The 72089-nt window shown below is 40.7% G+C and overlaps 1 protein-coding gene across 1 annotated transcript; it reads right to left on the minus strand.

Annotated features, from left to right (window-relative positions):
* Window positions 1-18103: 18103 nt before the first annotated feature.
* Window positions 18104-32625, minus strand: MANEA (mannosidase endo-alpha). The gene is made up of 5 exons (XM_063124867.1): window positions 32541-32625; window positions 26999-27578; window positions 25385-25494; window positions 23797-23873; window positions 18104-23250 (listed from the first exon to the last, which is right to left on the minus strand). Exons 2-5 carry the CDS (start codon window positions 27540-27542, stop codon window positions 22614-22616), a joined length of 1368 nt encoding a protein of 455 aa, XP_062980937.1. The 5' UTR covers window positions 27543-27578; window positions 32541-32625; the 3' UTR covers window positions 18104-22613.
* Between the last annotated feature and the right edge of the window lie 39464 nt (window positions 32626-72089).

A 72089-nucleotide genomic window follows, 5' to 3' on the forward strand; every position in this document is an offset into this window, starting at 1 on the left:
AGAGACTGGTACCCCATTTCCTATTCATCATGCTGAGTTTTCCTCAGCATCCATATTTCTAATGGCTTAGATTTACAGTATCTCCAAACAAATACTTCAGTTGCAGAATCATATGCTAATATTTCGGGGCAGTTCCTCCTGCACAGCTCAGCAACAGATTTGTCATGCGAGCTTCACGACTGTGTGCCTAAGCCCTTAGTGGAGAAATCTTAATGGGAAGTGTGATTTTCATCACATGTGCCTAGAACTCTTACTCAGAAGTTCCATCAAAAACATGTGAATATGTTTGTCGGTGTGTGTGTTAGTATCCAGAGTTCAATGGCACATGTGCAAGGTCTTCTTTGCATTCACTTCCATGAAGGAGGCAGCTGTATACCACATGTATAAATACATGATTCTTCCACCACTACCCCTTGAAATGCCTGCCCGAGATTTGAGATCTGTTGGAGGAGTCCTCCTCTGCATCTCTCCAATGTGAGACATACATTATGGTGGGACATGAGAGAAGACTTTCTCTGCTGTGGAATCTGGGTTGTGGAATGCCCTTCCCTTGGAGGCACAACTGGCGCTGACACTGGCTTCATTTTGGTGTTGAGTTAAATTTTGTTTTGTTTTGTTTATCAAAGCTGCCTAAAGCTAGGTTTTATTTCTTTTAAATTTTCTACTGCTTTTAGCTTAATGGTTTAATATATATATATAGCTGCATACATTATTTATTATTTTGCTTTAAACTGTAATTTATTTTATCAGTATGCTGCCCTGAGATCCCAATGACGTAGGGCAGGATACAGATGTTTTAATAAATAAATAAAGTAGGATTCTTGTTTGTGCAGGAGCTGCTTGCTTCCCCATAGATTGCACACAGAGCTCAATATCAAGGGCACTGCCTTTGGATGGAAGCCCCACTAATTTCATGCATCTCCACATTATGCTGAGGTTCCTAAAACTAATGCGTCTGAGCGAGACTGTAGAGAGCTTGAGCCGCTTGAAAAAAAGGCGAACTCTATGACATTGTGAAATTGCTCAGCTCTACATGGATTTCACAGACGGCACCCTGCAAAGGCAAATGTAATCCGCTGTGATGAGAAAATTAGACCGCGTACTGCCAGATGTTCAGAAATGTAACATTAATCCAGATTCAGCAGCTTTCACTCCAGCATTTAGTGATGACAGTGACAGAATGATCAATAGAAAGGAGAAATCTGTGGATGATGGCAAAGTAATGAGTGTTTCATGTGCAAGCTATGAAGTGACCTTCAGAGACCAAGTTCAGGGCCAACAGAAGACGCAAGTGTAATCATCTAGGTTTTTATATGTGATTTGGACCTGATGATTAGCAGAAAAACATTTTCAGCCTTCAAACGCCTGCAATTTCATGCAATCATCGTTGCTGCGAGATTGTGGTCTGCCAAATGTATTTATTACTTAATAGCTACGTTTTAAACAACATCTTATCCAATAAAGAAGGCAAATGTGTTGCCATCAGAAGCAATGTACTTCAATTAAAAAAAAAATCCAATAGGGTGGAACTTCAATAAACAAAAGAAAACTATTAACTATTTCTAATGCCTGGATCACATAAACTTTCCAGGTGCTTCCCATTCCCATCTTTTCTCCCACACTGTTGTGTCTCTGTGTGTCAACCCATCATGTGTATCACCCCTGTGGTCAGAAGCACAAGTCTCTGAAATGGCTGGGGAAAAATGACAGCAAAGCCATGCAGTATTTGAAGAGACATGTCCTCTGGAGTCCATGAGCCCCACTGACCTCCTCCAACTGTGCTTGCACATCTTGGACAAAGGAAGTTACAGTGGGCAGCCAGATTGACCAGGATCTTGGGGTGGTGGCCCCTAGCACAAATAGACACTTTGGAGACTCCTGAGGCACAGCCAGAGGCAGCTTCACCAGAAGACAGCCCACTCCATGGGGTTCTAATACTGCCCCTTGTCAGGCACCTTCCCCAGCTATAGACACCCCTCCTCACCTTTAAAACTGCAGGGGTGGCAGCATCCTTGACTAACAACACATGGGTGCCTCTCATCCATTGGACTTCCCATGGGAGGAAAAGGAAAGCCCCTGCATGGTCTGGATCCTGTCCCTGAGCAGCTCCAGAAAGAGGCAAGACCATCAGGCCTTCTATAAAAACCATCAGTTCCTGGCAGCTCAGTACTGATGCAGATTTCATGAGATGAAGATAAGGATGATTCTTTTTTCTTGCTTGTGTCAGTTTTTCTAGATGGACATGACAGGCTTTGCCAAGTCATGCTATATTTTACAGATTCAGGAATTTCCTATTTAACATGTTTTAAGTATGACTGCTTTCTGGATGTTGTTGTTGTTATTGACGCCTTGATGCGAATCAGGTCTGCAGCAACTGAGGATTTTTTTTTTATTTTTATTTTTTTTAAAAAAATCCTTCCTTTCCATAGCCTCAATGAAAGTCACTACTCCCAAAACTCTTATTTGGCATGTGAGGGAACCTCCCGTTAGTACTCACAAGAGCTTCCCTCCCGAGAGGGCTTTTTGTGAGGAACACAGAAGTAGTACAATCCAACCTCTTGATGTGCCAAGTTTCCAGTCCTGATCTGCCCTGTACCTTATATATGAGAGTCTCACAGAAGACTTTGACTGTTAGCCAACTAATTGCCAAGAGATACAAATAGCAAAAAGATCAGTTTATTTCTGTGTTATGACTCTGAGCAATTCTAGGTGTTTGATCCAAGTATACTGGTAGAAACCATGTACAATGAGGAGGGATGAGGGAATTCCCCTCTTCAGTGGATGGCAACCTTTGATTTATTTTGATTCCCTTTTGGTATGGTTGCATTTCTTTCTTTCATTTTCATTTGACAATTTCTGTTTCAGCAGAACTGAGAATCTTGGAAGGCCAGAGAACTTTTTAACATTCCAAGTGCAGAAGAGAGCAGTCGTTAGAAAGCTCATATGATAGTTCTGAGATCCGTATCTCGGCATGTCTTTCAGATATCTCAGCTTGGCTGCTTCATCGTCGCTTGAAGCTTAACATGGCAAAGACTGAATTGCTTGTTTTTCCTCCTAAACCTTCTCCTCATCTCTCATTCTCTCTTACTGTCAATGATGTTACGCTTACTCCGGTCAAGGAAGCTCGTAGCCTTGGCTTTATCTTCGACTCCTCGCTCTCCTTTATTCCTCATATTGAGGCAGTAGCTAAATCTTGTCGATTTTTCCTGTATAATATTGCCAGGATTCGATCATTTTTGTCTGTCTCTTCTGCCAAGACGCTTGTTCATGCACTGGTTATTTCACGGTTGGACTACTGCAACCTTCTTCTCTGGCCTTCCTTCTTCTCACATCAGTCCGTTGGTTTCTGTTCACCACTCTGCCGCAAAGATCATCTTCTTGGCTCGCCGCTCCGACCATGTTACTCCGCTTCTGAAATCTCTTCATTGGCTTCCAATTCACTTCAGAATCCAATATAAACTTCTCCTGTTAACCTTCAAAGCTTTTCACGGTCTAGCTCCTTCCTATCTCTCCTCTCTCATCTCACACTGTTGCCCCGCTCGTGCTCTTCGCTCCTCTGATGCCATGTTTCTCGCCTGCCCAAGGGCCTCTACTTCCCTTGCTCGGCTTCGTCCATTTTCGTCTGCTGCCCCTTACGCCTGGAACGCTCTTCAAGAACATTTGAGAACTACAAGTTCAACCACAGCTTTTAAAGCTCAACTAAAAACTTTTCTTTTTCCTAAAGCTTTTAAAACTTGATGTTGTGCAGACTTCTACTGTTACTTTCTACTGTTAGTTTTTCCCTACCCAGTGCCTGCTTACCCTACCCTGTACCTGTTTGCATTCTCTTCCCCTCCTTATTGTTTTACTATGATTTTATTAGATTGTAAGCCTATGCGGCAGGGTCTTGCTATTTACTGTTTTACTCTGTACAGCACCATGTACATTGATGGTGCTATATAAATAAATAATAATAATAATAATAAATAATCCAGCAGTACATTGATTATGGAAATTAGTACCCCACAATCAGAATGTGGTGGGGAATGGATAATGGAAAAGAGGGGGAATGTGTCATGCATTGGTAACAACATCACTTACCTGTAGCTAATTGGTTCATACAATTCCAATTCAATATTGCAGAACTAAATGATACTTTTAAAAAATCTTTCACATGCAATAGTGTACTCATTTCTGTCTTTCTGTTATTTTTTGTTTGGAAATTATTGTGTGTGTATTTTGCTCCTTATTGTACAGCTTATTTTATTATCATTATACTTATATACAGGATTTTTAAAAAATTTTTATGGCACTAATTTTCAATTTGCTCTGGAGAACCATGGGGTTCCTTGGAAGCTTATCATAGGTTCCTCAAGGAGGAGATAAGTTATGATAAGTCATGGCACATAAGGTTCCTTAGAAGTGGAAGACAATTTCTCACACATCGTCCAGTTCTGGGCACCACACTTCAAGAAGGACACAGACAAGCTGGAGCATGTTCAGAGGAGGGCAACCAGGATGATCAGGGGTCTGGAAACAAAGCCCTATGAAGAGAGACTGAAACAACTGGGCATGTTTAGCCTGGAGAAGAGAAGATTGAGGGGAGACATGATAGCACTCTTCAAATACTTAAAAAGTTGTCACACAGAGGAGGGCCAGGACCTCTTCTCGATCATGCCAGAGTGCAGGACACAGAATAACAGGCTCAAGTTACAGGAAGTCAGATTCAGGCTGGACATCAGGAAAAACTTCCTGTTAGAGCAGTACGACAATGGAATCAGTTAGCTAGGGAGGTTGTGGGCTCTCCCACACTAGAGGCATTCAAGAGGCAGCTGGACAACCATCTGTCAGGTATGCTTTAGGGTGGATTCCTGCATTGAGCAGAGGGTTAGACTCGATGGCCTTTTAGGACCCTTCCAACTCAACGATTCTGATTCTGTGAAGGATCCATGGGGCTCTGGATCAATATCTAAAAATGAAACAATTCAGTCTTATCACCAAACAGAAACAATATTATTAGCCTCAGCTTTAGATCAAGCTGTGCCAATGTAGCCACAGTCAGGTACAAATTAAGCAAAATGGAATATTAAATTGCTTACTAGACAGGGGCTAGATCTACACACATTCCACATTCTGCTTTCAAAGAGCGTCATCACATAGGGAAAAATTGCGTTTTCTTACTGTCGCTTCTCCACCCGCACGTTTGTCCCTCATTTCTTCCTCTTTTGAAAGAGGAAGTAAACAACGTGCACGTGGCCCATTCAGTGGACCGTTTTGAGAGTGCTGCTTCTCCTGCACACAGGAGATAGCAGCAACTTCCATCTTTAAAAATAAGTCAGACTCACTGGGGATTTTTTTTATTGCAAAGGATAGAAGGGGCAGGAGGCGCGTGGGAAGCAGACGACATTGTGAGAGGAACCCACAAAAATCCGTGAGCACCCAGTAACAAGTGTGCAATAAAGTGCTCATCTGATGGAGCTCATAGTGTTATTTCCTACTTCTATTCCATATTATTGAAAATACTGCAACAAATATCATTGTGTGTTCTACAAGGTATAAATGTGCAAGAAGGACCATGATGGTATAGATTTGGCCAGGAAAACTGTAGCAGACCACACACCTGTACTGGAGCCTAATTCAAGCATATAAGACTACAAGCTACTTTGCCAAATAGGCGAATGTACTGTATATGCCTGAATCTACATCTTTATGTATACCTGAATCATACCATTTATGAAAAGCTGTCTTCCTATCAATCTTTTGGTAAGAAGACTATGGATTTCATAAAAACAGCAGAGATGGCGACATCGTTGTGTCAGAAATAATTTAATAAATTAATTTTGTTTTACAACTTAATACATGTCAGCCTATTGTTTACACTAAGCAAACATCTTAGCAGTCTGGATCTCCTTTTTGCACAGATGTGGATGAGCCATTTATGAGTGTAGACATTTATTGTTGCTTCCTCAAGACACCCTGTTGAAAGCAATTTATTACCATCTTGGATATGAACTAGTAATGTGTTTTCTTGGGTTTGATGCAGAATACAGAGCTGGAGTCCAGCCACTATTTCATGCCCATACATGCATCCCCTGGCTGGATTTACTGGTAACAAAGAAAAAGAAAGAAAGACACGATAGAAACACAGATGAGTCAAACCGATTATAATGAATATGGATCCATCTATGTTGGTGCCCTGAATTCTGTTCCTAGGTACAGGGATCCAAATTATACAAAATTTGGAGTGATTTTGTTTTTATATCGTTTGGGTTTGTGGCTCACCACACCTACTGCTCTGTGAATGTTAACTGTGCTAATAATGTTTCCTGACAGTGTAGTAAGGCAAGCTGGCAAAGCGTCCTCAACAGACAGAAGAGATGCACATGGTCTATAGGAAGCCAGAAAACTACTGTGACTCTTCCAAATTACCAGAATCCCTGGTCATAATAAATTGGTTCTGGTAATGGCAGCAATACCTTGGTGGGATGTTCAGGTTGGCTACTTGTAAAGATCCACATTGCTCATACTAGTCAAGAATGAATTTATATAGCAAAGTGGCATAAGCAACATCATTTGGTACATTATAATTAACATAAAACGAATAAGTCTAGGTCATTACATTACCTTCAGTACTTGAAACTGATTTCTGAAACTCGCAGAAGGATATTTGCCTAAGGGCTTCTATTTTTATGTCTTTTAGCTCTGACTAAAATACACAACTGTGAGACCAGGGGTTTCATTAATCCAGCAGTTATCCAAACTGCCAAGGCACTTGCTTTTTGAAATGTCAGTGAAGCATGGAGATACCTGCATCTCCAAGCCTGACCCGAGCCTCTAAAGCATAGGGGGAAGTGACAATCCTTTGCTAAGGTATTAGCATAAAACCTTCTATTCAGACTTTCCCAGCTGAGACCTATTAATACAATAGGGCAACATTTTTAATTTTTCTCCCTATTTACCCCTGGAGCAAAGGAGCCTTGATTTGTTTGCTTGTTAATTTTATTTTCTGAATCACCTCACTGCTGTATGAGGAAGCCAGAGATTTGACATACCACGCTGTGTTTCCATAGCAATGGCTTGAGTCTTTAAGTATGGCTCTGAAGGCCATATCCTAGTCAGCAACGCAGTGCACATTTCCATATATATATATATATATATAGAGAGAGAGAGAGAGAGAGAGAGAGAGAGAGAGAGAGAGAACAAAAGCAATGCCCGAACTCTCAAGAAACACTATGGAACAAATGGAAACACAAAATGGAACCTTAAATGCTAAATTCTGTCTCATTCCTAAAAGTAGCAAGTCAAATTTCAAATTCAGTAGAAGACAAAGAGACAGTAGTCCTATGTTTCTATCCTATCTTATTGGCATTGTTGTCTCTACTTATGAGGAAGGACAATGGAGATGTGCAAGTTAGCTCTGCCACTGTCCTCATCGCTTTCCATGGGTGCTTCTAAATGAGACTTTTGTCCTGTGATTCTCCTGCCTCACACACATGATTTCACAGAGGTATAGGCCAGGGACAGTCAATTTTGGGAGGTTAGGGAGACATTTTTGCCACCTGGACATGCCCTCCCCACCCCTGCTCTAGACAGTCTTATAACCTTTCCATCTTTGCTCTTCCAGAAAAATCATGTTAAGGAAAAAAGAGAGATTTTCCTTAACACAGTAAGGTGCACAGTAGATTTTGACTAATAGCATTAGGAGGAGGAGGTGTCTGTCTGGAAGGGTGATTGCAGTTGGGAGGCTCCTCTGTCTGTGTAGGCTCTCTCTGCAAGGTACAGAATTCTTGCTTTTTCAAGATTTTAAATTGTGTGGACAGCCTCCACCGCAGACAGTCGGTCTCTACGTTTTCAGGGCAACGAGAATGCAATGGAGAAGGTGGAGCTAGCACACACATTTCCACCCTTCCTCCTGGGGTGTAGAGACTACACACATTTCAAGTGACTGCATAGGGCTAATTGGCATTTCTTAGAATAATTTTAAGATTTAGATTGGACCTAGATCTCTTATACACTATGGCACTGAATCAGGTGTTTATATAGGTGATTGGCAATTTCACCCATTTCCTGAGAGGGCTACCCCTCACCCCCCACTGACTTATGGCTATAGGTGTGTGCAGCACATTTCATTAGGGTGTGCTCACAGGGATTTTTTTTTAAAAGGGGACATTTATTGAATACTCAATCATTTATTTTATTTATTGCATTTTTATATCGCCGAAGCTCTCTGGGCTGTTCATAAAGGACACTATTTTTATTCATTCAACACTGTAGCGATTGATGCCCTAATCGGCATTCAGCTTGTTTGACTGTAGGAGGGCTGTTGCAGGTGGGAGGAATGAGGAGACACTTTGTGGTGACACTGGCCAGAGGAGAGGCTTATGAGATGTCATTAGCCTTCGGGGAGCCCTCCTCCTGACCTCTTTGAAGCATGGCTCCCAGCAGAGAGATTCCTTTTTGCTCCTGCAATGGTGCTCTCTTGGAGGCAGGGTTCTTCAGTGCAGTGGCAGAGCAGCTGGAGGACAGAAGGAAGAAGAAGACACCACCACTGGGGGGGCTCATTCCTCCAAATTTCATGGATAAAAAAAAAATCACCAACTGAAATTCAGTAATCACAATGAGTGTGAGAGATTGGCTCCCTGCCCCTACTTTAAACTGCCCTCCTTCCCTTAATCTTTCACCAATCTTCTTGAAATTTTCAGGGTATGTAAAAGCAACATTTCTTTCTGGCACATGTAAATTTCAGGAAGATTGGTGAAAGATATTCATTTCATATTATATTCATTTAAGATATTTTTTATCTAACCCTTCAAGGAGCTTGGTGTGATCTACACAGAGAAAGTTTACATTCAATCTCTGGCATTTTCAGTTGAAGGACTTGAGGCAGCAAATATATTTCTCTATGCCTTCAACAACAGCGTCAGCTAAGGATAGTGTGTATCCTCTAAATGAATGCTTGGAGGCGGTAATGAGGAAAAACAAACTGAAGCTGAATCCAGACAAGATGGAGGTGCTCGCTGTCAAAGGCCGCCACCTGGGTTTGGAGGTGTGTCAACCGGTTCTTCCTGAAAGACTGTGTTCGCAGCTTGAGGGTGCTTCTGGATCTGTCACTCCAAATGACAGTCCAGATAGTTGTGATGGCCAGGAGTGCCTACTATCAGCTTCAGCTGATCCGCCAGCTGTGCCCCTTCCTAGAGTTGGAAGACCTAAAGATGGTAGTGCATGCACTGGTAACTTCGAGGCTCGACTTCTGCAGTGCACTCTACATGGGACTACCTCTATGCCTAGTCCGGAAACTTCAATTAGTCTAAAATATGGCAGCCAGGCTTGTCACTGGTACACCTAGGGGTGACCACATTAAACCAGTTTTAAAATCTCTTCACTGGCTGCCGATTAGTTTCCGGACAAAGTACAAAGTGTTGGTTATTACCTTTAAAGCCCTACATGGTTTGGGTCCAGGCTACCTGTGGGATTGCCTTCTCCAGTACAATCCGCCCTGCACACTCAGGTCCTCTGCGAAGAATCTACTTCAGCTAGCAAAAATTAGATTAACAACTGTTACCCAGAGGACCTTCTCTTCTGCTGCTCCCAGACTGTGAAATGGCCTGCTGGAGGAGATTCGTCAACTTGACAGACATTTAGAATTTAAAAAAGTAATTAAGACTGATCAATTCCAGCAGGCCTATCCAGTGTAATTTTAGGATGTTTTAAGGATGTTTTAATCATGTATGGTATGTTTTTAATCTATTTTTAATGTGTATTATTTATTTATTTATTTATTTATTACATTTATATACCGCACCACAGCCGAAGCTCTCTGGGCGGTATATGTTTTTATACTGTTTGTTTTATACTTTGAATGGTTTTAGTTTTTGTGAACTGCCCAGGGAGCGTCAGCTATATAAAAATGCAGTAAAAAAAATAAAAAAAATATATTTAAATTTCTTAGTCACTTTTATCTTAAAAAAAGACTCAAGGTGACTTACATCAAAATTATTAAAAGGTACAAAGTATAAAATAGCTAAATACAATTTCTTTTAAAAATAGCAAAACATAATAAAACCATTAAAATATGAAAACATAATAGTCTAATACTCTAACCTGCACTCTACCACCTGGTTCTTGTGATATCTAGAACAGTTTAAGTTCTTTAGCTTAAGGAGAGCGTTAACCATTCATAAAAAAAGAAAAGCTATGTTTTAAAAACCTGCTAAAATATCTGTAGCTCACAAGTAGGTTCTTTTTTGTTGTCTAAGATGCTGAACACATGAATTGTCTAGTTGTGTTCAATATACTGGAATCAATGGATGCAGCAAACTATTTTCAATGGCACTGAATCTAAAAATGGCAAGCTATTCTCCTTAGCATGCCACAGCAGTTTCTTTCCTCTCTTACCTTTCACAAACATTTTCTCTCATTTAGTTTTAAGATTTCAAGCTATAACGCTTGTCCCTTGGGGAAATATTTTGCACAATAATAGAATTACCGATCAGGAAGCCTTCCCTGATATTCGGCTCAAGTCTTCCTTTTAATTTCACTTATTAGATTCACATATAACGGTATTTGTTTTTGTTCAATAATTCATTGCCATTTTAATGTTTGTGCAAAACTGCTATTCATTATCAGTGGCAAACCTAGTCTATACATATTTAAACTCCTACTTCATTAGTATCCCAAGCTGACAACTTCTAGCTATTTCATTGCTCTGGTCTCCAATCTCACTCTTTTCACAAGGTAGCACCAAACCTCCAGATGCTCCTGTCAAGTATTTCACTTGAATAATGTAACCTTTACACATGGGGTATGTCACTAATCTTTCCTGGTTGAATTCCATGGTGTGTAACAACCAACCCATATATCCCCATCTCACAGTTTATATAAATAGTGCTTATATAAATAGTGGTGAAAACAGGAAGAACAAAAAGGTAAAGTATTTAAGACCCATAGCAAGACTTCTACTAATTCCTGATGCCAAGTACATTCAATGGCTGAGTTCAGATGACACGCTAATCAACTGAGGAAGGGGGGATAGGAACAGAATGGGAAACAACCATTGATTAGCTGCCATCTGAACTCAGCCAATATCTCATTTGAATAGTAGATAGACCAAAGAGCCCTAAAGGGGAAAATAGGAGGAGGTTAGGAAAAAGCCAAGTGGACATTTTTCACCATAGGACCCAAGTTCAAGCCCTTTTGAGGGATAAAATGGCTAGTGGTTCTCCCCCCAGCCCACCCCTGCTATTTTGCAAAGGAATATGACCCACCTACTCACTATAGTGACAAATAGTAAAAGGACACAACTGATGGGAGACAAGTCTGTCTATTTAAAGATATTGGGTACATATTCAGCTTTTGGTATAAAATCATACTTCACATATCTTGATACATTTGGCAGAATCCCACTGTAATCTCCGGGTGACATTGAGCAAATTGCTATCTATCAGCCTTACCTCCTCATAGGGTTGTTGTGATGGAAAATGTCGGGGGCGTTGGGAGATCCTTCCGCAGAGGAAGATAAAGAGTTAGAAATATAATAAACCCCAATAGGTAACAGTTACTGTGTTCATTTGCCCTGGGCCTCACACTGTACTGAAGAATTCAACCTCACTGCCATTTTAAATACACTTCTAACACCTTGACTGTAAATGAAAAAAACATTTTGCCTGGGGAAGGTGAACCAAGCGGGGGCTTAAGGAACCAGGGCAAGAGAAGATTGAGGGGAGACATGATAGCACTCTTCAAATACTTAAAAGGTTGTCACACAGAGGAGGGCCAGGATCTCTTCTCGATCCTCCCAGAGTGCAGGACACAGAATAACAGGCTCAAGTTAAAGGAAGCCAGATTCCAGGTGGACATCAGGAAAAAGTCCTGACTGTTCGAGCAGTATGACAATGGAATCAGTTACCTAGGGAGGTTGTGGGCTCTCCCACACTAGAGGTATTCAAGAGGCAGCTGGACAACCATCTGTCAGGGATGCTTTAGGGTGGATTCTTGCATTGAGCAGGGGGTTGGACTCCATGGCCTTGTAGGCCCCTTACAACTCTGCTATTCTATGATTCTATGCCGCATCTCTGTCATTGTTATTTCTGTGTACCCTAACTGGAGACCCATACCCTCAAAGCCTGATACATGAGAACTCTAGATATATAAAAAATGCCTTACTCTAAATCTAGTTGCCTCTGCAAAGCACCCAAAAGATGGAACTACCGAATATATACTACTGTTATTTTAAATGAAAGCCATTTAAAACAATGCTCCATGCAAACAGAATGGTATACCTTTTTCCAGTTGCTTCAGCTGTATATTATGAGACTACACAATAACAGAAACTCAGTGATAGAAAGCAATTTTATTCATTATACATAGCCTGGAATTGTTTGCAGTCCTTAGTTCAAGTGTTAATTACATTACAAAGTTTAGCAGGATTTTACGATTTTTGAAGTACATTTTATGTAAATTATATTTCCTGAGACATGCAGAGTGTTTTAGATTTCTATAAATTGGACACAGAATTTATACAGCAAAACACTATACATCAGTGGTACTTTCAGTGGTGCACAAAAATGAAGTAATTCTAAAATATATTATCAATGTAACACAGTTAATGCATCATAGAAATAGATTGTGCAACATATGTAAATTACAATTTAAAGCAAGCATTCTTTTAACTAAGAATAAACATAGTTTATGCTTCCAAAACATATTAAAGTATCTTAGGAAAAAATATCGACTATGTAAAGATTGTATAATTCTCTCTCAAGGCTTACAAATGGTTCTGGCAATATGTCTGGATCCTGTTAAAAGTTATTGGAGCCTGTACTGTTTGTTTCGGTAGCATGGGCAGAGGTAGGACTTCCATACGGAACAAGAAATCTTCCAAATAAAAGTAATGCCAAGCAACTTAGATTCATAAGAAGAAATTTCTCAAGCCCCCTCAGTGCTGGATAAATTTCAGATAGTTCAATGAGGCCAGTAGATCCCAAATGATCCAGACATAAAATCTGGAAACTAGATTGCGGACTTGCTTCAAACGTTTTGTACAGAGAAAATACTTCCTATGCAGTAAAGTCTCTGGTGTGACAATCACATAATGCCTATTTGTCAGTTGCCTGGACATGCAGTTGGTCACAATTGTTCACAGCTTGCTGTGAGAGAACACGGTGTGTGTAGAACATAAGGTCTGAAGTGGCTCTCAAGGAACCATGTTTCTAACAGTCACAACAGAATCCCGTTTGGCTATAAATCGTATTGCTTGCAGTTTCATCAGTAATTCTAGCCCCTACTGTTTACTTCCACTCTTCAGAAATTAGAAGACCCTAATCTTTAAATTTATATCATCCCTGTCACTTGATGATCCTGCCTTCTAACTCTATTCCATTTTTGATAGAGTTTTCATAACCAATAATTTGGCGACCCCTTATGTTCTTATTTATCTGCATATATATGAAAACGTTTAGTAAGAGACTGACAATGCAATCCCATTCAGATTTACTCAGAAACAGTGGTGTTGGGTGTAAAATTTTCCAAAATGGAAATTTCACTAGTGCTTTACACTTCCGTGGAAAAACTTCCATTTCTTAAGTTCATTAGTAACAGTGAATGGATGCCAATTGCAAATGCAGTATTAGGCAATCTGCCAGTTTCAAAGTAATAAGTAATATTTTTTCAGGTGATTATCCCTAGTAAGTATATGGGAGAACATTTTTAGACAGTGAAATACATATATTCTCATTGTGAAATGGAACTAACAAGTAGTAACAATGAAATTGAAGGCCCCCGAATGACCACAGTGGAAGAGAGATGGACACTTATTGAAATGGATGAGTGGTTGTCAGCATAATATGCACAATTCTGTGGGTTGCTAAAATGAGCAATTTGAGGGTTTCAAGTAGGGCTGTGCTCCGCTTTGCATCATAGAAGCGATAGCGGAGTGGCCTGATTCACCTCTGACAAAGGCGGAGACGAATCGGGTCGGGGGCTGCAGATCGAGGTGAAGCAGTTCGCCTCGATCCTGAGCTCTGGACGCAGGTAAGTGTGGGGGGGGGAGGGGGACTCACCTGGCGCCGCCACTGCCGCAGTCCATGTGGCGACGGTGATGGAGCCAGGTAAGGGGGCAGGGGGGCTTACCTGTGTCCGTTACAGGCTTCAATTGAGGCCTCGGCTTCAAGCCGGAAGAGGCTGTGGCCTTCTCTTCTGGCTTCAAGCCGGGGCCTCAACTGAAGCCTGCAAAAGACCACGACAGACACAGGTAAGGGGGCAGGGGGGCTTATTTGGCCCCCATTTGCCCCCTTCCCCATTTACCTGCCTCTGCTGTCCACTGCAGAGGCAAGTAAGTGGGGAAGGGGGGCCGCAAAATCCCAATCTGCCTCTCCGGATCTCGCTCCACGGAGCGGGGGATGGGTGGATCGACCCAAAGCGGTTCGGGCCTGATACGAAAGTTCCGGATCGGGCCACGAAGCGGTTTGGGGGTGGGTGGGGGTCCGTGCACAGCCCTAGTTTCAAGTACCCTATGCATTGCTAGACTGTTGCTGGCAGGGCGGCAAAAGGATGGAAGTAATTTCACCTCCCATTTCTCCTCTTCCTAACACTGCCCCCCAAGCCAGCCAGGCAGGAATGCATGATGAAGAGGCAATAAGATTCTTCAGATCCTGCCCTCTCTTGCCCTCCATTTTCAAATTCTATGAGGTCATTTGAGGTTGCTCTTGCAACCTCGAAACACAGCCAGCTTTGCTCTTTCCATGATGGTTGTGAGGAGACAGGGAAAGGATCTGATGTTAGACACAAAGCTAAGGGGAAAAATGTTTTACTTCATTCACATCTTCATTGGTTCTTCAACGTACTTTCAGAAAAGTATACATTGAGATTTATTTAACTAAAACTATAAATCCTTTAAAATAAGAAATGCTATTATGTCCCATTGCCTTTGATTTTTAGGGCACATTTATTTATTTATTACATTTCTATACCGCCCAATAGCCGGAGCTCTCTGGGCGGTTCACAAAGCTCTCTGGGCGGTTCACATAATCTGAATAGAAAATATGTAATGCCCATTTCAACATAAATGCATACTACTAAGTCAATAAGGAAGACAATTCAGAAGATTAATGTGACTGCGTTTCTTGATTTATGTTTTGTACTTGGGTACAGATACCCAAATACTAAATGAAAGTATAGCATTTCACTTGTGGATAATATATGCTATTCCCCATAATATTAAACAGTAGCAGGGGCCAAACCTGCTACTGTTTTCCCAGTGGCATATACACTGGGTTAAGGCATAATTTCAACATGCATGGACTATTTTTATTTGATCCACAAAGTGTGTGCTTTTTACTATATGTGCCAGTATAACTCAGGTAAGTGTACTGCCCCCCAGAGAAAAAAATACAATAGCTAAAATCACTCAGGTCCATATCTAGTAAACAATGTGTATCTGGAAGGGAAAATGGCCTCTTACTTAGAAGCAACTATGTTTGTAAACATAATATGTAATTAAAAATATCCAAATGTAATATCCATATGTAAAAATATCCATATGTAATTAAAAATATCCAAATGGCGAAATGGTTCAAATTACATATTTATGAAAACCCTAGCAGCTCTGTGCAATATATCTATTGCTGAACTTCAGACAACTGGCTGTAAATTGATGAATGCATCCTCACATTAATAGACAGACGCACACACCCTGCACATACCAAAAGTTGCATACTCTAGAGAGAGGTTGTGGCTCAGCTTTCTCCCTGAAATTCTAGCTACGCACATGCAAGAAATTGTTTACAGCAAACATTTGATTCTCCAGCTGTTGTCTGAAGTAGCATAGTTCATGCAAGACTGTTAACTGTATATTTTGTCTTGAATCTTTAGCTTGAACCCCAATTAAAGCATCAGGTCATATGCTTGTAAATTCCTTACTATCAGAGCTATGGCAATAATTAAAAAATGATCTAGCAATATCTTGTTTATCTTTCTTCTCCAACAACCATTATGAACATTGCTGAGAATAACAAACACACATATTCATATAACTAATGGAGTAGAGTGACATTCCTTCACAAAGGAGCATGCTCCAAGTATGTCAATAGCTTTAAAATTAAATGTCACAGGGCTACTTTCAAATCACAGTAATACAGGAAAGAAAATGTTATGACAGAAATAAGGACTTCACCAACTAACAGTATAATAATCTGCAGATCACTTGGGAGTTTTGTTGTTCTCCTGCATATAATAGACTGATAAGAAAAGATAGCTGACAGATATCACTCTCCACTGGCATTAATATTGGAAATTATCTGTAACATCCAACTACACTGCTCCATAACATGAACTTTCACAACATTCCAACTTGCTAAGTATAAAGCAGTGGTTCCCAAACTTTTTCAGGTAACCGCCCCCTTGGTTCCACAAACTCATGCCCAGTGCTCCCTACCCTACACTATAAAAATCATTATTCAGAATAGCGGTTTTCAATGACCCACTAAGGAAGATAGTAACAATAAAATTCAAAACAGTAACAATTAATTGAATATTTATTCAAAACCCAATTACATTTTTTTAGTTTATTCAATTAAACACAATTGATGAACTTGACCCAGTGATATCATCTTTTCAAAGTCTGATAGTCATTTAGCAAGAATATTAGATATCACGTTTAGTAACTAGGGTAGATAGAGTACCTCACTATCCTGTAAATTCTTAATGTGATGGATGGGCTTGATGAAGTGATACCAGTTTAAAGTCACTTAACATGAGTCTTAAATCACCACGTTTAGTAATTTGGAGTCGATTTCTTTGCTTGGACCGAAGTAGGCAGACCACACTAAAACCACATTCCACCAAATATGGTGTTGGAAATGCAACCAGGAGCTTCTGAACCACTCTCCATAGTGCAGGATAGCGATCAGAAATTTCCTTCTGTAACCAAAACTCCTGGTATGATTTCTTAAACTTTGGCTTCAGCTCAATGTCATTTTGTAGCTCAATTGGCCCCTTTAAGTGGGAAGCACCCGCCGCAGGCTTGCCAAGGGAAGAAGGGAGGGAAAAGAGAGCAAACACCTCTGTTTTGCAGCCAGCGTGGCGGGGCACACCAAGCAGGGTATGTCTCTTCATTAGCGTTTTGGTGCTTTTGAAACATTTCAATTCACCATTAAAAGGGCTCTTCTTAAACGGTATTAATATCTGTGTGGATTCTTCCCCTATATGGCTTGGAACCAAACTACCTTCTCTCATAAAAGTGTCCATGGGTTTTAAGACCTTCTGGAGAGGCACTTCCCCTCTGCCGCCCCACCCCCTTATGCAATCCCACCATCCCCAAGGGGGGCAGTACCGCCCACTTTGGGAACCACTGGTATAAAGGATCATATAGGATAGGACCATATCAATCAATCCCCCAAATCCCATGTTTTAACTTCAGGATGGATGTCAAAACACTGCACAAATTGGTAATGCTGACATATATATTTGTATAACATATATACAAAAACATAAAGACAGATGTACACACACACACACACACACACACACACACACACACACAAAGGATCCAGACATCCATGGCCTAGTCAACTTAATTAGGGTTTTAAAGCAAGTTGCAGTCCTACCATCCAGCACAACATCCACCTTATAAACTTTGTCCTCTTGAGTGGGGTGAGTTGTCTAAATTAGTCCCAGGGAGAAGCTATGTATTGCTTGATTGGCTTTATAAAGGCATATAGAAAAATTTTAATTTTTTTTTACAAATGTTATGTAAGTCTGAACACATGTATTTAACCAACTGTAGCTATGCATCTACAAAGCTATTTTTGCATGGAGAGTTCTTCTTTCTCATTTTTCCAGGGGGAAAAAGAACAAATCAGACATTGTGGCTATTATTTCTATCCATTTTAAGATAAATAAGAGCATATGAAAAATGTATTTTTCACTGAAATAGTACTGTATCAGTCACTATCACACAAAACTATTCCAAAAATATTGTTTCTGCTTTCTTTTTCACAGCACACAGAGTGATTTTGCCTGTGTATATGTTCCACACCTTCTGTATAAAGCCATACTTACTGCTTCCCAACTGCTCATTTGTTTATTCATGTTAATACTAAGCACTTCTTAAAAAAAACAAAAACAAAAAAACAACCCAAACCTGCTATACAACAGATTTTGCAAACAGCTATTTCTTAAGTAAATTAGAATAATTTATATTCTCATAAGACAAATCTTAATATAGTTTTGAAAACCAATAATTATAACTATCACAAAATTGGCTGAAGCAACTGTTGAGATGCTTACTTAATCTGGATAGAAGAGGGCTGAATTCATAAGCTAGGCTGCTGTTTGTAAAAACATGTAGTTCTGTGGCTGAGCTGTTAAGCTCTAAATCAATCACTCTGGGATTCAGGCTTTTCTTCCTTATTGTCACCATGTGACAGTGACTTACTATTATAGGACTCATAAAACGATGTCTCTTTCTTAGCTCATAGACAGGAGCATTAGTTTAAAAAATGTTCAGAGTTTAAAATAACTGGAGAAGTAAGATTCAAACTTATAACACTGTCCCTCGTTCAAGGAATATTAACCAAAGCTACTCAGAACAGCTGCCTGTCCAACTCATTACAAATCTAACTGGAACCCATCAGAGTTGTAGAAATACATCTTCAAAGAATATTAGCTTTATATACTTTCCAGACCTTGCTGCAAATTTAAATCCTTTATCAGTGGCACTCACTATTCAGCTTATGGACCAGATATGAAGGCAGTGCTATGTTACTTCCTGCTAGATATCATACGGAAATGTCTCTGCATCTCCCCATTTCATGACCGCACATTCAAACCTTTTATACATCCAGGAACTTCCTGTGCTCATTTAGCTGGAGGATTGTTTAAAGTCTGAACTGAAGCTGTCTGCAGAGCTGAAAAGGCAAGCTACTTTTCACTCAAAAATGCAGCTGGCTGCATCAGCAGAGTAAGTAACTGCAAATTCCAGCTGTGTGTACGTGCGTTATTCTCCTTTTCATGCTTATAACTTTGTTGGATCACAGTCCTAAGCAAGAGCACAAAAGGGGGAGAACAAAAAGGTGGTACAAAATCTTGGGCAACTATTTTTTAAAAGACATACATTAAAGAGAGAGAGGGATATAGTTATCTAAAGTGCCTTTACAGCAGTAGTAAAATTGGTTTCAGAGCATGATTATTCTTAAACCCTTAACAATTTGTGAATAAATTTTGAGAGCTTTGAAGTATTAATTACTTTAAGGATACTCTAAGTGCTCTATTTAAGGGCATTTTGAGGTTTCTAAAGACACTAACATTGCTGCACTATGCGTGTTTACTTAGAAATATGCTTGTGTTTAAGTATACCAACTTTACTTGGGAGTAAACCCCATTGAAGTAAGTTGATTTACTTCTGAGTAGACAGGCATAGGATTGCATTGTACAATTATCAGGTTAAGTTAATCAATTTCCATGTACAGAATCCAGGCCAAGTTCCAAGTTACGACATTATTCTTGGACTCAATTTTCTGCCTACCCTTGAGGGACAGTTCATACAACTAATTTACAGTAAGTGATGCAATGAATAAATAATCCATCAACTTGATTCCTACTGGCAAGGACAGTGTTCATAAAGCTCTCTCATTCATCTGTGAAAGCTGTGTTTCAACAAGAAATTTAAAAGAACATTGTCACCAAAGACAAATAGCCTGTGTGCATCAGCTCTAAACTATGGCCAATTAGGGATAGATAAAGCGCAGCTCACAATTTGTTCACAATTTGCCTTGCCTTCGCATCAGCTATCCTTGAAAAGTGGATAGATTGAGAACAGCATTGAAGTAATCTTCACTATTTATCTATACTGTGCTTTAGCACACCAATATCCTTTCATGCCACGGAACTCAGGGTCTGTGGTACCATGATCTAGAAGGCACAGATGTGCATATACTAGAATACCGGAAATTTAAACAGAAGTGGCAATGAAGAATCTACTTCAGTTTGGCCAATGGCCATAGTTCAATCTGTATTTTTTTTAATTAACTTTTTTTTATATATATTGTCACTTTCGGCACTCTTGAAATTATAGGACGTATAGTTTCCTTGGCAGCTGAGGGCTGAAAAACATACAATTCTCAGCAGGTGCCATGGAGGCCTCTAGAAAGGCCTCCCTGTAGTAGTAGTTGCTGCAGCCACTATGCCAATTAAGTGGGAAGGAGGCATGCCGCAGGGAATAAAATGCTTGCATCCCATCACGCTCGCAATGAGATCATTAGAAGCACAGTGGTTACAAATTGGGCTTAGAATTGGATTTAGAAGAAAATCAATGATGTGATTTTTTTAAAAAATAAAAATGATTTGGTTTGTCAAGCCCAATTCCAAATCAATCTGTGGGAAAGCACCAACCCTCCTCCGTCGCTGATACTATGTAGTAGAGTACAAAATTGCCAAACTCATAAAATATACATTGAACCAAGCTTGATGGTTGGCTGTTAGCTTAGCTTATGTGTCAAGGGAGCTCAATAGAGAGGCACTTTCAATTTAGACATCCTAAGGCATTCACTGAAAACTACAGCATCCTACAACCTATTATGCACAGGTGCTCTTGTGGTACAGTCCACTTACCACACACTGCAACTGAGATGAACTCCAAAATAAAGTCTCCCCTTATACAAAGGGAGAAAACTAAGCCAGCAAAATTTTCTATAAGCTATGGATGAGTTTTTGATATTCTTGTTTGATTCTTTTAATTATTTTAATATAAGCCATCTCTCAGATTGTTAAAAATGATATGTACATGGAAAAGAATAAATAAATCAGATTTGGACATGGGGCGCTTGCATGCAAGCAGTCCTTTACTTGCATCCTAAGACAATACACACTTCTATGAGGAGACTGAACAAGGAGCCAATAAATATGCAGGCACTCCATGATTCAGGATGCTTCCAGATGAGGCTTTTATTGTGCTATTGTCCTGCCTCATTCATGGGGTTTTACAAGGTGTCCAGACAACGTAATCTTCCATTTGTAACCCTCCCATGTTTTCCCCACTACTTCTTCCATCTCTCACACCCCCAGAAAAAAATCAGTTGAGGAAAAGAAAGACTAGCTATACAAAACCTTTGGATCAGTAGTGCTTAAAGGCCCTCTGTCTGGGAGCAACCCCAATCTTCTTTAATAAGAATGCAAGTGAAGAAAGTGCATTTATAATTATGACATGACCTTGATGGCTTTTATCTTGGGCAGTCTCCACCCCCTGAATCAAACTTGGTATTTCCAATTACTCCAATGCAGGAAAAAAGGCAACACTTTTAAAAGCAACCTTTTCAGCCTCTACCTATCCTCACATGACTCACAATTTATACTGGTTTAAAATATCATTTTTTCACCCTATTTTCTGAAAAGTTACAGCTCCCTAAAACAGTATAAACAGCAAAGACATTTTTTTCTTCTGTGAAAATGGCTGCAATTCAATCCAAATGTCAAAGGCTGCTACGCTTTCACACGGCAGTTTTAAGCTCCCCTAAAGCTCTATAAAACCTTCCCCCAAAGTTAGAATGCTTTCTGTAGTGGAATGGAACAAGGGCTGCTGCAAGAAAGAGTTGTACTCCTCCCCAGGTGTGCAAGCAGCCCTATGTTCTACTTATGCATGGGTGGGTGGGGTGATTTTCACCCTAAATTTAGATATTCCTCTTTCCAGTTTTAGTTGATGAGAGGATAATACTGTTTCCTAGTGCTACTTATGCTGACAATAACATCACATAAATGCAACTTAGCAAACATTTCATAAAATCGCATAACTGAAACTATTATAAACTATGAATATCGCAACAGTTCTCACTTATCATTTCTGCCAAAAAGATATGCAAATCTAAAGGTAAGACTTTTTTAGATTCTATGAACCTTACAAAAGACACACTGTGGGCATCTACTTCCAGTTCTGGCTGTGTGCAATGAAATGAATGGGAGCTGCAGATGAAAAGCAGGCTATGCTCTTTCACAACTCCAATTCATTTTTAAGTGGTTCTTGAGCGGAAAAAAATTCTAGTGGATTCTGCACTTTATCAATGGATAAGAAGTCTCCTGCATCAGGTATACATTAAACTTAAAGGAACTATGAGTGCCAGATTTGTTCACACTTGTTCAAAGGCCATTATTGACAGAGTTTGCACAGGAGGGCTTCCACACAAGTACCAAGGTTTGTTAAGCTTTGTTGCACAGCTATGGCCCCTCACACTGCACTGGAAGCTGCTTCTAAACTTAACTTGACTTGCTTTGAGGGGAAACTTGGGGGGTTTCTTCTGGATAGGGGGAAGCTCAGATGCCCAGCTGTGTGCAAATATCCTCTGGAACTGCTTGGGTTGCAACCCAAGTTAAAATACGTTCTGCATCATCCTGCTTGAAGAACCAATCAAATGTTCTTGGCAGAGTACTTGTAAATACCCAGAATATTAATATGTACAATATTTAGCACTGCCAGCATATTCTCCATATAGTTTAAAAACCCAAGGGGCTAGTATTGCTTGTCATGGTTACCTTTAGTTCTTAAAGTGAAAACAGAGCTATAGCCACAGTGCAAACTACAGCCTCACAAATTAAGATGTTCTCAAGTTATCAGTAGGTCACAATGATGGGTTCCTTGTTGCAGTAGGACTTCATGTAAGCCACTGCTCTTTTTCTTTGCTATATTTCTCAGACCATTTGCGAGTGAGCTCCAAATAAATATTTGGTTTATGAGGCTGATAGTCCAGGTAAGTTGTCTTTCCAAACTTTTTTGGAATGGCTTTTTCAATCTGAGTCCCTTCATGCCATTCATTGAAAGAGGTGATGGAAATGACTTCAGGCCGTACAAGAAGTGCGGCACTGAAGGCAGTCTCGTAGTATTTGCCATTGACACGGTTCCGTGTGTTGTGGTTGTTCCATGGTCGGATGCTGGTATCGACATAGCCCGGTCCCACACTCGGAATGAATATTAGGTTTTTTGTGTCACAAAAAGCTTTCAGACTTGGCCAGTTATGGTGGCTTGATCCATAAGAGAAGCCATTTGTGGCAAAGTACGTATAAATCCCATCAAAGCCACTTTTATGGATATCATGCTTGTGTTTTTCTTCCACCAGAAGAGCAATGAATAAACTATCATATGGTGTGTTGCGTATACTCTGGGATCCTGATACAGTGAGCAGATTTGCCCACATTTCAGGCATCGTTATATATGAATCATAAACATAAAACATGGGAAGGGTTCTACCGGTACTGACTTTATGTCTGTAAAAAGCTGGATGATCTCCATATCTATAAAGCAAAGAATCAAATAAATAAAGCAAATATTATTTATAGATTTTTCTAATGCATGTTAAAAGCTATTCCTCAAACTCCCTCCCTCAATTATATTTCAGTTGAAATGTGGTGTCTTCATTAGAATGACACATACTGGAAAAATACACTTGGTAATGGAATTATGTAAAATAAATTCTAATTAAATTCTTCATAATATGAAGACAAAATTACTCAGTTACTGTGCTTCTAATCCCATATTTCATTATATTTCCCCTAGTCAAGGAGGACTAGAGACCATGCAAGGCAGATAACATGAAAGATAACCCAAAGACACAGCAATAAAGATGACAAAAGACAACTAACAGCTGTAGCAAATCACTTGGACTTCAACAAGGAAAGATAATTCAGGCCATTTCAATATGAAATTCATTGATTTATGAAGGCTTCATGCTTTAACAGCTAAATTGGTGTAAGGCACACCAAAAAACCCAAATACACCTGAAGAACATTGGACAGGATGAGATGATAAAGTTAACATTCAACTATTTCAAAAATACTTACTTATCAATGATATACTTGACATTGCTGTACATAGTGTGATCATCTCTATCTTTGTATGGCTCAATATGGAAGGCAACCTGAAAGTTAAAAATATTTATTAATTCATTACATTTCTATACAACCCAATAGCCTGAGATAGATATTTTTTTTAAAAAAAAGTTACCTCAAGATAACAGATCATAAGCTGAAGTCAGCATTAGTGGCTATATCATTCCCCACATTTCCAAAGGTCAAAGTTGACTGAACCACCCATGCACAAGTTGACTGAACCACCCATGCACAAATACAAATATTTTGTATTTGTGCTTTTAACCTGTTGGTTGTTTTATTATGGTTTTAATTTTTGTGAACCGCCCAATAGCTTCGGCTATTGGGAGGTATAAAAATGAAATAAATAAATAAATAAATAAGTGGGTAATATCAACAGGCTTCAGGAAACTTCAATGTTTACAGAAATAAAGCGTTTAGGGAATTTTCTTATGCTGGAAAAGCAGCAAAACTGAGTTTGCTTTTGTGGTGATAGTAGAAATGACATGGGCCAGTTCACATGATCAAACAGCTCATAGAATAGTAGAGAACAGTAACTCTCCCAGTTCAGCAATCCATACCCAAGCCCCTCTGACTTCTGGCCCAGCTCACAATGGTGTTCACCCCTACCATTCCTTGGAACAATTATGGAATGGGAGTGAGTAAATTTACTCATCCCTAAGAATAGGAAAGGGGTGTTATTTATTTATTTATTACATTTCTATACCGCCCAATAGCCGGAGCTCTCTGGGCGGTTCACAAAAATTAAAACCATTCAAGTATAAAACAACAGTATAAAACCATAATATAAAATACAATATAAAAGCTCAACCAGATAAAAACAGCGGCAATGCACTTAGTATGTACTATGTACTATGTGTTATGTACTTAGTAAGCATAGCAAGCTGCCTTATACTGTGCCAGACCATTGGTCCATCTAGCCCAGTATTGTCAACACTAATTGTAAATGGCTCTCTGCTGTTTCAAGGAGGTTTCCCAGCCCTACCTGGAAATGACGGGGAATTGAACCCGGGAGCTTCTACATACAAAGCATTTGCTATACTACTGAGCCATGGCCCCCTCCTGAAAAATGACCATGTCCTACTTGCCACACACTAACAGTGTAACTCTATGCAGGATTACTCAGAAACAAGCCCATTGTATTGAATGGGACTTACTCATAGGTGAGTATGTAAAAAAATCCTATATATTTACTTGTAATGTAAGTCCCATTGAACTCAGTCAGGCTTGCTTCTGAGTAGACATACAGGATTGCATGGCAGGTTGCTCTCTAGCTGCAATGGTATAATTTCATAAATATGCAGCATAGCATGTCTAAAATCCTTTAGCTGAAATTTAAGCTTACATGAAAGTCAATCTTTAAGAGTGAAATCCTGTGTCTACATAGAAATAAATCCAACTGAGTTCAACAGGACTTCATCCTAGATAAGTGGACATAAGATTGTAGTCTAAATTCTGACAATGCAGATTCTCTACTTTAGAATATTCAATTCCTGTTGTAACTACAGTTTTGTGAAGTCTGAAACTTAATACATCATACCTTTAGCTTGTACTTATGTGCAATATCCAAAATTGTAGGCACCAGACCATCAGTTGGTTCTCCATTTTCATCTGCCATACCAGGTGGGTACCAAGAAAGGGCCAATACCCCTAAAAACAACAACAAACATATATATATTTACCTGGGTGCCTAGGTCAGTAAAAAAAAATGGGGAAAAATTAATGTGAAGCAAACCAGATGCAAAGAATGTCCACATATTTGGAGATTTTAGTATTAAAGTTACTACAAAAATGGAAGCCACTACAATGAAGAATACATTAAGTTATTTTAAGGAATCTTTCAATGAAAGCCTCTGTGCTTATTTAATTAAATCACTCCTAACTTTGACTGTGATTTTATCTCCAGAGCAAGGTTGCTAGAGGCAGCTTGGGAAGCTCTGTGGGAAGAAAACTAGCACCATTGGTATCTGATAAAGAGCCCAAAATGGGACATTTCAGTGGCAGGATGCCAGTGGTTTTGGATTCAGTAAATCCAAAGCCTTGCAGATTCTTCAGCCCCTCAGCTACGTCCAGCCTGAATGGAGCTGATGCAGCGAAAAAGAAATCTCACCCGCCTTTAGCCCTGATCAGCATGAGACAGGAAGGATAGGGATGCAGTGATGGATCCACCACTCTGCTCCTTCCCGACCCCACTTTGGATTACGACATTTGCAATTTCTTTGTGAATCACATTTTAACATCATAGCTAGATACCACCAGGTGATCAAATAATACAATAGGCATGTACACACTTCACACCTAACTGTTGAAGTGAGGCTTTATCACACAGAGGACAGCAGTATGCAGGGACAACATGGCTCCTTCAAGGTTACTCAGAGTCATCTCTTGGTCTACAATGTGCGAAATAGGCTGCAGATGCCTCTGCATGCACGTGCGTGTTTATTTCTAAGGACAGCAGCAGAGAGAGTGTATTGATGGGGAAGAGATGCTTAGGTCATATTTATTTGTTTGGGGGCTGAAAGGCCATACAATGCAAATTGTGCAATTGTATCTTGTGGAGCGGAGGTAATTAGGAAAAGTGTGCAAAGTATCTGTGGGTCTCTTGAAATGGTGCTTACAGCAGTGCTCTTATTTTGCTCCCTTGGTAAATACTACTAAGCAATCCCTTTATCCTTTAAGTTGTGCCCCACAACAAACTGATTTCAGAGCAAGTTATCCAGCCAGGTGAGGGACTGACAATAAGAAGGTGGACGGGAAAGAAGCCTGTTGAAGGCAGACTGAGGAGAAAGCGTGAGCTCTTTGAAAATGCTTCTTACATGCAAAAGTGGTTTCATTTTTCAGCAGCTTTGCCCTTGTGTTTCTGAAGTCAGGAAGTTTAGCTCAACAGTACAGGCCTCAAGTATAGGATAACAGAATAATTCATAAAGTTCCTTAACTCAAGACATTTTTCCTCAGTGATTGAGGAAAAGAGTTTTATGATTCACTGAATGGTCATATATCAAGAAGAATATAGTTAATAGGTGGTGGAAAGTAAGTAAAAACTTCTGCATACTTCAATTTCAGTACATAGAAGAAAAAAGTGAGCAACATGCAAAATTTCTGAATTCAAATACACTAATGCCACCCCCCAAAACAAAATTAAATACGTATTTACCAATGGAAGCCGAACTTATCTGCTTCATGTGAGCTTCTATGACAGAAGGGTCTTTGGAGCTGTAAGGCCCGAGTTCAGGGTAAAAACTGGCTCCAATATCGTCTGGAGGACTGTGTCTTCCTTTTGGATAACCACTTGCAATTTTGGCATCCCAGTGAGTCAATAATGGATGGTTCCAGTGAATGTATTTACCATCAAACTGTGGAGACCCAAACCAGCTGTAGTAAAACACATGGAAATTGTAATTTGGAGCAGGTAAGTCTTCCAGTTTTCCTACAGAAGCCATAGAAGTTTTGATATTCATTGTCAGCGGTTGCAAATTTTTAGTATGTGTGAAGCTATCTTCCTTAGCTCTGTTCTGCAGGTTGAACTTGTTTTTTAAATGTGTTGTCCGTTGCTGAAAATCTGGTAAAAGGCCAAGGCCAAATGGATCTCCAAATCCAGCTCTTTCAGGTCTCAGAGTTTTCAAGGCCATCATTATGGAGCAAATAAATAAAATGAAGAGTAACAAAATGATGCACGTTCTCCGGCGAAATCTTGCCATGATGTCATGGTAGTTCGAGGTAGACCTTAGGGGCGTCTAATTCGCAATGATCCAAAGAAAAAACATAGTTTTTTAAAAAGGTGCAAACAATTTTTAAAATATGTTGGAGAAACACACATACTTTAGATTATGATTTAACACTTACAAAGCACTAAAAATGTTTTAAGTACTGTCCAGATATTAAGAGATCAGACGCTCTCCATCTACAGGCTCAAGGTCCATTAGACACAAGGCAAAAGGAACGAGGATTAAGATTTCACTGTAATTCAGCTTGGTTAAGAACTTTGATTTTTGTTTAAGTGTAGACACCTTAATGAAATGTTCATTCAATTTTCCTCTCTATTCAAACTTGTAGGATTGTTCTACTTGGCAGCTAAACTTGGGAGTTAGGAGCAGTTTCTCTTCTTAAAATAACTGTTCATTGTGTTAAAACTATTTTATTTTATATGCATTTTTAAGATTATTTTTTTTAAAAAAATGTCCATTGTTAAAGCTATAATAAATAAGGTGCGGGGGAAAAGAAAACAGAAAACTATATGGATGAAACTTGATGGACAGAATAGTGAGATAAGAATGAAGTGGAATAATTATTCTGTGCAGAATAAGTATCACAAATGTTAGGATGATTTGTAAATCAAATTAACAAAAAACCTTTAATGTGTTTTGCTTCAGAGCCATGTTCACTGAAGATCCCAAATGCATGGAAATCACTGATCTGATTTGGGCAGGGGGTATTTCTGCAATTTCTATTGCAAAATAGTGAACCATTTTTTAAAAAGTTAAAACTTCTTGAAAGCTGGCTTTCCCAAAGCCTCTTTTGACAGCCCCATAGCAACTGATTTTCAGGGGCAGAGTGCACTTAAACATTGAGGTTCTTCTATCTAATTGAGACTCTAAGACATTGTCTGAATGGATCACACGAAAAGTCCATCTAGACAAGCATCCTGTTTCCAGCAGTAATCAGCCAGATGCTGAGAAGGTCATAAGTAGAGAATGAATGAACATCAACCCTTCCTTGAGGAGGTAGATAGGAATGTGGAGGTTCTATCTAGCTATCATAAATAATTGCTCCTGACTGATTTTATTCTCTGTGAATTTACTTAGTGTTTGTATTCTAACAGTCACCTAGGCTACTGACCATCATCACTATTTCTTTCCTCTGCAACCATGTTGCCTGTATATTACAGGGCTGCAGTTGACTGCTTCTATCCGAGAGTGGACTCTTTCATTTGGCTTCATTTTTACCTCAAATTGGTTAGGCTTCATTTCTGCTTTTTACCAACCTTGTATCTCATAAGGGGAAGGTGCAGAGGTCCCAATATTCTTACCAGATACACAACAGGCAACATTTGGTCACCACTGTTGGAAAACAGGATGTTGCATTTGAAGGACCCACTTCAGTTTGATCTGGCAGGACTCTTCTAAGGAACTCTGGGGCATGTAGTCCTTAATCTCATAATAAGCAGGCAGACAAATCTCTTGCTTCATAAGAAGCAAGAAAACCTGGAGTTTCAATAAAGAAATATTGTTCTATACACAGTCCTAAGGAGCAGCTATGTTGGGCAAAACTCTGCCAAAGACAGATTTCAGAATGTGTTAACTGCTTACTTAAAAACAAAAAACAAAAACAAAAACAACAACAACCCTCCATTGTGTGGTTCCTATCTCTGCAGCATAATAACTGCAGAAATAACATACTGAGAACCTCACTGTCTCCCAATTGCCTAACCTTAAAGCTGTAATAAACGTCCTCCCCATCTCCATTATATTCCATCTCCTGGGTAACAACTGACTTGCATTCTACTCCCTTCCCCTGCAGGATTGTTCTGGACATGCCCAGGGAGAATTCTTATCAACTTTCAGGGGATAAAATGACAGGAGAAAAAATGTATTTTTAAGAAAATCTAAATCTATACTGTTTACAAGGAGATAGTGTCCTGGTTCACATGTAATGACAACCCAGAGTATAAGTTGAATATGGGTTGTCATTGAATCAAATGCTGTTCATACATGTAAACCCTGTACTATGGTTTCATTCTGGGTTGTTAACCACAAACAGCTCAGGAAAAGAACCCATGGTTATTGGGTTGTGAACTCTGGGTTGTTCCTGGTTAACAACTCCTAGTTAAACCATAGTGCAGGGTTTGCACGTAACAAATCAACAACAACTCACGATTCAACAATAACCCATTTTCAACCTGTAGTCAACTAGTACTTTGGGTTGTTGTTACTTGCAAACCAGGTCAGTGTTAAATAGACCTTGCCCCTAACTAGCAAATAGATTCCCAAAAGATGGTATATAAATGAAGGAATTGGCTAGTAATGTTCAATTCCTGCAAAGTCTATGGCTCAGTTCAGACAAAATGTTACTCAACGGTGGCTTTAGAACTACACAATGGAGTTTTTACACCACCACTTAAAAATGTGTTGTGTGGCAAGAAAACTCCATGTAACGGTGGAGAGTTGTTGTTTTTGGAAAACACTCCACACAGAATATCAATATTGTGCAGAGGAGAGTTCCTGCACAATGATTGTGTTGAGTGCTGTATGGCAGGCTCCATGGAGTTTTCCACTGCGTTGACTTTTCCCACTTGCTACAGAGCTCCTGAGCAAGAGCAGCGAAAGGAGGGAGTGCCGATCTAGGAGAGCTGCTGGGATTATTATTATTTTGGCAGCAATGGCTGATGAGATACCATTGGGAGGATTGGGGGAGGAGAGAGGGAAGAGGAAATGTCAATCAAATACTGCAATGGATTTTACTCAACTCCACAATAGTCCACAGTCACACAATAGTGGAGTTAGAACATGTGTGGGGAGTACCCCCTAAAACTCAACTGTTGAGTGGAGATTTCACAATGCACTGACTAACATGTTGTCTGAACTGAGCATATGAGAATGAAAAGAGACAGTATCTGTGAAACTAGAGGTCACTCATTAAATTTTAAACTCAGATAAATAAAACACTTCTTACCCTTTGTACCTCAAAATTGGTACAGATTATTCTCAAGCTGACCTCTCCTACGCCACCAAGTTTCACATCAATCCTCTGAGCTATTTTCTGAGTATAAGCTGTAGAGCCTACTCTATCCTCCTCCCACCATTTCTGGTTATAATGGTAGGATCTAATTCATCCAACACACCGTTAAGATAGGGCCATAGTTTATTATCATCAAGGACATGAGATAGTCCATCACAAAGGGGCAGAAAACATAAATGGAAGACAATAAGTAGTTCTCATTGGCAAGTCCACTTATTTTTGGTAAAAGCTAACAAAACCAGGTTAATCAGAAAGAAGTTTAATGATTTCTACTTATATAAACAATCTAAGCTACTGAAAAATAAACACAAGACTGAGGAGAAATGAAAGCTGGATGTGCATGTTCAGGCCCTAGTTCTCCACTCCTGCATCTATTGTCAAGAAGGCTAGCAATGAGCAAGGCCTACCCAATATTGTGCACTTACTTATTAACAAGATCATTAAAAGAACAGGATAACAGACTTCTTTTACATTAATTCACATTAAAAAAATCAAATGTAAAGTCTTCCCCTTTGCACATCACGCTATTCACCGGTTTCCAGTAAAAACAAACAAACAACAACAACAACAAAAAACAGACGTGGTTGTTATCAAGGCAATGGCATGATTTAGACTCTACGATGATTAGACAGATAATCTGAATATGTCAGTTTGCAGAAAAATAATAGAGCAGAATCCAATTACATTCTTCCATCAGGAGAATGGGGAGGGGTCAATTCCTCCTTCCACCTGGAGTTGTTTGCAGACCCTCAAAATCTGTTCCAGAAGTTAGGAAATCATCCGGAACAGACTGGGGAGGGGAAGTGCAAGGAGCAGCAAAAGAGGGAAAAGTCCAATTTTGCAAGTGGAACATTAGATTCCACCCATTATGTTAATCTAAGCTTATGAATTATCCTTTCCAAGAAGGATATTCAGGAGGGCTTTCTTAATACATCACAAAAACATTAGCTGAGTACCTATTATAAATATTTCAAGTACATTTAATACAGTGCACATTAGTGTCCTTCTGTGACAACATTCCTGTCAAGATTTACACTGTAGTATAACAATTAAAAACTTCTAACAGAAGGGTCAAGGGCCTGCTAAACAAGGGCAAAGTCACATGCATTTTTCTTTGCCAGCATGGCATTTGTCAGAAATATGCTCAATCCCTCCATGCCACAGCCTCATTGCACAGCACACAACCATAAATACCTAGTTTGCACAGACAACCACCCTGTTGCGTGTTTTTGAAGAAAACTCCGAACTTTGACTTTTCGAACTCCAAATAGGTTGCAATATTTCAAGGTCTGTGATGCTTAGAGCAGGTTTTCAGTTAGCCATTGGTTAAATGGAAGGAACAATTCCTTCCAGAACTGATATTTATCTTACATATATTTAATCACCTATCCTCAAGGAGCTCAAGGCCAAGTTATATCAGCTTTCATCAACCTGGTACACCCCAGATGTGCTGGACACTGAGCATGCCCCAGCCATACTGGGAGTTGTAACAACACATCTGGGGTGTTGTTACAACTCTGGTACACAGAGTTGTCACCCCTGGTACACAGTTCTCTTTCTCAATTTTGTCCTTGCAACAGCCCTGAAAGGTTGGTTAGACTAAACGATACCTGAACTCACACCGTCGGGATTTGAACCCAAGTCTCCCCACCCTCCAGTCCAACATGTCACCGCTACACCACACTGGCATTCACATGACTATCCCCACTGGCTGAAAGGGTAGTTCTCGCTTGGTTTTAACAGCCCTGCCTTAGGCGTGACTTCCTGGCACCTGTATAAGGAGTTCTTCTACCAAGACCCCAATGCAAAGCAACCCCTCTCCTCTTACAGCCCCTCGGCGAGTCGCGGGGCGGGTCACACATACTCATTCCCTGACCCCCTTCCGAAGACACTCCCCCACCCCCTTCATCAGTCGCCGTCATCGCTGCTGCACCATAGATATAAGGCAGCCTCTTACTCACCCGTCTGCAGGACAGGAGCCTGTGAGGCCGGGGCAGTCCAGGATCCCGGGTTCTGCGGGGAGAGCGAGTGTTGTAGCGAAGGGGTTGAAATACTACGGAACGGGGGAGGGAGCGGGGCTGAAGCCTAACGCTCGGCCTCTTTCCAGATCTGGCTCCCCCTAGTCGTTGCAGAGCTTGCCGTTGGCCTATCTGTGTGGGCATGCGCGGTAGCTGAGGATGAAGCCATCGGCGCCCTCAATTCTGGAAAGAACAACAGGGCTCCTTTGCCTCTTTCTCTGACGCAGCGGTCTTGTCTCGTTCTACACTATCCCGCGCCGTAAGGCGCAGCGCGCATGCGCCATACGTGTTGGGGCCTAGCTTTAAGCAAGAGTTCGGAAAAAGGGTGCTAATTTGAAAGAAGAGAAGCCGATTGGCTGAAGAGAAGCGATCGTACGGCGAACGGTCTCTCCTCCTTCCTCCTGTCCGGTCCGCAGCCGGGGCTGAAAAAGCGCAGCGGGGAGGGGCTCCTCGGCTAGAAAGCTCCAGGCTGCTGCTGCTTCTTCCTCTCTTTTGGTTACCCTCTCTGGGCGCTACAACAGGGAGGATTGAACCCACAATGCTGCCTGGAGAGAAAGCTTGAACACCTCCTCCTGCTTGCTCACCCACCATATCTATCTATTTATTTTTAAATTTATGCTTCACCTTTGCACCAAAAAAATGATGGTCAAGGTGGGCTAACAATTATAAGTGTATTTATGCATTTTATGGTTTTAAATTTTGTATGTTTGTTTTTAATGTTCGCTGTTTCCATCTTTGTTAAGTTTCTGCTATGGGGTGGTATATAAATGTAATAAATAATAAAATAAATAATTATTTTATATATATTTTGAAAGTTAGTTAAAACAGTAATAAATACATTGAAACATATTTAAATCATCAACCATCTCCCTCTGAGTGGTGCAGTGCACTTACTCTCAAGGAAGCCTGCATAGGACTGCAGCCTCAACCTTGTTTAACTTTTATGGCTGTCAAGGATCCAATTTATTATGGACTCTTCTTAAAACAACACAAAGCATAATAAAATGATAATCATCAACAACTATAGAACTATACTTCTTAGTCTTAGGGGGAGCACTGATCATCAAACCAACCTAATTATGAGCTGAAGATCTGCCTTGTCCTACTTGTTCAATGCAGCTTTTATGGATCCCTTACTCTAGAGTCTCAAGCCTTATTGAGCATTGAAATGTGCTTCTTACATGAACTGTTCCATATAAATCATTATTTAGCAGATGGGCAGCCATGTTAGTCTGTTGAAGCAAAACAATAAAGAGCCATGTGGTATCTTACAGACCAACAATTTATTATGGCATACGTTATGTGGGCTACAATCCACCCATTATGGTTATGAATGGATGTCTCTAAACTCAGACATCAACTACTAAAGTATATGTTATCTTTGAAAGGTTTCAGTAACAACTCATTCTGGTTGTCATCTTTCTGTGCCTAAGGATGAATGGTTTCAAGAAAGTGTTTTACCAGGTGTACTTTACCCCTGCATGCTGTGCTCATGGAACACATTGCTTCAGGAGGGAATATAATCCACAGCCATCCGTATTAAGAACAGATATGTTCATGAGAACTCATCCTGACTTAATCAGGGTATAGTTATACTAAGGCTGCAGTCCTATGTACGTTTACTTGGGAACAAGTAGCACGGGACTTATTTTTAACAAAGCATACATAGGAATGGGCTGTAAGGCTTAGTGACTTGGAAACAAATCCAATTAAAAGCAATAGGATAACTTTTGAGTAAACATGGTTAGGATTTGGCTGAATGCTTTCAGATGGATGGTTCCTATCACTAATAGTCAAAAGTCATTGTGCAGCTATTCTGTCTTTTCTTCCCTAACAGATTTTTTTTCTGGTAAGAAAAAGGTGGAAGTGGCGGGAAAACACTGTAGGGCTATAACTTGAAGATGTTATGGGACTCCCCATAAAAAAAATGTGAATGAGGCAGAACAATTGCACAATAAAGGCCTTGTTTGGAAGCACTCATAGGATGCTGGGCCATGAAACAGACCCCAAAACAAACCTAGAATCTTGTCAAGTTTGCCTTCATTTCGTGTATTCATTTTAAATTGATTTTAGTTTAAATTATTCTGTTACAGGAATATAAAACCTATATTGAGTGACTAAAACATACGTTCATCTCTGGTGAGACAGCATCCTAAAGTAAATGTGTTCCAGGAACATAAAGTAGCCTAGTTTAGTTTCTGTGCAAAATCATTTGGAGAAGCAATTGCTATTGGGCTTTAGTGAAGGGTGTCCAGGACCAACGGTGTAAATTCAGTATTCCATGTAAAAAGGATATCAGAAAGGAGAAACAGAAAGAGACAGTATGAGGTCAAACATGGGAAGATTTGTGTCCTTCTCTTAAAGGAGAAAAGCATTTTCATGGCCAAAAAAGCTAAGTGGAATGGTAAAGATTGACATATCACAGAATGCAGTCTGACTTATGCCACCTTCTTGCATACTTTTTGTAGGGAATCTTTTTTTTTAACTGGTTTGGAGGCAGCTCAAGCATTGTATTGAAGTGATTGGGAGAGTTTATCTTGAAATGTTAAATACTTGAATATGGGCAAGTTTGGTGACACCAGCTGTTAGTGTGTTGAAGCAGGTGATTCTCAGCCTATGCATTTCCAAAAATATATAGCATGACCAAAATTCTTCAGGTATTTGAAAGAAAAACAAAAAAGACAAATGAAAGAAACACAGTTTGCTTAATGGTAATAAGATTGAGATGTTTTCTACCATACTTCACAAATATACATCCACCTCCCCTGCAAATACATATTCGCTGATTTCAATGAGAGAGATCGAGATCAGAACATTTTGCATCTGTAGAAAAGCTTTGGGAATGCTTGCTGTGGAGAAAAAAATCCCATCAAATTTAATTCAAACAGTTCCCTGAAAAACCAATCCGGTGTGCTAAAGCTAGATAAAAATCAGGTCTACATCACTAAATTGCATTTGAGAATGGATGAACACGTCTGGTGAATGTTTCATGTGTATGTATGAATAGATCTCATTCCAGAAGCAAATAAAACATGACATCAATGCTGCCTTCAATGCACATAGATTTTAGGCTTGGTGAAAGATAACCTACAACTTATTCTGCTGCTCCCACCACTTTAACAAAATGTATAATATTTGAGTAGTTATTGGTTTGCTAAGCAATTTTCTATTCAAGACGTTTAGAAAACATCCAACTGTTTAATCCAACTGTTGGTTCAGCGTCCCATCCTTTTCCGTAAATCACAATGTATTCCAGCCTCCGCTCATTTTTATATTTTTCATCTATGTCCTATTTAGATTTTTAATTCATTCATCTCTCATACTTTCCCTTTCCATACATTTGGGTTTATCAGTATTGTTATTTCTTATAATCCTACACACAATATATTTATGAGGAACTTTGTTGTAATGGCAATTTGGTAAGACACAAAAAACTGTGGCATGGATTTATGAGGAACAGATACTAAAGAAGGAACTGTGCATTCACGGAAAGAATTACAGTTGCAATACCCCCCCTTTGCCACATACTCTACCTTTTTTTTCGTGTCAGCATCTCCTTTCCCCCCCACATACTCATACCAATAAACTAATGATTATTTTGTAAAATAGTTTGGTTGGAGAAAGGACCCAGTTTAGTGGGTAGGATGTTAGATTTCAATTGGTGGTTCAAATGGTCACTATGCTCTCTGGGTGATTTATTTATTTATTTATTTATTTATATTTATTTATTTATTTATCTATCTATCTATTTATTGCATTTTTATACCACCCAATAGCTGAAGCTTCCTGGGAGGTTCACAAAAATTTAAACCATTCAAAGTACAAAACTCAGTATAAAACATGATATACAATACAATATAAAAGCACAACCAGGATAAAATCAGCAGCAGTGCAGAAATTATATCCTGTCTCTCAGGGTTGTTGTTGGATTAAAAGAGAGTAGCCCCACATATGACCACGTGACGTTTTCTCCTTGGAGGAAGGGCAGGTTAAAAATGTAATATGGAAAAAAATTACACTGATATTTTTCCAAAGGTTAGAAATTAAAACTAGCTCAACTCCAGTTAGTTTTCTTCTGCAGAACTTGCATGCACTAAATAACAGAAACAGGGAAGCTGCCTGCTAGGCATGTGCTCCGCTCCTATTAGAAGCGCAGAAGCAGGAGCAAATTGGCCTGCTCCGCCTTGCCCAGAGGCAGAGTAGAAGCGGACCACCAACCCCTAGAAGCAAGGCGAAGAGAAGCGACCATTTTCGGAGCGCTTCTCTTTCCGCGGAGCGCTCCGATCGCCATCTTGAAACATTTCGCCCATAGATAGCTGGGTTGTTTTTGAAGCTATCGTTCTGAAAATTCTTGTGCTTAGACAGTCGTGGATGGGGGTCATTTTGAGACTACTCTCACCTCTCTGCGTCGTGCGGGTCGCGTGCTATTTTTTTTAAAAAATCGGGTCAACAAACAGGGACAGCGCGGGTGAAACGGCTGTTTTCGCCCATAGGATTGCATTGCGGAAAAGAATCAGGGATAACTGGGTTGTTTTTTAAGCTATCGTTCTGAAAATTCTTGTGCTTAGACAGTCGTGGATGGGGGTCATTTTGAGACTACTCTCAACTTTCTGTGTCCTTTGGTTTGCGTGCTAGAATTTTTTAAAAATCGGGTCAACAAACAGGGACAGCACGGTAAACCGGCAGTTTTTTGTTTTGTTTTGTTTTTTTTGAAGCGATGACAGGCACATTCAACTCCCAATCCTGATGAGAACTGATCACCTCATGAAGCATCCTCCAATCCCAGCGTTGGAGGGGGGGGACTAAGGCAGAGGCACCCTCAGAGCTTTCTGCTTTGTGTCTCTTTGTGGGTTAGCGTTCGTGGAGAGAGGAGTTAGTTATAGGTGCTGCTGCTGTGTTTGGACTTTGGAGATAGATTAGGATTTAGCTTGGTGTGTGTGTGTGTGTGTTTGTTTGCTTCTTTCTGACTTTTAGCTTAGTTTGCTCTGTGTTTTTCCCTTACTTTGATTTAATATAAACTTTATTTTTAAACTTTGGAGTGTGTGTTTATTTGGTTGGTTGGTTGGTTGTCCCCCCCTCCCCTCTCTTAAAGCCTGACTGTTTCATCTTCCTTCCTTCTATATACCAAAAAATACAAAAAAAAACCAAAAAAAAATTATTCTCTATTTCTTCTCTCTGTTACTTGGACTCTGTGTGTGACTGTGTGATTGTGTGAGCGTGCTGTGTGTGCAGTGCACTGTTTGTGAAGTGCAACAGCCACTGATTGAGCATTTCAAATCCTGTTTGGGCAAAGCATACACACACTTCTTGCCCCATTTCCCTACATACAGTAGGATTAGACACATGGATTAGCTTTCATGGTGCCAAGTTTGAGGTTTCTAACATGCAAAATGACAGAGCTATGGAAAGGGGTGTGAATGGGGTGCCCGATTTTCATAAATTCCCCAAAAATCAGGGGATGATGGGATTGCCTTGAAACTTGGCATCCATGTGGACATGTGGATAAGCTATCATGGCGCCGAGTTTGAGGTTTCTAACATGCAAATTGACGTAGTTGTAGAATGGTACAATTTGGGGTGAGTTAAGCCACACCAAAAATCAGGGGATGATGGGATTGCCTTGAGTCTGGGCGTCCATGTGGACACATGGATAAGCTATCATGGTGCCGAGTTTGAGGTTTCTAACATGCAAATTGATGGAGCTATCCCAAGGGGTCTGAATGGGGTGCCCGATTTTCAAAAATTCGCCAAAAATCAGGGGATGATGGGATTTCCTTGAAACTTGGCATCCATGTGGACACGTGGATAAGCTATCATGGTGCCGAGTTTGAGGTTTCTAATGTGCAAATTGACGGAGCTATCGAAAGGGGTGTGAATTAGGGTTATGGGTGGTGCGTTAGAGGTTAGAGCCGCGCCAAAAATCAGGGGATGATGGGACTGCCTTGACTCTGGGTGTGCGTGTGTGTCCCTGGATAAGCTCTCATGGTGGCAAGTTTGAGATTTTTAGCGTGCAAATTGATGGAGCTATGGAAAGGGGTGTGAATGGGGTGCCCGATTTTCAAAAATTCCCCAAAAATCAGGGGATGATGGGATTCCCTTGAAACGTGGTGTGCATGTGTATACCCCCATGAGGTGTCATCGTGCCAAACGTGAGGTTTCTAACTTTCACAGAAAAAAAGTTGTTTACTTTTTTAGCTTTCAATGCAAGCCTATGGGGGGGGGGAAACGGAGCTCCGATCCGGATCCGGAGCTCCGAGCGGAGCAGAGTGGACATGGGCGGAACGGGGGCGGGGCGAAGCGGTCCGATCCGAAAATCGCAGATCTGGAAGTGAAGCGGAGCGGGGGGTCCGTGCACACCCCTACTGCCTGCAGGGTGGCCCTTCATTTTGAGAATGGTTTCCTATGGTGTATGAATGTTTGAATTCTTATTGTGATTTTTTTTTTAAAAAAAAAAAAGCCTTCAGTGCACAGGTTCTTTTTCTACCAATGTCTCAAACCTTGGGTTGTTGCACTTAAGCAATGAAGCTAGCAGAAATGCATGCCATTTTGCAAATTGCTCATTTTGGCTTTAGCATTGTCTACAGCAATGCAATTTTTTTGACAATAACTCTGCTTTCCTTTATTATTCATGAATAATAGTCTTCTGCAGATCAAGTCCAATGGTACATAGTAATTAGGGTGACCATATGAAAAGGAGGACAGGGCTCCTGTATCTTTAACAGGATTTGTATTGAAAAGGGAATTTCAGCAGGTGTCATTTGTATATATGGAGAACCTGCTGAAATTCCCTCTTCATCACAACAGTTAAAGCTGCAGGTGCCCTGCCTTCTTAAATCTGGTCACTCTAGTATAGCTCCTGCACCTTTAACTGTTGTGGTGAAGAGGGAATTTCACCAGGTTCTCCATATATGCAAATGACACCTGCTGAAATTCCCTTTTCTATGCAACTCTTAAAGATACAGGAGCCCTGTCCTCTTTTTCATATGGTTACCGTAATAGTAATATTGTTCACTGTTAAAACAGTTTCTTTGCATATTACCATACATTTAAAAGGACCTCCCTCCCCGCTTACTACTGTTTCTGGTTAGCAGTTCAAATTTTGTAATGGGCTTCATACCTTGCCTCCAGTGAAGTATATTAGGTGAAATAACCTGGGACACTTGAATCATGTATTCCTTGAACTGCTCTATCCTTGTAGATCTGGCAGTGTTTTTACTGGTGTTAGGCCTTGAAATGGGATGTTCCTGGGGAGAGGTGGGGGTGGAAGGAGGTGGCCTTGGATCTGCTGGATCCAGGACCACTTCACTCTCCGAAGAGCACTTGGGTCTGGAGATGTTTAGTTATTTCCCATTCCATTGAAACCAACGAGAAGAAAAATGATGAGACCATCCCACCTATCACCTGTCCCATCTGGGGCAAACTGGCAGGGCTTTGAAAGAAGTTGATGATCTGACACTTCGCTCTCCTTTGCCCCCCTTAGAATTGCTCTGTTCCCTCCAGTTTTGGATGGATTTGATGCAGGTTTGCAATATTATATTAGATAATGTTACAAATAATAAATATAAATAATATTATATGCAACAAATGTTGCAGTGTGTAGTGCTTTTCTTCAGGGCTCCAGTTTCTCCAGTAATTTCTCCATTTTGCCCCCCCTCCTTTTTCTTTCTTTCTTTCCTGGAAGGGGTATGGTGGACACACTTCTGCCAAATTCCAGCTAATACTTTTTAGGGTTAGCTGTAGGAGCCCTCTGTCTGGAACCACCTTCAGTGTAAACAGGAAATCGCCTATCCAGACAATGAGATGGTTCTGTCTGCTGTTTTTATGTCTATGTGTCTCTTTGTAGTGAGTTGGTTGATGAGCAAAAGGATAGACTGCACAGCATTCCTATGTACCGTTACAGACCTCTGTTGTTTAGTCAGCTGGCAACTTTATAGTTAATTAAGAAGCTCTTTCATACAGGCTGTTAATTTACAGCCTGTCCTGAAGCTGTCTATGTCAGCTAAGTTATGTCATCCTGAAAGATTAAATAGATTTTGCTTCCCAAGCTAGAGTGCTGGCAGCTCTCTCATACAGGAAAGGCAATTATTTTCCCTGGCTGAGATGCTTCAAACACCTTTGGTAAAGAGAAGCCCCCCTTCTCCTGTGCGTATTTGCTTGTTAGCTCCTGAGGGGAGGGGGAAGAGGCATTGCCTGTCAGCTCATGAGCTGGAGGGAGCAGAGAAACTTAAAAGATCTAATACACAGACTTTGTGCTTTGGTCTCACTCCAAGGGGCAATGCACACATGAACAACTTGGAAAAAACGTGTGGTCCTAGGAATGGCTTTTCGTATTTTGTTGGGGGATCCCAGAGTACAAACACTGTTTGTACTCTGCTTTGTCAATTAAAAGAGGTGTGAATTTTCTTTGCATATACAGTCTGCATCTATTTTCTATAACAAACTGTCTTTTTGTACAAGTGGCTTTGTTCTATCTTGGTAATTGAATTTGACTGTAGCATGACAGAATCATAAACCCAGATCAATACACGGTCCTCCTTCTCCATTCAGTTCATTCCATTTCCCTTTTGACTTGGTTTTCATCCTCCCCCGCCACTCCATTCTATTACCCTTCCAGCTGTCAATCTGTCAATGTTCTGTGCCATTGACCTATCATTGAGCTGGTTTGAGGGGTTTCCCTCCTTAGGATTTTTTAAAAAGATTTTTTTATAGTCCTAAAAACATTGGGTTTACCCAAGTGTCCTGGATCCTCATGAATGGTTTGGCTACAATCTCATGAGCACTGGAAAACACAAATTGGTATAAGGAAGAAACGGGACCTGCAACAAAACGTTGGTGAAGTGCTGCTGTTCAAGATTCCAGCCAGCCAGACCTGCCCTTTTCCAGGATACTTCATTCCATCCCCCCCCCCCCCCATTTTTTGTCTCCCGCCCCTAAGAAATAGCTTTTTGTGGCTTCTGAGCATGCTTGGTCCTTACTGGGCTGTTTTGATCCCCTCCTTAACTGAGGGGTCTTTTTATTGTACTTTCTATTCCTGCAGGTTTGGTGATACCTTTTTCTTGTGTGTGGATGGTGCTGTTTTAGCTATATAAGGATTGGAACTTCGAATATATGATTATATTTGTGCCTGAAAAGGAAAGCTCTAGTTTTATGGAACTGCCATAGTTGCAGACAGTTTAGAACTCTCATAGTTGATGTTTAATAAGAATATTAATATTAGTCCCCAATGTTGCAATCTTTTGCCCTCAGAGTCACTGGTCAATTAACTCAGGCACACAAGAATTTGGGATTCCTCGTCTCTGCTGTAACTTACTAGCCAAAGAGACAGATGAAATACACAACACTGACAAGCAATAGATCCCACACAAAATATAAGAAGAAGAAATTGCAAAACTTGTTTGAACTCAATTAGTGTATATGTGCGTTTTAATGACATATCAATTTACTTTTATGGCATTTCAATACTGCATAATCATCATTTTCTAATTGATTGAGTATTAACATCAAAGAGAATTAAACGAACGCAGTTTCATCACATTTCCAGGAGTCATCAAACATTTCCAATTACCACTCAAGCAATATGCATAAACAATCTTTTGCAAGAAATAAGGCACACTATTTATTTACATATCAGGGAAGATGACATTAGAATGCAAGCGACAGAAGCAGTCTTGATACCTTGAAGTAAGTACACTATGACCAAGGACTTGTCTTGAGGAGGGGTTTGCCCAGGATGGATCTGGAGTGGAGGCAGGTCATCTATATGATGCAGCCACCATCTGCACTTAACACGCTTTTTTTTTTGCTGCGTAGGCGAGCCACATCCAATGGTAACCCCTGGTTGGTCGGCATCAGCTGACAGGGAAGGGGGCGGAGCGCCTCCCCCCAGTGCTGATCACTTTCACGTGTAGGCGTTGCTGCACGATTTCAGCACTATTTCAGTGCATGCATCCTTTCACCTGTGCAGTCTCACATCGCTAACATACCACCCTGTCTCCTCTCTTCTCCTTCCCCTTGCAGTTCATTGGTTGTTGTGGCTGGGAGGGACTTTGAGATAGACATGGGTTCCTTCCCCCACCCAAATTCTTATTTTCCCATGTTTTATTTTTTTATTTCTGCGCAAATGCAATTGAATGCAATTCTGGTAGGCTGAAATGGTGTAATTATGCAATGGTGTACCTAAGGGATTAGGGAAAGTCAACCCCTTGCATGTCCACGGACTGGTCAACCTATCCTTGTTTCAACAAAGTATTGTTGCACTGTAAAACATAGGAGAATGGGGTGGGGAAGGAAAAGAACACACAATGCTTTCCCTAGGATCCTTATAAACCAAGTTGGAGGACTGTAAGTACGATGGACCGACTGCAAACGCTGTACCAGTGATCCAGCAGGCGTTCCCAAGGAGAATAATGAGGAAAGGAAATTGAAATGGCATGCTGGAGGAGAACACCCCCCCCCCTGCTTTCATCAGTGACACCTGCCTACACACACACCCTTCCACAGACAGACGGCCAGCAGAAAAATTGGGACGATCTGAAATAGCATCGAAAAGAAAATTGCATGGGAACAGAACAGCAATGTTATCGTGCATGGCGAAAAGAACCAGACTTTCCCCATACAAAAATAAAATGGAAGAGGAGGGGGAAAATAGCACAATCACAGCAAGATGAGTACAACCTCATGTGAGTGCTGCGCTGCAAAACCGGACACCAGGCATGTTGAGAGTGTGTTAAAACGCTGGTGTGATGGAGCTCTAAGAGTTGTATGTGTGAGTGCATCTCACCATTGTTACAGCAGTTGCCCTTGGTTTTGCTGTTTCCTCACCTATTAGGCTCTGGATTTCAAGTATCACAATTTGATAGCCAGGTTACCAGAAAGACTACCTGCTCCAATAACTATGCTTACCAGAACCGTAAGATCTTCCTTGGAGGCCTACTCCAAGTCCCTCTACTGAATGAGTGACTACTAGGAAGAGGGCATTTTTGGTAGTGGCATCCCAGTCTGAAGTGGCACCATCCCTGTGATCTTTTTTGCACCAGGTGAAGAGCTTTCCGTCTACCTAGGCCATTACATAATTCGTGTAATCCAAGTCTCTCTGTTTTAAAATTGGAGTGTTTAATTTGGAAGGGGGTTGATATGACTTGTGTTTTGTTGTCGTTTTTCATGTTGCTTTTAATTTTATGGTTTCATGTTCTAGTTTGTATTTTAAATGTTTTTTGTATTTGTTTATTGTAAGCCCTTCGGCATACAAATCCCATAAATAAATATACGTCTCCATAGGTAACAATATTTTCCCAGGCCATTTGCTTTATTATTTCATAGCTGGCCAAACCTCCCTGCCTTAAAGGATCAGGTGCCAACCTGACAAAAGTATTAAAGATGCTCAGCCTGACTGAGGAGGATGAAGAGGCAGGAAGAGAGTTTCTCTTTGCCCTTCAGTTTTTAATGCTGTGTGTACAGAGGGCAGTATCCAACATGACAGGAGTGCTAATATGTTGTGCTACTCTAAGGGACCTCTAGTGCAATGCTAATAGCATTAGCTGGCATGACAGGATTCCCCAGGAAATCCGTCACACCAGCCAATTCTAATGTTGTTGCATAAATTACAGTGTAATTTATATTAATGCTTATGTTGCATTGATACTGCCCAGATTTTGATTAGGGATATATGGTTTTTGTAAAATCTTTTCCATCTGCATTTCTCGGTTTGTCAGGTGCCTTATGTTCTGTTGTCGCTCTCCTTTATTCCTCATATTGAGACAGTAGCTAAATCCTGTCGTTTTTTTCCTGTATAATATTGCCAGGATTCGATCATTTTTGTCTGTCTCTTCTGCCAAGACTCTTGTTCATGCATTGGTTATTTCTCGGTTGGACTACTGCAGCCTTCTTCTCACTGGTCTTCCTTCTTCTCACATCAGTTCGTTGGTTTCTGTTCACCACTCTGCTGCTAAGATCATCTTCTTGGCTCGCCGCTCTGACCATGTAACTCCACTTCTGAAATCTCTTCATTGGCTTCCAATTCACTTCAGAATCCAATATATAATGGTCTTCGGCAGCCGCAGACCTACACACAAATGGACTTTGGACCAACAGGTCATTGACCAGGTTCGCTTATTTAGATATCTGGGTATTCTCTTTAGTGAGTCCCTCTCGTGGAAAGGGCATAGGGAGGCAGCGAAATTGAAAGCACAAAAAACTATAGGGGCTCTAATGAAGTTTTATTATAATAAAGGGGGACAGTTGATCGAACCTGCCCTAAAAATCTTTAACACCAAAGTAAACCGTGAACCGCCCAGAGAGCTTCGGCTATTGGGCGGTATAAAAATGTAATAAATAAATAAATAAATAAATAAATAACACAGCTGCTTTATGGGTCTGAAATCTGGGGGTCTGACAACACCATGACCGAAGCCTTGGAGATTGTGCAGAACAACTTCGTTCGAAAACTTTTCTCTCCTCTATCTGGTACCCCTGCAGCTTTTTTGCGCACAGAAGCTGGTAGTCCTTCAGTTAAGGCAAGAATTGAGAGTGCGCAGCTAAAATATTTTAAACGAATCGCCATCTTGCAAAATGAGCGTCTTCCTACCAAGTGTTTTCTAGAAATGGATAACAATTGTCATTGGACAGTAATATTCCAAAAGCTCTTGTATAGTTATCATCTCCCTGAATTGAAGTTTGCTCTAAGCATGGATAAGAAGCAACTAAGGGATTGGTGTTTTGGGGTAGATTCCAGGAGGGACCTGCAACTTATTAAAAATTCTAAATTCTCTCGGTGGTTCCCTCTTCTAAAAACAGAACACTATAGAGCATGTTATCTGTCCAAACTGAGGCCACTGCCCCTGAGAAATGCTTTCATTGAATTGAGGTTTCAAGTGATGCCAACTGCAGTGCTGGATGGACGCTACCACAAGGTACCATTTGAATCGAGATTAAGTATCTGTGGTCAACAACAAGTGGAAGACATAACACACTATATGTTAACTTGCCCTTTGTATAGGGACCCAAGAGAGAGACTCCTGAAACCGCTGCTGACATATGGAGGCATGAATGCCCAAGCAGAAACAGTTCTCTTCCTCCTTAGCGATACCAACAGTTATGTCACTCATAAAGTGGCCCTGTTTGCACTGGCAGCGAAAAAGATTAGGAAGAGAGAACTAGATAAAATTGCTATAAACTGCCACGGAGACTCAATGTGCTGAGCAAAATGAGAGCTTTAGTCACAGTAAATTTAAGCTTGTCTGTATGGTTCTCTTGGCTATTTTAAACTGTTGTGTACTTTTATAGTTGTATACTTTTCTATGGATGTATTTGTCATGGCCTTCGGCTAGCACAATAAACTGATGATGATGATGATGATGATGATGATGATGATGAATCCAATATAAACTTCTCCTGTTGACCTACAAAGCTTTTCACTGTCTAGCTCCTTCCTATCTTTCCTCTCTCATCTCACACTACTGCCCCGCTCGTGCTCTTCGCTCCTCTGATGCCATGTTTCTCACCTGCCCAAGGGTCTCTACTTCCCTTGCTCGGCTTCATCCATTTTCTTCTGCTGCCCCTTACGCCTAGAACGCTCTTCCAGAACATTTGAGAACTACAAGTTCAATTGCAGCTTTTAAAGCTCAGCTAAAAACTTTTCTTTTTCCTAAAGCTTTTAAAACTTGATTTTGTTCTGACTTTTATACGGTTAGTTTTACTCTACCCTGTGCCTGTTTGGTGCATTCTCTTCCCCTCCTTATTGTTTTATTATGATTTTATTAGAATGTAAGCCTATGCGGCAGGGTCTTGCTATTTTATTGTTTTACTCTGTACAGCACCATGTACATTGATGGCGCTATATAAATAAATAATAATAATAATTGTCCGCTCATTGAAGGAACTGGATTTTTTCCAATTTCTTGAATTTGCATAAAATTCCAAAAGTAACTAAAACAAAACCTGGTCTATAAGTCCATGGATCTGTGCAACTTGGGAAAAACTGATCCGCTGCAGAATTGGCAGGTCAGATTCATAGAAATTCAAACTCATTTGATTCCATTGGGAATTTCTCTGACATCTTTAATTTTGATCCCTAAAATACAATAACCTGTTCCCCCAATTCAGTCTAGCTAGGTAGTAGAACTTCTTATAGTAATATGCTTGAATATCTGAGGTGATTCTGCTGTAAATCAGACACATTTGTGAAAGGTCATAGAACTGTAAAATCCAGTTTATGTAAATGTTGCTGTGATCAGCCTCCGGTAGCCTCTAAACATAGAGTCAAGCGCATGCCACATAATGACATTCATCTGAAGAATACCACAGGCAGTCTCTGGCAGCCTTTCCGTGCTCCTGTCAAATGGTCCCCATCAACAAGGCATCCTGTGTTCACTCCCGCTCTTGGCTGTCAGGCTTATGACCTTCCCTCAAGTGAGGGGACCCTTAGCAGACTCTGAATTTTAAGAATCACTGTTTGAGGACCCAGTGACATCTCCCTGGTTAGCAATATTTCCCCAGGCTTTGAGCATTGTTATTTACTGCATAGCTGGATATAGCCAGACCTGCTTATATCCCATCAGACAGTTCAGAAAACATTGGGTGAAACATTTCTTTGTTTCTGTATATGGTGACTATGAAGCACTGACCTTGTCTAAGCATCTGCAGTGGCCAGGGATCACTGGGTGAACAGTCACATGGAGAAGGCTATTAAGGAGTTATAGCACCTTATACAAAGCATGAGAGTGTTGATTCATTTAGCCCACTATTGTCTACTGTAGGAATGGGGGACATTCCAGTCCAATGGCCAAATTCTAATCTGGGAAAGTTTTCAGGGGCTACATTTCACTTATGGGCATGGCCAAAGGTAAAGTGGGTGTGGCCAAAATTGGATTCTACCAATTGTAACCCTACCCAGAAGTAAGCAGGATACACACTACTGTGATTGGCAGTAGCTTCTAGGGCTTCAGACCTGCTACATGAGGTCCTTTTTTAGGATTGAAAATGGGAGAGGAGGAGCTAGAATGTTATACATGAAAGCACTCTTGTGCTGAGCTATTAACCTCCACCTCCACCTTTCCTATGAACACTATCCACTGCCTCCAAGATAGGCTTCCTTCTGCTAGACACTGGGATAGTAAATTAGGCTTACTAGAAGGTTTGTATTTTTAATAGGACTTACAGGGTTTTGTATAATTAGAATAGACCTATCACTTTACAAGCATTCTGGCATCTACCAATGTGTGCCTTTGAATATGTGAGAATAGATAGATCTAAGAGCTTGTGCAACGTGCCTTTGTGAAGACAACATTTCCTTTGAGATGCTTTCCACACTTGCTCTGCCTACCTATAGGACAGTGGCTTCTTAGCTTCTCTGCTGCCTGAGAAATCATTGGATCAAAATGGCAGGCAGTCTATTCTAGGCTGAGGCATTGGAACTACTTTGGACTGATGAACACAAGTAATTTCTCTAAACACAATCTGGAACTTGGTGTCGGACACATCCATAATCCTCATATTACTGGGGGGCATTTGGTGGCAGTGTTTGTGTATGTGTTTCATTAATCTTTGTAAACCACCCAGAGAGCTTCGGCTATGGGACGGAATATAAATGCAATAAATAAATAATAATAATAATAAATATTCAGAATGGTCAGCTTTCACAGGGCACAAATTTGAGCTGCACTGCAAAAGCAGCAATCACCCTTAATTGACTCCATAAAGTGCAAATGTGTGCTGTGACAGTGGACGCATACAGATGAAAAAAAAAAAAAAGAATGGCTCAGTTTTGCACCTTCCAGTTATTCCAATTGACCAAATGGATAAAACTCTGTTCAGGCCAATAAAAATTCTGGCTGAATGGTATATGGGTGTATTTTGTCCATCTTCTTTGTCTTCATTCTCTGACCCTATCACCACAGCTTTTACTGTACTACTTGATGAGATGTTAATGTTCTTTGAACATTAGAAAACTAGTACATCAAAGAGAACAATAGGTTGGAACTATTGATCTTGACATGTGAGGATGGAGACTTTGAGGTGGGAAGCATTCAGTCATGATGAATAACCCCCCTACTTTTATTTATTTTATTTTTTATTTATTTAAGGATTTTTATGCCGCCATTCAGCCAAAAAAGGCTCTCACGGCGGCTTACAAAAGTATTTCTTGACAGTCCCTGCCCACAGGCTTACAATCTAAAAGACATGACACAAAAGGAAAGGGGATTGGGAGGGAGGAGGAGGAGGGGGAAAAGGAAAGCAAATTCAGGCACTACAATCTTAGTTGGAAAGTTCAGCAGTTACAGGTGACAGCAGGAGGGAGGGGGCTCTCAGCTAGAGCTGGACCCAGGCATGGTGGAGAGGTGCCTGGCTGCTGCTTCCTCCCTCACTGGTGGCCTCTGCAGAGACAGTTGGTAGCAGGAGGGAGGGGGCTCTCAGCTGGAGCTGGGCCCAGGCATGGTGGAGAGGTGCCTGGCTGCTGCTTCCTCCCTCACTGGTGGCCTCTGCAGAGACAGTTGGTAGCAGGAGGGAGGGGGCTCTCAGCTGGAGCTGGACCCAGGCACGGTGGAGAGGTGCCTGGTTGCTGCTTCCTCCCTCACTGGTGGCCTCTGCAGAGACAGTTGGTAGCAGGAGGGAGGGGGCTCTCAGCTGGAGCTGGACCCAGGCATGGTGGAGAGGTGCCTGGCTGCTGCTTCTTCCCTCACTGGTGGCCTCTGCAGTGACAGTTGGTAGCAGGAGGGAGGGGGCTCTCAGCTGGAGCTGGACCCAGGCACGGTGGAGAGGTGCCTGGCTGCTGCTTCCTCCCTCAATGGTGGCCTCTGCAGTTACTTTAATTTTGAGACAGTACACTTTTAGGAGGAAGATACTGTGTGTGAATTGGCCATAACAATAGCAGAGACCATGGCATAGCCCCTTGCCTGACAATAGATGCAAGCTCTGAACAATTGCACACCAACTGAAGTGAACTGTCCTATCTATTATATAGATACAGTAATAGAATATGGTGGGATTCCATAAAGGTCTATGCTTTGTATACTTCCTTGTTAACATTAGCAATTGGGAAGTTGCCAGAAAAATGCTGTATTATTTTTAAAATTGTGCTGTCTGAAAGGAGGCCTAATTAATCTGAAGCTTTTTATTGTTTTAAGTGATGAGGTGGGAATGAGTTTTGCCTCATTATTAAGGCCGCCAAGCCTAAGCTATCCGTAAACTCTGCAGCTAATCTATGGCCAACAAAAATGGAGAGCTTCATTGGGTTGGCAAATGACTACAAAGTGAAGCTTCAGCAGTCGCAGGCTTCCTAGTATTGTTGAAAGAAATTTCATTTTGGTCATTGTTACTGTAACAGCGATAATGACATAACATTTTCAACTATTATGGCTTCATGCTATTGAAAATATCTCTGGCATGAAAGTGCTAATGCAGTAATCAGACCAAATGTAATATGGGATGAATAAAGTGTAAGAAGGCCATGGAGATAAATAATATTTCGATGATGATGATGATGATGATGATGATGATGATGATGTTGAATCAGTGGAACATACTTAATAAGGAGGTTTACCAGTTCTTTGGTTACTCAATTTCCTTTGCCCCTTTTCACAAAAACATAGGGCTCATCTACACCAAGCAGGATATTCCACTATGAAAGCAGTATATAAAAGGCAGGAGCCACACTACTGCTTTATAGTGGTATTGAAGTGCACTGACAATTGTTGGGGGCCCATTGACACATGGCCCCAACAGCTCTTGCCTTTTATATACTGCTTTCATAGCGCTTTCATGCTTTTTGTTCATGGTGATCAGTATAGTCCAGCATGGAGCAAGTGCATAATAATGACTCATCCACATTAGCATGCCCATTTCGTTGTTTTAATCACATGCAAGTTCCTGCAATGTGGGATTACCCTATGCCAAACTGGCTTCCTTGCTTCTGGGTAAGAATGTATGTATGTATGTGTGATGGATATCATAGCCATGCAAGGATAGGACTATAATATTTCAACTTTTATGTATAGAAAACACAGTGGCCAAGATTTTGTGCACATGGAAAATCTGTGAAAATAGCTCCATATTTAAAACCCATTAAAATTTTAAAAAGTGAAATGTATTTGCAAATCTAATTGATCAGGCAACTCATACTCAGCAAAGATACTTGAGCCAACCATTTACCTGAAATGATCTCTTACTATATTTAAATACCTTATTACAGTGGTTATCAAACTCCCACCACAACCACATGACAATTGCTGGTGGTCTTGTGGACCTCTTAATTTTTATTTTTATTTAAAAAAAGTTCTACAAATCAGTTCTGTATTTTGAAAATCTTGGGGCCTAGGCCCAGCTGATGAGATGAGTCCCTTTAACTAATACATGTTTTGGGGAAAAGTTAGTAGATTGCACCAGCACCCTATTATGAAAATCTTGTTAGCCTATTTGGTAATCCAGCCCTAGTTAAAAATGCCTTGATCTCTGTCATCAGAAAAAACCCAAAAACAAATCAAGTGCAGGGCCAAGTACACATATTCTCAACGGTTCTGCAACCTTTCCAAAGAAGTCCTTGTCAAACAATTTTATGGGAACAGTAGATATGAGACTATATAGGACAAGTGCTAGAATCTGGTGAAAAATTCCTATGAGTCAACATCTTGTGTTATTCAAGCTTCAGAAGTATTTGCAAAATGCAGTTTCAAACCGAATTAATCAAAGCTTGATTAACTCTAAAACTACATATGCTAGAGGAAAGAGCCTCAGACAATTGGGGTCACTTTTGTTAAAACTGTGTCTGTTCAATTTCTTTGTCATGACTGGGAAGTTATGGTGCTCATCCTAGCAGCAATGATATTTAAAATCTTGAAAGCCTCCTCAGCTGCCGTGAGGAACAGAATAAATGTGCTGCCTCTGCACAGAGTTCTGGAGAGAGATTCCCAAGTCTAAAATTAGCAGGAAAAGGAATGTGTCTGTCTTATCTATGTATGTGCTGGAGTTCCTGTTGTGAATGTGAACAGAGATGACGTTGTTATGGTGTATGAGCCAAACTGATGAACTGCAGTTCCAAAATATGGTTCACCATTGGGCCCCCAATATTAAGCTATTAAGCACAGGGTTATTTATTTATATGATGCTGCTGGTGTATTTTTGTCCTGCTCCTCAGCCAAAAAGATTCCCAAAGTGACTGACATGCAATCAGTAAAACAAGACAGTTCCTGCCCACAGGCTTACAATCTAAAAAGACACAACACACATGGAAAAAGAGATGCGGAGGGAAAATGGAAAATTAAGTAGTTTCTCAGCAGGGCTGCTGGAGTGGCCCAACTTCCCCTCTCATCTCCGACTGTACAGCCTGGTACAAGGGCTACTGGTGATGACAGCTGAGGGAGGAGGAGCCTTCATGGGGGAGGTCTTTCATCAGGGTTGGTGGAATGGCGCTTTTCCCGCTGTCTTCTCCCTCTGTACAGTCTGCTAAGGCTAAGTGCTAAATAAATGTTAAAATATAACCATGAGTGTCATCACACAGGGGAAAATTGCATTTGCTTACCGTCGCTTCTCCACCTGCGTGTTTGTCCCTCATTACTTCCTCTTTTGAAACAGGAAGTAAACAACTTGCACGTGGCCCATTCAGTGGGCCGTTTTGATCGTGCTGCTTTTCCTGCACATAGCAGGAGATAGCGGTAACTTCCATCTTTAAAAATAAGGTGGACTTACTGGGGTGGTTTTTTTTTTGTGGTGCAAAGAAGGCTAGAAGGGGCAGGCGGCGTACGGGAAGCAAACAACATTGTGAGATGGACCTGTGAAAATCCATGAGATCCCAGTAATGACCGTGCAATGAAATGCTCATCTGATGGAGCTCTATATTTAAAAAGATCTGATTTGAATTCCTTTTTAAATAGAGCAATGGGTACTTTTGCAGCTGCAAGGCCTTTAGTGAACCCTATTGGCGAGGGACAATTTCTTCAGTCCTTCATCCCACTGTTTAATCTGGGAGGTCCAATTTGGGAAGCAATAGAAGCATGGCCTATAAAAAAGATAACAACATTTTAATTTTCCTTTTAAGAACCTTTTCTAGAATAAAGGAGTTTCAGTTGAAAACCAGTCCTAATTTATATGGTTGAGGGTGGAGATATTGGATGTTAACTGTTGTTTATGTTTGGAGAATTTCATGGAAACATCACAGACGTATCTCATGGAACGCTTTGCCCCTAAGACCTACCCTGACATAAATAGCAGCCAACCCGAGGCACTGAAGTAGCTTTTGTACAGTGAGAGCTAGACTGTTATTGAACAACATGTCCTAGGAACAAAGCAGGTTGTAATTACTTTAGAAGCAAAGAGATGTAGGACAAATTGGTCCTGAGTAATGCTTTGTTCTTGGTTCCTTTTGCCCAAGGAGCTCTGGCACCGAGCTAACATTCATTTTTCCAAGCATATCCGCTCTCTGTATCTCACATCTCCAACCTGCTATGCTTTGCATGCTACAATGTCCGCCTTTTTTTTATCTCATTCACTTCTTTTTCACATTTGGTTCCCTAGGATGGGAGATAACACCTGCCTAAAATTTTCACTATCATCATTCCATCCATATTAAGACATGGAATTAACATGTCTGGGAGGTGGCCTGGACATGTCATTACTATCCTTGAAAACATTTTCTTTCTTTCTTTCTTTCTGTCTGTCTGTTATTGTCTTTCTTATCAGTGTTTCATAATAAATGGAATTTCCCTTCAACTTGAATGAAATTATTCGTTATCTTTTTGTTTGCTTTCTTGTATGAAATAAGCCTTGATTCTAAATGGTGAAAAGAAAGGTAAAACGAATGGCAGAAATTAGCTCCCATCTGCCTGGTAAAATAATTCTTTTATTTTTAACACCATAAACATGTGAAGGTGCTACTAAAATCTAAATTTTACTCTCAAGGTAAATATTAAAGTTACAGATATAAGCTTGGAAAATACTAAATTCTTAATTGTATGTTAAATACTACTTGACATATATATTCTACACCAGGGGTGGGAAACAAGGATGATCAGGGGTCTGGAAACAAAGCCCTATGAGGAGAGACGGAAAGAACTGGGCATGTTTAAACCTGGAGAAGAGAAGACTGAGTGGAGACATGATAGTACTGTTCAGGTATTTGAAAGATTGTCACACAGTGGAGGGCCAGGATCTCTTCTCGATCATCCCAGAGTGCAGGAAAAATGGGCCCATGTTACAGGGAGCCAGATTCTGGCTAGACATCAGGAAAAAACTTCCTGTTAGAGCAGTACGACAATGGAACCAGTTAACTAGGGAAGTCGTTGGTTCTCCCACACTAGAGGCATTCAAGAGGCAGCTGGACAGCCATTTGTCTGGGATGCTTTAAGGTGGATTCCTGCACTGATCAGGGGGTTGGACTCGATGGCCTTATAGGCTCCTTCCAACTCTACTATTCTAGGATTCTAAGTTTAGATCTAGATCTACTGGTAGATCTCTGGGTGATTTTTAGTAGATCAACAAGAATTAATGACTCCCACTTCTTTAACAATAGCATCAACAAAATAATGCTTCCCCACCCCTAAATTATACTGCTGAAATGAATATATATATATATATATATATATATATATATATATATATATTGGGTAACTAGGAGTGGATTTTGGGGTGGAAAGACCATTCTGGTATGCAAAACAAATTCCTGGGCCAAATATTCTTTGATTCTAAGTGTCTGGTTTTTTTATCTGGTTCCTGTTGGTTCATCATGAGGTTCTAGAAAAAACAAAGTAGATTCTGCAAGCCTGAAGTCTGCCTGCCCCAGTTCTGCACCCTTTGAAATAGAGTCAAATGCTCAAAACACACACACACACACACACACACACACACACACACACACACACACGTTATTTTCTAGGTCGTCACCACACAGCCAGCTGGGTGATCCATCCACACAGACAAGGTATCAAATGAAGATAAAAATGCAATCAATACCATCCTAAGCTCATCACCCTGTTAAGGAATCCACTGCTACAGAGATTCATTCTACAGATGACTGTTTCATCCCTAGCGAAGAGTAGACAGCGCTGTCACAGCTGTGGTCATCTGTCACATTGGTCTACTCTCTGTGAACTGGAAAGTATTCAGGAATGTGTGACAGAGTGAATGGGGAATGAATACAGAGAAGGTATTTCCCACTGCCAATATCCTTAGGTCCACTCTTGTATTTGTGTAAATCCAATTGACTTCTATGGTGTGTGTGTGTGCACGTGCACAACTGGAGCTAAAATTGGGCACAGTCCAAAGAACATTTGGGTAGTTCCCAGCCCATGAAAATCTATGCAGTTGACAGGTTTAAATCCTCACTTATATCCTATAGTCTTCCGTGAGGTTTAGGGCATGCCTAATCCTTGTTTTTGTAGTTGTTCCCTCCTTTATTATTATTTTATTTATTATTACATATCCTGCCTTTTTCCCTCAAAGGAACCCAAGGCCATTTACTGGATCCTTCTCCTATCCATTTTATCCTCACAACAACCTATTGAGGTAGGTTAGGCCAAGAATCAGTAACTGGCCTAAAATCACCCACTGAGCTTCATGTCGAGTGGGTACTAGAACATGGATCTCTGGAGTCCCAGTCCAACACTCTAACCACTACACCAAATTTACCTCCTCCTCCTCCTCCTCCTCCTCCTCCACTTTGTTCAATACAAAGCTACTATCACATGATAGCTAGTGCTTGGGCTACTTTCATGTAGTCCGGAAGAGTTTTCTAATGATTAACTAAACTAGCAATCTAAATAATCTTTAGCTTCATTTGTTCTTCAATGAGTAAGTTAGCATCCTTTCAGAAACCTCTACACCATGAAATACAATGGCTTACTGTGATTAAGTGGTAATTATTAGAGAAATGGTATTCTAGGGATAATTAGCTACCCGAGCTAAACAACTCAAAACTGCAGAGTTTGATGTTAAAATCTGGAAATGGGGATCAGGGAAGAGAAAAAGGATACACCACTGGAAACCTCTTGAAAGCTGCAGGCAGTCTGGTCTTGTGTATGCTATTTACAAACAGGCATCACATAGTTTAATTTGCTTATGCTGCAATCCTATACTTATTTACCCAGGAATGTGCTCCATAGAAATCAGTGGGATTTACTTCCAAGTAGACAAATATAGGATTGGATTGTTAGTTGATTTTGATATTGCCTTTCACATAAATATGTTAAGTACATATAATGCAAACACAATACTCAAACAAAATCCTAAAGAGCCCATACCCCAAATATAATGCCATTTACAAGCTGAACCAAGTTAGCCTTAATAAATGTAATACACTTAATGGAGAATAGAAATACACACACACACACCAGCCATTATTGCTGAATGTCTTCCTGAGCAGCAAACTCTTATAACGTTTCCAAAACTCTTGCAGATTAGACCAGGGCAGGCCTGCACGATTTGTTACCCATCAAATCTAATCCAGACCACAAGCCATTTGACCCATAAGACAACTCAGCATAATATGAACAAAATATCATCCAGATAAATCCCTCTCCAACATAAGAAGAGGCCTGTTGGATCAAGCCAAAGGCTTATCTAGTTCAGCATCCTGTTCCCAACCAGACGTGGCCAACCAGATGTCTCCGGGAAGGTTCCAAGAAGAGCTTGAAAGCACTAGATCTCCTTCACTATTGCTCCCATTATTACTTCCTCTGAATCTGGAAGTTCCATACAGTTGACATGATTAATAGCTAGCTTCTCACAGATTAATTTTCCATGAATTTGCGTTGAACCTCCTTTAAAGCGATCTGACTAGTGACCATCAATACCAGGGACGATGTCATGGCTAGGTATGATTAGGCACCTGCTAAGGGCTCACATCCTAGTAGCGGCCCACTGACAGGCACTTCCGGTACGTGCTCCTTGGTTTTTACCCATTGCAACCTGCTTATTCACTTGCCTTTTGCTCTGCCCAGACAATGGTGGCAGTGAGAAAGAGGAGGGGGGTGGAGTGGTAGATGCCACTGCCTATTTGCTTCCTGGATTTTTTCCTAGCAAGCAAGCAAGCGGTAGCAATGTTGAGAAAAGAGGCGAAGAAGTGCAATAGCTGCTGGTAACAATTGTGGTGCAAGGGTAGATTCACTGAGGGAAGAGGCCCATTGAGGATAACTTGCCCAAGGGCCTCTAAAAAACCTGGAGCTGGCATCTTGTATCAATGAATTATGCAATGCACGAAGATGTATTAAATCCACTGCCAGTCAATGTCATTGGCTAATCATCAATGTTAGTATTTTGAGAGAGGGAGAAAAACACCACTCTCTCCACCTTTACCGCTTCGGGCATATATCAGCCCCGTTCAGAAGACACCTTAAGGAAAGGAAAGGAACCTCTCGTGCAAGCACTTGAGTCATTGCTGACTCCTAGAGGTACGCCTGCTTTCGCTGACGTTTTCTTGGCAGATTTTGTAGCGGGGTGGTTTGCCATTGCCTTCCCCAGTCGCAGTTACCTTTCCCCCAGCTAGCTGGGTACTATGAATACATCTCTAACATTTAGCCCCTTAATCCCCCCCCCCAATTAACCTCCCCCCAAAGCTGATCAAACCTGTTGATGATTTTGGTTGCTGTTCTACATCTTCTTAGTTCTGTGAAATCCTTTTCCAGCAAAATATTTCTAGGCCATCACCACACAGCCACCAAAAGCCTCTGTGGGTGACACATCCACATTCTCAAGTTTTCAAATGAAGAGGAAAATCCAATCAATATCAGACTGAGATAATCATCCTGATTAGGACTTCATGGGCCAACCAAAATGGTACATAGAATTCCAAATCTAGCCGCATCATAAATGTATATAAAGGCACAGACTACTTAAGGTCTGGCTAATTTTCGAAGGAAATACATTAGAGGAAACATACAATAACGACTACCTTATTTTCAAAACCTATGTTTTGATTGGTAAAAATCAAATGTTTCTTCCAAAAACAACACATTCTTCAATTGTTACAGTGTTAGAAAACAAACAAACAAAATAGTACTAGCAATTTGTTTTAGTTGATTTAAGACCTGAGTTAATTAGCATGCTGTTTCATGCTTCAGCATTGTATAAATCAGCAAAGTGCTGAAAGAAGTGAGAATCTAAGCTACGGTTTTATATTGAAGTCCATTAGCCTAAAGAATAATGTCAGGACTTTCTTTACTCAAGTCAATGAACTGGAAAATCATTATCAGGCCCCATTATGGTATATATTTTCTGCTGCGGGGTACTGAAAGTTCTCATGGGGCCACGACTTCATTATACCATTTGACATTACTTATGTCGTTCTGAAATGCCTATACTGCATAAATGTGGATTTGAAGTGCTGCATTTGTTTCTTAGGCAGATTATCATCTTTAGTATATCCTCACAGCTATTCATAGGAGACTGAAGAAAAGGGAGGGATAGAGCTAGGGTAGGGATGCATCAAACTGTTATTTTCAGTTTTTCTCAGGTTCTCACTTTTCTAATCTTAAATTCTGTCCCCTTTGTGCATCAGTTTGCATATTTTAAAGAATACTCTGCACATTTTTCAAGTACATTTCTTCTACTGTACGCATTTTTGCCTAATATATACAAATCATGTTCTGTTACCTCTATAGTGTGTACTCCATTTTCTTTTTATATACGAATTTTAGTTGCATTCAGGAGGGACTAACTTCCTGTAATGAGGCGCGTATTTCTCTCACAGAATGGACAAATGATGTCCTTCATACTAGCCATTGTTCTTAATCTTGTATTGTATTATTGAACCCTTAACCCCCCAAATAAGGCTCCTTTCCTCCTCCTCCTCTTTACAAGGGAGATTCTTAGCAATAATGAGTCCAAGTGGAGAACAGTAAGAAAAAAAGTATTTGCTGCCCTTTGAGAGTTTTTAAATGGATTGTCATTGCCACCACGTCAACCACTTCCAGCCCCATGTGCTCCCAAATCCTCTTAGCCAGTAGCTGCAGCTGCTGGGTTCTCCTTACTACTGCTGCTGCAGCAATGGCTTCAGTGGTGCACCTTCCCTCTCTCTTTCTTCTCGTTTTCTCCAATTCCACTAGTGGTCCATTAGTGGCAAAACAACTTGTGGGGGAGAGGGATAGAGGTCTCAGTTCCTCTTTCTCCTTGAATCATTCCCAGTATATAAAATGCTGCTTCCAGGGAGAAAGGATCCCTGGAAAATTATCAAAGGTTTTTCTTTTCTTTGAAAAAGCGATATCCTAGGTTGGATCCAAATTTACACTGGATCAATAGCTGATGGAAGAGGGCTTTCCTTTCCCCTCCTTCCCACAGCAGTCCCTACAGCCTCCTGAAAATGCTACCAAGTCAGGAGACCCTGTGGAATGAAGTGAGCTGTGGTGTGTGGGAGGAGGGGGAGCCCCAAAAATCGGGCGGGGGGATCTTAAGCAAGTGGAGCCCTTCCTCTCGTGGATGGTCCCTTCCTCTCATGGGAGGCAGATACTGGATCCAAACCAACGTTGATGAGCAGATGGTTGGCTCGCCAAAGGAATGTTTCAGTTAAACACGATAACACATTTCCTGTTATGAAGAATGTTATAGGGAATTTTTAAAAACACAAGCGTTATGGATTTACTATTAAATGCCTTTTTGTTGTTCATCTGTTAAAACACTGTAGGAAGTAATCAAACCTGTGCCAAAGAGAAGTTTCTAGGTAACGTGTCCACGATACAAAAACAGCAGTGCTGCGTGGTTGCTTTGCAGAGATTCCTTTTGTGGAAAGACTGTGTGCAGAGGAAATAAGGATGAGATTAGGCAGTAGAAACTGCCTTCTAAATTGCTCTTTGTCCTTGGAGGTGAAGCAAAAATGGCCATCCATCCGAATTAAGAAACTATTATTGGCCCATCAAATATTATGAAATGAAATACTGTTTCATGATGTCAAAGTGATTCTCTCTGATAGACATGCAATAGTAGCCCAGCTGTGAGTCTTTTTTATTAAGGGCACCTTATTAAGTTAATACATATTCTTGTAGTTATGTTGATATGGCTGATTTCCAGAACACTAGTAAGCTGATTTCAGAGAAGAGTGGCTGGCTAATATGATTTGACAAATGAGCCATATCACAACCAGGGGTACATAAGAACCTAAGAAGTGCCATGCTGGATCAGACCCAGGGTCCATCTAGTCCAGCACTCTGTTCACACTGTGGCCAACCAGCCATCGGCCAGGGACCATCAAGGCAGGACATGGTGCAACAGCACCCTCCCACCCATATTCTCCAGCAACTGGTGCACACAGGCTTACTGCCTCGAATACTGATGATAGCACACAACCATCAGGGCTAGTAGCCATTGATCGCCTTCTCCTCCGGGAATTTATCCATCCCCCTTTTAAAGCCATCCAAATTGGTGGCCATCACTACATCTTGTGGTAGTGAGTTCCATAATTTAACTATGTGCTGTGTGAAGAAGTGCTTCCTTTTATTTGTCCTGGATCTCCCACCAATCAGTTTCATGGGATGATCCTGGGTTCTAGAATTTTGAGAGAGGGCAAAAAATTCTAGTAGATTACTGAGACAGGTCTTGACTTTGTGGAAGCCATGTTGATTCTTCTTCAGCAGGACCTGCCCTTCTATATGCTTGCTAATTTTGTCTTTAATAATGTTTTCAACCAATTTACCTGGAACAGATGTCAAGCTAACCGGCCTGTAATTTCCCGGATCTCTTTTTGAAAATTGGTTACATTGGCCATCTTCCAGTCCTCTGGTACAGAGGCTGAGCTTCGGGACATCTTGATGAGGAGTTTGCCCCCGAGTAGATCCGCAGTGGCGGCAGGTGAACTTAACCCGACTATTCCTAGTTGGAGTGAGGCAATGATGGCATCTGCTTTCTGTTGCCTTGCTTCGGAGCTGCGGCAGAGGTGTGCCTCAGCTGGTGGTGACCATTTTCTCTTTCATTCTCTTTATCATTAGTTGGAACCTCTTTCCATCATGCCATAAAAAAAAGAAAGAAATTCTTATGGCCCTTTCCCCATACCTTTAATTGACCACATGCTATTTTATGTACTGGAGAATTATTCTCTTGTGTCTCTTTCTATGTACGAGGTTTCCAGTGCCTTTATTTTAAAGTACCAGCGTAGCCATTTCTCTATACTTGAAGGGAACTAAATAGACAAATATTACATTCTAAATTCCCATTCTCCTCTTTCTTGATGGCTAGTGCTATTCAACAAAAAGATAGCTTTCCTTCTATTCATTTTGATTTATCTTTTTATTCGAGGGCTTTTATCACCTTGCAATAAAACCAAACAAAGAGGCCCACCACCAACACCCCCCTTGCCTGCTCTATATCAACCATTATCCTTCCCTATGTCTAACCATAAAAGCATAACATTGGCCAAGGTAATGAATATATCTATCTATATCTATAGATACAGACATCAAATCAATGATAAAAAAGAAGGAAAAGGGAAAAAATAGTGAACATAATTGAGGTGGAGAATCCTAATCCTCTAATGATATGCCCTCATTACTACTAAATATTCTTAAATGTTCAATTTTTAAAAAAGTGTCTGGGGACCCACTCATGTAGCATTAATTTAAGCAGATGCTGCTTCCACTCACTTGTGCCAGGAAGAACTCCAAGCCAGCCATACTAAGTGTTTTGCTATAGGCAGAGCCCCTAAAAGTGACTATTAATGATACTTAGGCATTGCCCACTTCACCATCACATAACCTAGAATAGGAGTTTCAAAGGGGAGATTATCAGGAGTTTGAATCACATATTAGTTCTCTAAGGAGTGTTTTATGAAATAAGAAGCATCATTGCAGAACCAAACTGGTCCACAATTCAAATGGCAAAGGCTGTAGAGAAAAAGAAAGCAAAGCAAGCATGACTCATTTGTAGGACTAGGTAGAATGATCTTTTTAAGCTACATGTGTATTTGGGGGGGGGGAGAGAATATCACATAGGTGAGCTGATGCTATCAAATGCTCCATCTCTTACACTGCAGCACATTAATTAATTGAATGAATTTTAGTCATCTCTCAAGACCATAGTCTTCTCAAGACAGCTTTATAGCATATAAATAATACAAACATATTAATAAAATCATATTAAATATAAATAATTTTAAGCAAAACCAGTTTCAATAAAACACAATTTAAAAATGTCTATTCCCCCCATTACCACACAGATTCCCCATACGACCCTTTTGAGGGAAGGGCAATAGCTCAGGGTAGAATAATGTTTGACATACATAAGGTCTTTGGTGGTATATCTCTGACATTTCAGTTTGCAGAGCTCAAAAAGACGTTTGCTGGAGGTCCTAGAGGTTCAGTGTCCATTAGAGGTACCATCAGTTGGTTTGATAGTATATACAGAGATAGATATTTAGATATGGAGTATATTCATGCATTATTTGCCCTTGATTCAGATTTTGCTGGCACTTGATGGTGCCAGTCTTAGTGGGGCGAAAGGACATTCCAAAGCCTCAGTTTACCACATGGTGGCTTCAATTGCTACTCCATCCCAGTCCTGAAATTATCCTTTGTACCATGCTCCTGTTCACATCTAGTCTTTTTTTCCCCACCAGAAGACTAGCTGATGGGTGCCACTGCCCTAGTAAAGAACAGAGTTGATAGTCTCAATAAAAGAGAATATGGCTACATGAGCGATAATGCTTCAAGCGCAGCAAGGGATGACAACAGTTTCCCCTGGGAAGCCATGTCTCCCACTCCTTTGGGCCTTCTTCATCATTTGCTGGTGTCCCAGCATGCCACTGCTGCTGTGGCAATTCCCAGACTGGATGGGAAACATATCCTCCTACATGTTCTACAGCACCTTTCCCCAACGTGGTGTCCTCCAGATATTTTTGGACTACACTTCCATCAGGTCCAGCCAGCATGGCCAATGGCTGGAGATAATGGGAGTTGTAGACCAAAACATCTGGTGGGCACCGCATTGGTAGAAGGTACCTTACATTGTCTCCTGAATTTGGTTCTAATAAGTACTGACTGGAAAAGCAAATGTGACTTCATAGCTTTCTGTAGCTTTGGGTATTTCTATACACTAGTTTATGAGAAACCCACATATACTTCAGTTTTAGAATGGACAATAGAGAAATATGCTCTTAATCTTCCTTATGCCCCATCTCATGCCCTTCGCTTAACTTTGGAGTGCCAGATCCTTCATTTGGTGAAAGCAGCAGAGACAAACATTTTTTAACATCAGTCTGGGCTGTCATTTTCACAGGGAGTTTGACAACAAGATTCTTTTAATCTAATGGATTAAATTGACTCGATGTATTTCAATCCTCTCTAAATCACAGGAGCTTCTGCATATTTGATTTACACATAAATACCAGACGGCTTAATTTTATACATGTATTATTCCAGTCCACACTAGCTACTAAATTGTATTCGCTGTGTATCAGTCACAGTATATTTATGAAGTGTGATGTGAGATTATGTTCATTCCTCATGCCTTATTCTATCATACAATGAAAATGAACTGGATGAATCATAAATAATGGTGTGAATAAAAGAAAAAAAACCCACTTTTTTGGTGTACAGATCAAAATGGACGAAACTTGAGAGCTCTATTACAGTTTGTATGGCAGTCCAGGTACACACTATTCCACTGGTGATTGCCATGTAAAGATGTAAAGTATGAAGGTAAGGTGCAGAGGACATAATCAGACCCATAAAAGGCCTGGTGCCCCAATGCAGCATCCTTGGGCAGCTCTCAGGATCCCAGCATCCTGGCAAGGCTCACCACAGCTGCCTTCCCTGCCAAACTTTATATTTATTTCTGGTGTTCCAAGCACCAGAAGGTTTGCTGACAGTCATCTTACTTCCTAAAATGCACTGGGGATAGCATCCTTCCCGGAGCGAAGCTATAGCCAGGGCATTGCAGGAACTTAAAATGGAGGCTGACAGGCTGTTCGGAGTGTCACCGTTGCTGCCCAGCCCAGCTCCACTATGCCACACCACTGCTGTTGCCCCTACTGCAGTGGTTGTTGTTGTTGTTATTATTTACATTTATATAGCGCCCCATAGCCAAAGTTCTCTGGGCTGTTTGTAAGGATTAAAATGTTGAACATTAAAATCGATATAAAAATTTTAAAACCATAAAACAGACAACATACAAGGACAATATATATTTAAAACAACTGCGAATTCTCAGCCAGGCCTAACTATAGCTTCGGGGTCACTTGAAACACTCAGCATATGCTGTTAAATGCCTGGGAGAAAAGAAAAGGCTTGATGTGGTGCCAAAAAGATAACAATGTTGGCACCAGGTGGGCCTTGTCAGGGATATCATTGCATAATTGTGGGTCTACCACTGAGAAGGCCTTCTCCCTTGTTGCCAGACGATGTTCCGGCAGGCCTATCCAGGGGAATTTTAGGATGTTTTTAGGATGTTTTAACAATGTATATTATGTTCTTAATTCAGTTTTATGTATTTTATATTTTTTGTTCTTCCTCCCCTCAATCAAAATGGAGATGCGGGTAAGAAATCATCATCATCATCATCATCATCATCATCATCATCATCATCATCATCATATTTTGAGCATAGTGTATGGGTAGGTTCACGTCGGGAGAGGCATTCTGTCAGGTATTGTGGTCCCAAGCCTTGTAAGGCTTTATAGGTTAGAACCAGCACCTTGATTCAGGCTAGGAAACATACAGGCAGCTAATGCAGGCGGGTCAGAGTTGGACTTATATGTTCAAACCTCTTGGTCCTTGTTATTAATCTGGATGCTGCATATTGCACAAGCTGCAGGTTCTGAAAATCTTCAAAGGCAGCCCCACATAGAGTGCATTGCAGTAATCTAACTTGGAGGTTATCAGAGCATAGCCAATTGAAGGCAGATTATCCTTGTTCAGGTAGGGGCATAGCTGGTCCACCAACAGAAGATGGTAGAAGACACTCCATGCCACTAAGGCCACCAGAGCCTCAAGTGACAGATGGTTCTAGGAGAACCCCCAAGCTATGAACCTGCTCCTTTAGGGGGAGTGTAACCCCATCCAGAACAGGTTGAACACCCTCCATCTGTTCAGCAGAACCACCCACCAACAGCATCTCAGTTTTGTCTGGATTGATTTTCTGTTTATTAGCCCTCATCCAGTCCATTGTCATGGCCAGGCACATCCACAGCCTCACCTGATGAAAATGAGAAGTAGAAGTAGAGCTGCATGTCATCAGAGTACTGATAACAACACACTCTAAAACTGCACCCAATGACTGCACTCAATGGTTTTCATGTAGATGTTGAACAGCATGGGGGACAAAACTGACCCCTGTGGAACCCCATATTGAAGAATTCACGGGGCTGAGCAATATTCCCCAAGCACCACCTTCTGGAGCCAACCTGCCAAGTAGGAGTGGAACCACTGCAATGCAGAACCTCCCATTCCCAACTCAGACAGTTGTCCCAGAAGGATAACATGGTCGATGGTATCAAAAGCCGCTGAGAGATCAAGAAGAATCAAGAGTCACACTCCCCTTGTCTTTCTCCTGACATAGGTCATCATACAGGGCAACCAAGGCTGTTTCCATGCCAAAACCAGGCCTGAAACCCAACTGAAATGGTATGCTATCCGTCTATGACCAGGTAAGCTTTGGGAGGATGCTGATGCCTCTTGAGATAGTGAGGAGGCATCTGGAACTGGCAAAGAACATGTGCCAGGGACTTATGGCCAAATGTGGCTTTATGCATTCCCCCTAAAGGTTGGTAAGGTTGGCGGACACTAGAGAGGTGGCTTTCCCAGTGGTGGCATCTACCCTATGGAATTCCCTCTGGAGAGAGATATGGCTGGCTTTATCTGTGGCTGCTTTTAAGAGGGCTTTAAAATGTCTGGATTTTAACTGAAAGGGTTTTATGATATTTACTGCTGTAAAATGTAAGAAATTGTATTTTACTTCAACTGGCTCATTTTTAAATGCTTCAAATGTATTTAAATGTGGTGTTCGTTTGTTTTTTAAAAAAATGATATAGAATTGAACTGCTGCTATGTTGTAAGTTGCTTTGTAAAGACCATGGAGGAAAGTAGGAAAGTTCACAAGGCGCCATGCTGATTGTAGCTGGAAAGAGGTAGCTTCTAGTAACACCAGAAGTGAATTGCACATATTCTTATAGGCAAGCAGAAAATGGCATATCTTAGCTTTGGGCCTTTGATCTGGTACAATCCTATGCTTTATCATGTTCAATATAGGCATATATTGTATTATAAATGTGTATATGATCGGAATGACAATGGTTTGTTTATAGGTTCTATGTGTTGTATTATTAAAGTATAGATTAAAATGCATTTTTATTAAGGAAATTGGAGACAAGTTAGGTGGAAGACCGTGTATCCAAATGTAAGGGTCAACGCTTGTCCTGTTCGTAATGTCTTTATATGAAGACATACATAAGTCCTGTTGAAAATCAGTAGGACTTAAGTAAACAAAGTGTGGTTGTTGTTTTTATTGTGTTGTGGACAGAAAGTGCCAAACGTCAATGCAGCAGTGGGCATGGGCTTATCTGGTATTAAGTTGTATTAAACATGAATATTAATGCCCTTAAAAAGCAATTAATCTTACAGCTTTAAAGGATCTTCATGAACAACATGCCAGGTGTTAATGTAGATTAAAGTAATCCTGCAGTACATGTGAAATGCATGACAGCATTCAAGTGAAAACTGTGTAACTCAAACGGCCTTCGGAGTTACAGAGAGCAAGATGAAAATTAAATCTTCAGTGAATAGTTTGGTTTGTACCAAGAAAAAGAAATGGAAGATCCTAGCACATTTCCAATGTGTCATCTAAAAGCTCTTTTGTACACAGTATAATTTAGCTTGCATAATAAAAGGAAAGAAGAAAATGGGAAATAACATAGACAGCAGTTACAAAAATGCAGAAGGGTTGCTCTAGCTTTTGACCTTACACTTTTAAAAGCACTGGACTTTCTTTAACTGTCCATCTATCTGTCGGTTTTAACGTGGTACTCTCTCATTTGAGCATCAAGGCTGCGATCCTAAATGCGGTTACAGAAATCAATGTGACATCTATGAATAAATGTATTTAAGTTTGAAATACTAATAAATACATAGGTCTTTTTTGTACGCACACACTTTTTTGTTGATATAACACAGATCCCAACGTAGGAAATACATATCCTAGGAACCCCTGGAATATTTCATTCCATTAAAGAAAAACTGATGCAAACTTTATATACACCTGATAAACCAACGACAGAGTAATTTAAAAATATATTTAGAGCTAAACATTTCAGCTTCCACCCTCATCAATAGCTGTGATGTTAAATGCAGTTTGGAATGCTGGGAAATGAAAATTCCTAAGAAGAAAATACCGGAGGTGTGAGTGGTAGAAACCTTATGAATTTTCCTATAGTTTAAGGCCATATGGCCTAAGAGTTCTGAGTCTGTAGACCCAGAAGTTTTCCGTTCTGTCACGCATGTCATTGTTCTTTGTTTCTTCAACTGGAATCAATGTAAATCCGAGAGACTATGTGCAGGTGAGTAAAAACGAGTTGCAACAGGTTGCGCTAGTTTTTAGGGGTGTGTGTTTAAGAATCATCACACATTTGTGTGTATGGAATCTTGTTCTTAGGTCTGTTGTAGTTTTCCCTACATATTGCATATGATATCCATCTTTGTTACAATCAGTTAAATAAATCACATTAGTGGAAGGGCATGTCATTGATTATTTTATGTAACACATTTTGAGCTTCATCACACGGGAGAAAATTGTGTTTCCTTATCTTCGCTTCTCCGCACCAGCATTTGTTCCTTATTACTTCCTCTTTCTGCCCGGAGGGGAAAGAGAAAGTAAACAAAGACCACGTGGGCCATTCAGGGGCCGTTTTTATCATGCTGCTATTCCTGTACACAGCAGGAGGTCGCAGCACGTTCTGATTTTTTTTTTTTAAAAAAAAGTCAAATTTGTGACGGAAGAAGGAGCGGGAGGCACATGGGAGGTGGGCGATGTCATCTGGAGGACGTACACAGATCCATAAGTGCGCAGTAGCGAGCATGTGATAAAACACTTGTCTGATGAACCTTTTTATACTATAAAGTGGGATACAGCACATAAAAGTCTCATGATTTTAAATTGGGAGAATCACACATATAACTGCAGTGTAATTTATTGGTTGTGATGAACTGTGGCTTGCATCATCAGCAGTGGAAACAGCATGCTGTTTGCACATGTAGTTTTTGATACAATAGTTTTTAAACCCATAGTTTTAAATGCTTAGCAAGATATTAAAAACCTTAATCTAGGCTGCCACATATAAAGAGATGGATGGGTTATTAGCTGGTAAATGGGAGCTAGAGGGGTTTGGGGTTCCCAGTCCAGTTATGTGAAAGGCATAAGGAGAGTCATAATGAATCAGACTAAGGATCCATCTAGTCCACAATTCTGTTTGCACAGTGGTTAACCAGATACTCATGGAAGCCGACAAGTTGGACATAAGTGCAATAAGACCCTCCCATACATGTCCCCCAGCAATTGGCATACACAGGCATACTTCCTCTTATACCAGAGGTTTTATTTTATTTTTTTCATTTCTATACCACCCAATAACTGAAGCTCTCTGGGCACTTCACAAAAAAGTAAAACCATAAGGTATGGTGTAAAACGTAACACATGGAAACTACAATATTGGACTTACTGGACTCACTTCCCCCTCCCTCCCCAGCCTCCTGCCACTATCCACTTCCACCGCTGTAGTTATCAGACATAGATATACTAAAAGTAAAGAGCCCCTAAGATGACTTTAAATAGCAGCCTGGCTCTCAGGAGGAGGACATCATCTTGTCCTTTGCCTTCAGCAACAAAAGCTCTTAGACCTGCCTTTATTTCTCTGCAAAACTATTGCTTTTATGTCCATGGCGTATGTCACATGATTCCATTTTAAATGATTAATCAGTAACACAACTGAGTGAATACCATTTCTTTGATTGGGTGACAGCCTAAAATAAACGTAAATAAATACTTCCATTTCCCATGGCATTTTTATGTTAGATTCCGTATCAATAAAATATTCAGTGCTTTTGAAGGCTGCCCTCTGCATTCCAAGCTATGGAAAGAGCAAAACTGCAGTTCACTCAAAGCTACGCAGATGTTATTATTTAGTTAGCTTAAAGTGCTGTAAAGCTGTGGAATAGCAAGGATTAATTCTTGGTCAGCAGGGTCTCTTTTTCCCTCAGGGATTTGCAGGAGAAAAAAAGAATTCAGCAGGATTGGAAAACAAGCAGTTTTCAAAGGAGTCACACAGTTTTACAATACTTGTGTAAACGTGTATTGCCACAGAACAAGATGGATGAAAACAGCTTCAAATGGCCAATCATTAAAGTAGGAAAAGTCATCTTACTTCATCTCAGCAATTGCATTTCTATTAGTGATCTCTCATCTATCACAAAGGGACAAGGAGAAAAAGAAGACTTTTATCATCTTCTTTTGTATGTAAGGATAAATTAACTGGTAAAGAAAGCCTTTACTAGAAATTCACCAGGATTCTATCTAGCATGGCCATTCATGGGCGTAAACAGAGAGCTTCGCCTATTGGGCAGTATAGAAATACAATAAATAAACAAACAAACAAACAAGCAGAACGTGCCTACTGTACTCAGTGTGATCAACACATGTTCTTCATTTATGAAATGATGGCCCAGGCTGTAGTGTAGCCATCAGAGGGAAGGGAGGCAAACAGGGATACCGCAGGGATCAGTCCTGGGCCCAGTGCTCTTCAACATTTTTATTAATGATTTGGACAAGGAGGTGCAGGGAACACTTATCAAATTTGCAGATGACACAAAATTGGGTGGGATAGCTAATACCCTGGAAGACAGAAACAAACTTCAAAGTGATCTTGATAGGCTGTAGTGCTGGGCTGAAAACAACAGAATGAAATTTAATAGGGATAAATGCCAAGTTCTACATTTAGAAAATAGAAACCAAAGGCACAGTTACAAGATGGGGGATACTTGGCTCAGCTATACTACAAACGAGAAAGATCTTGGAATTGTTGTAGATCGCAAGCTGAATATGAGCCAACAGTGCGATATGGCTGCAAGAAAGGCAAATGCTATTTTGGGCTGCATTAATAGAAGTATAGCTTCCAAATAACGTGAGGTACTGGTTCCTCTCTATTCGGCCCTGGTTAGGCCTCAACTAGAGTATTGCATCCAGTTCTGGGCTCCACAATTCAAGAAGGATGCAGACAAGCTGGTGCGTGTTCAGAGGAGGGCAACCAGGATGATCAGTGGTCTGGAAACAAAGCCCTATGAAGAGAGACTGAAAGAACTGGGCCTGTTTAGCCTGGAGAAGAGAAGATTGAGGGGAGACATGATAGCAGTCTTCAAATACTTAAAAGGTTGTCACACAGAGGAGGGCCAGGATCTCTTCTCGATCCTCCCAGAGTGCAGGACACGGAATAACGGGCTCAAGTTAAAGGAAGCCAGATTCCAGCTGGACATCAGGAAAACCTTCCTGACTCTTAGAGCAGTACGACAATGGAATCAGTTGCCTGGTGAGATTGTGGGCTCTCCCACACTAGAGGCCTTCAAGAGGTAGCTGGACAACCATCTGTCAAGTATGCTTTAGGGTGGATTCCTGCATTGAGCAGGGGGTTGGACTCGATGGCCTTGTAGGCCCCTTCCAACTCTGCTATTCTATGATTCTATGATTCTATGAAACCAGGAATGCTAGCTCCTCTTTTTTCGATCCTTTTCACTGCCACCAAGTGGCTATCTTCATTCCCCTTTCATTTCAGGAGTTCAATTTCTGCCCTGGTATGGCACTTTGGGGTGAATAAGAAGGTCTCAGACAAATTTTTTTCCACAACAAATTGTGTTGTTATGTAAAGATTTTGCAAGACAACAAGTTGAACTGTGCCCTTTAGAGGTGTGTGTGTGTGTGTGTGCGTGCTTGCATGCGTGTGTGTTTAAAAGAAATATGTATATGGTACGGTATCCTATGCTGTGGCAACCAGGACCATTTTAATTCTGTGACATGACAGCATCAAAAGAACAAAAAAGAAAAGAAAAACTGTGGGTACCCACCACTGCCTCCCACCACATCAAAAGTGGCTGTGTTCTAAAGTGGCCAGCTCTACCCGCCCCATAATTCTCTCACATAAGTGCACATAATTCAAGAGTTAGTGCACCCTTATCATCCTTAGGTTATCCTGAAATTTAATCTCACTTAACCATGTAAACACAGCAGGAGGTTTAAAGGGGGCAAGGAATAACTGCCAGAAATAATTGTTTGTATTTAAATGTAGGGCAAATGCACTACAAAATATGTCCTCATGTAGATTCAGCTTTCAGCCTGCAGTGGATGCACTTAAAAAACAAAAAAAGAAATAACCCCCTAACCCCCTTCCTGCCATCCCAGGGGTGGCAAAATTGCTGTCACCCCCTCCCCTAATGGGCGCAGATGCACGGCTGCATGGCTCTGTGCTAATTTCTGGTGCCCTGTTTACTCACAAGTAAGCACGGGCCCAGACGGGACAGACACTCACACCTCTAAAGGTCTTGGGATGATCCCAAGACCATGGGAAAATTGAGATTCCCAAGGGTTTATTTATCCCTGGGAAAATGCGTGCCCATCCGCCCCAGACCCTGGAAATCCCTATGTGTCATTTGTACAGAGACTCAGCTGTGACCAGCCCGGACTATCATACTGGTGTAGAAATGGCCTTTGTGTAAGTAGTACTTTAAGAAGCTAACCAGTTTCTTGAAAGTAGTCAAGCTGTCCCTGCCTTGGGGTGGGGTGGAGAGAAAAGAAATAAGAGTGCTTTGATTTGTCATGCACTAAATCAGACACATCGTGAACTTTAAATTAGATTGCATTTTTAAGGAGGAGAGAACAGAAATGACTGGTGCCTAAGTGTACACCTTCCTTTGTAGTTTTAAATAACAAACTTTGCAAAGTAATCATCAGTGGATAAATTGCAATGTAAGAATACTTAGAAAGAAAACTTTTAATAGTGGAAAGAAATTGGAGTTCATAAAGATGTCATCCAGTTTAATAAGAGGGAACCCATTGCTAGCAATTAAGCATGCCTCACTGTTCAATGGGTAAATGACTTGATATAATTTTCTGTGGTGACACATTGATAATTCCATGAGAACACCTCATTCTGTGAGTGTGTGTGTGTGTGTGTGTGTGTGTGCAATCTTACCGAGTTGCTGAAGAGTCCATAGTCAGGCTTTAATAAATAAAAATTGAACAAGGGGGGGAGATAGTTTGGGGACTACCTTGTTTTCCCCTCCAAAAATGGCCTATTTGCCGGACAAGTGGAGACATGAAAAATTGGGGGGGGGGGGAGATGGCTCCCCATCCTGCCAAAAGCTTACTGAGCAGTGACTGGCTAGAATTTTTTGAAGGGAAAGCTAAACATTGCTCAACATCCGTGGTCAGTGAGGAAAATGTGAGGGAAGAAATTCTGAGCAATATCAACTTAACCCTTATAGGTAATGGTTGTTCTTATATATATATAAAAAAAGGGCAGAAGGGAGAAGTCATGCCAATAATGTTTAGAAAAAAGGGA

The sequence above is a fragment of the Elgaria multicarinata genome, chromosome 4 (assembly GCF_023053635.1).
Source record: "Elgaria multicarinata webbii isolate HBS135686 ecotype San Diego chromosome 4, rElgMul1.1.pri, whole genome shotgun sequence".
Lineage (NCBI taxonomy): Eukaryota > Metazoa > Chordata > Lepidosauria > Squamata > Anguidae > Elgaria > Elgaria multicarinata.

Coding starts and splice junctions, on each gene's coding strand:
- MANEA (XM_063124867.1), bottom strand. CDS start 27,542: ATGGCAAGATTTCGCCGGAGAACGTGCATCATTTTGTTACTCTTCATT. Junction 25,495..26,998: donor GATAAGTTCGGCTTCCATTG/GTAAATACGTAT, acceptor TGTTGTTTTTAG/GGGTATTGGCCCTTTCTTGG. Junction 23,874..25,384: donor CACATAAGTACAAGCTAAAG/GTATGATGTATT, acceptor TTTAACTTTCAG/GTTGCCTTCCATATTGAGCC.